The 66,558-nt window shown below is 44.1% G+C and overlaps 6 protein-coding genes across 7 annotated transcripts; 5 read left to right on the forward strand and 1 right to left on the reverse strand.

Moving 5' to 3' along the window:
* The first annotated feature begins 1,843 nt into the window (after positions 1-1,843).
* On the forward strand, positions 1,844-11,268 carry LOC133890513 (probable protein phosphatase 2C 33). The gene is made up of 7 exons (XM_062330903.1): positions 1,844-2,282; positions 2,358-2,529; positions 2,622-2,839; positions 2,947-3,054; positions 3,158-3,283; positions 3,380-3,615; positions 10,639-11,268. The coding sequence occupies exons 1-7, from the start codon at positions 2,073-2,075 to the stop codon at positions 10,859-10,861; spliced, it is 1,293 nt and encodes a 430-aa protein (XP_062186887.1). The 5' UTR covers positions 1,844-2,072; the 3' UTR covers positions 10,862-11,268.
* A 755-nt stretch (positions 11,269-12,023) lies between these two features.
* LOC133890514 (uncharacterized) lies at positions 12,024-13,937 on the forward strand. Of its 2 annotated transcripts, none has more exons than XM_062330905.1 (2): positions 12,024-13,383; positions 13,459-13,937. In XM_062330905.1, the coding sequence occupies exons 1-2, from the start codon at positions 13,177-13,179 to the stop codon at positions 13,651-13,653; spliced, it is 402 nt and encodes a 133-aa protein (XP_062186889.1). In that variant the 5' UTR covers positions 12,024-13,176; the 3' UTR covers positions 13,654-13,937. The 2 variants fall into 2 exon arrangements, with proteins under 2 accessions (XP_062186889.1, XP_062186888.1); XM_062330904.1 differs by having other exon boundaries at positions 13,467-13,937.
* A 7,000-nt stretch (positions 13,938-20,937) lies between these two features.
* On the forward strand, positions 20,938-22,736 carry LOC133891525 (probable pectinesterase/pectinesterase inhibitor 21). Its single transcript, XM_062332252.1, has 2 exons — positions 20,938-21,886; positions 22,015-22,736. Exons 1-2 carry the CDS (start codon positions 20,938-20,940, stop codon positions 22,734-22,736), a joined length of 1,671 nt encoding a protein of 556 aa, XP_062188236.1.
* A 3,401-nt stretch (positions 22,737-26,137) lies between these two features.
* On the forward strand, positions 26,138-34,028 carry LOC133890548 (uncharacterized). The gene is made up of 24 exons (XM_062330965.1): positions 26,138-26,518; positions 26,767-26,838; positions 27,416-27,459; positions 27,543-27,654; positions 27,908-27,979; positions 28,291-28,353; positions 28,857-28,934; positions 29,014-29,106; positions 29,185-29,304; positions 29,647-29,730; positions 29,926-30,141; positions 30,236-30,283; positions 30,551-30,805; positions 30,908-31,005; positions 31,135-31,379; positions 31,746-31,814; positions 31,901-31,965; positions 32,228-32,397; positions 32,507-32,585; positions 32,675-32,930; positions 33,201-33,246; positions 33,392-33,500; positions 33,611-33,673; positions 33,744-34,028. Exons 1-24 carry the CDS (start codon positions 26,219-26,221, stop codon positions 33,822-33,824), a joined length of 2,838 nt encoding a protein of 945 aa, XP_062186949.1. The 5' UTR covers positions 26,138-26,218; the 3' UTR covers positions 33,825-34,028.
* A 1,933-nt stretch (positions 34,029-35,961) lies between these two features.
* LOC133890425 (uncharacterized) lies at positions 35,962-43,091 on the forward strand. The gene is made up of 2 exons (XM_062330795.1): positions 35,962-36,016; positions 42,332-43,091. The coding sequence occupies exons 1-2, from the start codon at positions 35,962-35,964 to the stop codon at positions 42,952-42,954; spliced, it is 678 nt and encodes a 225-aa protein (XP_062186779.1). The 3' UTR covers positions 42,955-43,091.
* A 9,182-nt stretch (positions 43,092-52,273) lies between these two features.
* On the reverse strand, positions 52,274-53,610 carry LOC133890426 (sex determination protein tasselseed-2-like). Its single transcript, XM_062330796.1, has 2 exons — positions 53,441-53,610; positions 52,274-53,313 (listed from the first exon to the last, which is right to left on the reverse strand). Exons 1-2 carry the CDS (start codon positions 53,608-53,610, stop codon positions 52,482-52,484), a joined length of 1,002 nt encoding a protein of 333 aa, XP_062186780.1. The 3' UTR covers positions 52,274-52,481.
* Between the last annotated feature and the right edge of the window lie 12,948 nt (positions 53,611-66,558).

A 66,558-nucleotide genomic window follows, 5' to 3' on the forward strand; every position in this document is an offset into this window, starting at 1 on the left:
CTCAATGCATCGACAAATTCAAACATTGATAAACTTAAGTACCTATAATAAGGTTTTTGAATTGTTAAAATATACGATACTTTTAGGTTTAATTTAATTTATAAATAATTCATAAGCGTAAACTAATAAACTAACATGTTCATATTATCAGAGCGTAATCTAGTCATATATATCAAAGCACTACATATGTCTAGATCTACTATACTCGAAATTAGGAACCGTAGAAAATAAAGTACAAGTAACATGATTTTTACGTATTAGTCCTGCGCTGTGAAGGTTGCTAAAAATGCTGGTTGCATCGTGTTGACAGCACGATTGATCATGCTGATGATGCGCTGAATTTATTGACGATGACAGCGGACGACGTATAAGCGACCAGGAAGACGAGCCGTGGTGAAGGACTTGAGCAGTTACGCAGAGCGTTTTCTAAAAACCTTATTCGTCATTTCCCAGTGTAAAATCTTAAGAGATAGGGTTTCAGAGATCTACTATTCCGATTGCCCGTGCATCTCGATACTGGAATGGAGTAGACTATAATAGTAACGTAACATAAAAAGAAAGAGGCAAAACTCTACAAGGTGAGAGTTCTTGCGCGCGCGACACACACATATATATATATATATATATACCTCCATTATTAATATAGTATAAACCTTATCATAAACCACATCTTCACGATAAGAACCTTTAAAATTTATTAAAAATTATTATACTAGCTCCTAACAATACCTTGGCCGGATCGCCTGCCTGAGGCTCCTTTCCTCGGCCTCGCCGATGTCGTTCAACCCGGACGGACGCATGCACCAAGAAATCCTAGTGTCCGTGAAGCGCCAGCACTTTCTCCTTCATGTCTGTCTGTCTGTGCTATATATAATGGAAAAGGGGTTAATTTCCCCGTGTTACGTACAAGAAAAGCTAGGCATGCATTGCACTGTCATGAGTTGTCAAGAGAGGAATGGGATTTAGTTTCTCAACTGACAGAGATTTCTTTGAATTGGAACTCAAGTCAATTCCCATGCAATCATTCTCAGTCCATCTCACTGTTAATTAACCACGCACCATAATAATTAGGTAGCTTTTTTGGACTTGGATGCTGCATGCCGATGACCAACCGTGTTGCTGTTGTTGTGGATGCAGGGCAGCACCATAGTGCATTAGTGATCATCATCAACTTAATTAACAATTGATTCCTTGGTTCATCGTCCCACCTAATTGACGCGTTATTACGCTGGATTATTAAACAAAAGCGGTCGCCTTCGCTTTCCAGTTGAGGTGCCCTGGCTGGCCTTTCCTTTTCTTTTCTTTTGCAATCTGACCCTTTCGTTTTGGCTGTCTCAGCACACTACTACTGTATTAATCAATATGGAGACAGCCTTTTCCAATTTCTGTTGATCCTAAATATCATCAAGTTAGAGTGAGAGCAATGGCGACCGGTTCAGGCAGATCAGCCACTGATACAAGATAGATGCACCGTGGAACTCAAAGGAATGCAGTGCAGGCACATAGCTGCTTTATTCATCGACGGTATGTGCTTTGCTCTTCTCTAGCTTGTAAACTAAGGTTCTGTTTAGTATAGCTTTAGATTTAAGAATTTTTAAAGCTGCTCAAATCTAGTTCTAACCAATCTTAAATCTGGATTTGTGAATAGATTAAGAGTATTTAGTTGAATCCTCTAATTTTTATTCTAAACTAAAAATATAAATCATTTTATTTTATTTTACAAACTTCAAATTTAAGTTAGATCTCAGACCAAGCTGAGCTAACTAACCCAAGTCTCATATTTGCCCAAGTCCCACCTCACTGTGCCAGCTGAAGCTCAAGCTGGGCTGAGCTGAGCTATAAGGGGACTCCCCTCTCCCAGTCTCTCCCCTCCTCCTCCCTCCTCCTCTCCTCTCCTCTCACATCCCAATTCACGGGCGCGGCATCCGATTTAATCTCGCATCCGGGCCCGACCCGCCTCGCCGTTGCCTCTGCCCCGGGCTTCTCCGCGCGAGGAATGGTGGCGTCTAGCTGTCTTCTTGGGAGCTAGGCAAGCGGTAGGTGCGGTGCGCCTCAGGCGAGCGCGGGCGGTGATGGCGACCGCCGCGAAGGAGAGGAGGCTGCCTCCGGCGCTGCCCCTGGCCACGCTGATTGGGCGCGAACTCCGCGCCGGGGGCTCCGAGCGCCCAACCCTGCGTTATGGCCACGCCGGCTTCGCCAAGCGCGGGGAGGACTACTTCCTCGTCAAGCCCGACTGCCTCCGCGTCCCCGGCGATCCCGCCTCGGCCTTCTCCGTATTCGCCGTACGGACTGCCTCCCTCGACTGATGCTTCCTGTTTGCTGCTCATCTCATGGCTCTTGGCTGGTTGGATCTGCAGGTGTTCGACGGCCACAACGGGGTGTCGGCGGCCGTGTACAGCAAGGAGCATTTGCTCGAGCACGTCATGAGCGCTCTGCCGCCGGACATCGGCCGCGACGACTGGCTCCAGGCGCTGCCGCGCGCGCTCGTCGCCGGCTTTGTCAAGGCCGATATCGATTTCCAGCGCAAGGGTGAGCCCGATCACATCATTTGCAATGGCAGTTTCAGAGCACGCACGCTTACTGGGCTTGGAGCTAAACATGACGGGACTACGTTCATTCAGGGGAGGTGTCCGGGACGACGGCAACGCTGGTGGTCATCGATGGGTTCACGGTCACGGTGGCGTCGGTGGGGGACTCCCGTTGCATCCTGGACACGCAGGGCGGCGAGGTGCAGCTGCTGACCGTCGACCACCGGCTGGAGGAGAACGAAGAGGAGCGGGAGCGTGTCACGGCCAGCGGTGGGGAGGTCGGCCGGCTGAATCTCTTTGGTGGCCAGGAGGTAGCAATTCAATTTTTTTTTTGGATTGATCTAGTGACCATGCTCCGTAAAGAATTAGATGTAGAAGCCCTTTGCTGATGCTTTGTTGTGTGAATGTTTTGGGTTAGGTCGGTCCTCTCCGGTGCTGGCCAGGTGGCTTATGCCTTTCAAGATCCATCGGAGACATGGATGTTGGGGAGTTCATTGTGCCCATTCCACATGTCAAGCAAGTGAAGGTTGATACAAATTACAAAATGCTGGGAATTTGTCGTTTAATTTGCTGTGATGCATCTTAGGCTGAGCTGTGAAAGTTGTTTCTTTGTTATTTTGTAATCTCAGCTATCAAATGTCGGAGGAAGGCTAATAATAGCATCAGATGGCATATGGGATGCGCTATCCAATGAAGCAGCTGCAAAGGCGTGCCGAGGATTGCCTGCAGAACTGGCTGCAAAGCTTGTGGTTAAGGTAATTCTGCATATAGCTGCTGTACCTAGAAGCTCTGTAGAGTACAGGCGTGATTGACTCAAGTGCCAATTTTGACATCCATTATTACCTGTGCAGCAAGCTCTGAAAACAAGTGGGCTGAAGGATGACACCACCTGTGTAGTAGTTGACATCATCCCATCTGATCATTTGACATCACCGCAATTGTCTCCAAAGAAAAATCAGAACAAGTTGAAGTCACTTCTTTTTCGTAGAAGGTCGCATAGTTCAGTTGGAAAGCTTGGTGGCAAGTCTGCCTCATTTGGTTCTGTGGAGGAGTTATTTGAAGAAGGATCTGCAATGTTAGAAGAAAGGTATGTTCTAATTGCTGCTGCAATGCTCTACTGCATTCTTCTTGTGTCAATGTCTTAGTCATAGTTCAGTATCATTTTCTTTTGTGCTATTCAGTGAGCTATTTTACATATTGGATTTTGATGGACCATATATAATAATTAGCAGGAACCCCGCATGTTGCCGTGGGCGACCAAACTTACACACATAATTTGGTCAGTTAAAATGTTTGGTCAGCTACAGCAGGAGAAAGGATTTCAATGTTTAACGGCTGAAATTAATCAGTTACAACAGAGGTAACGATTCGTGCAGATCAGCAACGCGATCAGCGATCCGGCAGAGAAAACCAACGATGGTGATGGAGACGTCTAGTGCAAAGATTATCCGAATATGAGTAGTGGCTCAGGATTTCGTAGGCAATGGCAGGATCAAAATGATCTCGAGACCAACGACGTGCTCAAGATGAAGAGCATGCCGTCTGGATGGCGGTGGAGCGCCAAAACGAAGACACGATCATGCAGCGGATGACGAGCCGTGGCTGCCCATGTTGAAGAACAGCGTCCACATTTATGGTGGTGGTGGGCACGCAAGTGCAACGTGCAAAAGGACCAGCGACCAGCAAAAAAACCCCTAGTTTTGGCTCTGGTACCATGTTATGAATAGCACTTGTATTCAATAATAGCCCTAATGGGGCAATATATAGAGTACATGGGAGAGTACACGAAATTGACTCTAATAACGAATATGTAAGACTTTACTAATGAATACGTAAAGGATAAAGATTCTATACCCTTAACACAAAGTAGTAGTAGCACTTTTTCAAGCATTAGAGAGTCAAAATTTAGAGCAAAGGCTTACCTCCACAGATTTATGCCAGCTTGCATATGGTGGGGCTCTCCGATCTGTCGCACCCTAGCTACAACACTGATGGCGAAACCAACAACGAGCGACGGGAGAGAGAAATAGATGACATGAAGAGGCGGTGATAGCTAGGGTTACGGAGAGGCGTGCGTGCCAGCGGATGGAAAAACAGGGGACAAAGGAGGAGGCAGAGGTGGAGAGACGCTCGGGCTCGGCCGATCAGTGCGTGGTGGTGGAGTCGCCTAGAGAGTGTGACGTTCCTAGATCAAGTGGGGAATTGGGGATCAGGGTTTGGGAGGCTTCGTTGAAGCAGGTGGGATACGGTGATGGGTTGCAGTGAGGGCAGAGATGGAAAGAGGACTCAAGGAACGGTACCGATGACCAGATCCCTCTGTGTGTGCCACATCAAACGGGCAGAGCGTGCTGTAGAGCCTGTGAACAGTGCAACAATGTCTAGGGGAAAAAGATGACGGGAACTTTATCTTTTTTTATAGATGTGTAAATGGTCACATATCTTTTGTGTGGCATGGTAAGTGTAGAAGGAAAGTATTGGTGCAATCACCACATAGCCAAAAGGTCGGGATGCCATTTCATATATAGCCAGTTTAAGGCCATGAATAAGGAGGGTTTACAGGACCTCAATTAGAGGGCTAAACTAGGAAGGTACAAGTATACATGGCAATGCATTGAATTCTAATAATTGCTACGCAATATTCTCTAATACCCGCCTGCAGTCGCAATGGGAGGAGTTCGGACGCAAAGATTGGATCGAAACTCATAAAGCAGCTGAGTTGGTAGGCCTTTGGTCATGATGTCCTTGATGTATCTTAGTATGCGTTTGATCAACGCGAGATGTGGCTCACGTGGATCATGCATAAAAAGACTCACCTGCTGAACAGAATATGCTAGGTCGGGGCGAGTGAGCGTTAGGTACTGGAGCGCGCCCGCAAGGCTGCGGTACTCGGACGGGTCGGCCACCGGTGTGCCGTCATGGCCGGAGAGCTTTGCATGAGGTCCATCGGTGTCGTGGGGTGACACTCAGCCATGCCGGCACGACGCAGTAGGTCGGAGGCGTACTGGCACTGAGAAAGAAGAGCCCGACGGAGGAGCGAGTGACAGAGATGCCGAGGAAGTGGTGGAGAACACCAATATCTGTCATCGCGAACTTCGAGTGTAGCATGTCGATGAGCCGGTGGAGCATGTCGCTCGAGGAGGCGGTGAGCACGATGTCGTCGACGTAGAGTAGCAAGTAAGCCATGTGTGAGCCATCGCGGAGAACGAAGAGAGACGTGTGGGAAGTAGAGGCGACGAAGCCGAGACGACGAATGTATGTAGCAAACCACTGATACCATGCTCGGGGAGCCTGCTTTAGACCATAGAGTGACTTTTGTAAAAGACACACATGGTCATAGTGGGTAGGATCGACGAAGCCGGAGGACTGCTAGCAGTAGACCGTCATATCAAGAGTGCCATGCAAGAAGACATTCTTGACGTCGAGGTGGTGCATGGGTCAGGAGCGAAACGCAACAATGGAGAGGACAGTCTGGATGGTTGCCGGTTTGACCACCGGGCTGAATGTCTCATCGTAGTCGACACCGTGTTGCTGTGAGTACCCATGAACGACCCAACGAGCTTTGTAGCGCGCAAGACTGCCGTCGGAGTGGTACTTGTGCTTGTAGATCCACTTGCCGGTGACGACGTTCGTGCCCGATGGACGCGGTACGAGGCGTTAAGTGTCGTTGTCGAGCAAGGCCTTATACTCCTCGGCCATCGCAGCGTGCCAATTTATGTCAGCGAGGGCGCTGCGATAGTTAGCCGGAATGACAGAAACCGTGGAGTGGGCGGCAGAGAGTGACATGCGGTCCACCGGTTTCACATTGCCTGTGCGAGCTCGTGTAACCATCTGGTGATGCCCAATGGAGGGTCTCGGTATAGGCATGACAAGCTGCTGCACGTGTGCTGCTGATGGCATCTTTGCAGCTGTCGTGGCCAGCGAGACAAGCTGGGGTGCAACTAGAGAGGCATTGCCTGGTGCCGCTGAGGTCGCAGCAGCGTGTGGCCGCTTGGAGTAGACCAGAGGCTCATGCGGTCGGTGTGGAACCGGGACATGCGTGCTGTGTGGTAGCTCGGCCTGGGCCGACGTGGACCAATTGGATGTCTCAGCAACAGCCGGTTGATGGAGAGTGCTGGTCGGAGGTGAAAGCACCTATGCGACAGCTGACGGACGAGGTAAGGCACATGACATGGGACATGGCGTGACCAAGGGCAGAACTAAGACGTCATTAGGGAGCCCTTGAAGGCGTGCACCTGGTGTGTGCGTAGAGGAATGAGGAACTGTGGGTGCACAAGGTATTGTTGGCGGAGAGGAGCGAGCAGAGGGAAAAGCATAAAGAAAACCCATGGTTGTGTTGGCGGTGATAGGCTGGGAAGCAAAAGGAAACACGGTCTCATAAAAAATGACGTGACGAGAGATTATAACACGGTTTGCAGAGAGATCGAGGCACCTATAGCCTTCGTGGGAGGTAGGATATCCAAGGAATACATAAGCTACAGAACGAGGTGTGAGCTTATGCGGGGAAGTGGCGGACATGTTAGGGTAACATAAGCATCCGAAGGCGCGAAGATTGGAGTAAGATGGTGGTTGACTATATAGGTGGTGGTGGGGTGTGGAGTTGTGAATGGCAGATGAGGGCAGACGAGGGTCTGCGATTCAATAGGTAGGTGGCGACAACAAGAGCCTCGACCCAATATGGTGGTGTCATGTGTGCATGGAGAAGCAGGGTGCGAACACTATTGTTAATAGTGCGAAGAGCACGCTTAGCATTGCCGTTTTGTTGTTATGTGTATGGACAAGAAAGACGCAACAGGATCCCATGATGAAGCAGAAAATCAGAGGTAGCATTATTAACAAACTCCTTGCCATTATCAGCTTGTATGGATTTAATGGGGAGATGAAATTGTGTATGGATGTAAGCATGAAAATGACCAAGGGTTGTGTGAACATCAAATTTTCGTTTAAGTGGAAAGGTCCAACAAAAATGCGAAAAATTATCAAGTATGACTAGATAGTATTGAAAACCAGAGACATTTAAGATGGGTGACGTTTGGGTGACGATGAAGAAGTATTAGAACTACTGAAAGGTAGGTGAACATGTTTGCCCAACTGATAGGCATGACATAGACTGCTATCTGATTTATTGCAAACAACGAGCGAGGACTGCTGAAGGGTGATAAGGGTGGCAGTGCCGGGGTGACCAAGGCGTTGATGCCAGATGGATGATGGAGCGGAGATGAAGAGGAATGTTTGTGCCGAGGAGCTTGGTGGTGGGGCCACAAACATGTAAAGGTCTCCATCACTATTGAACCGAGTGATCTCGCGCCGCGTTCAGAGGTCCTGAACAGAAATACCGTGAGAGTCAAATTCAATGGTACATGAATTATCTCGAGTAAATTGTCGGACGGAAATAAGATTTTTCAGTAGAGATGGGACAAGAAGAACGTTGTTAAGAACAAAGTTGGAAGGAGTGTGGAGAATGGAGGTGCCACTAGCAGAGATAGGTACGGTGGCACCGTTACCGACAATGACATGAGAAGGGGAGGGAGGGGGATCTGTATAATGCAACATACCTTCGTTCGCAGTCATGTCCGCTATGGCACCCGAGTCAACAACCCACTGGCCTGGGGTCTAGGTCGAGAGAGCGTTCATAGCAGCAATGAGACCCGCCTAGTCCCAGGATTGTTGCACTAGTGCCGACATAGAGGGAGGCGTGAATGTGGTGAGAGCCTGCTATGGAGCTCACGACCGCATGCCAAGGAGACCAGCAAAGTTGTTGAAGGGACGCTACTGGGTGCCAGTGCATGGGTTGAAGCAGATCCACAGACCTTGGGACCTAGAGCCTGTTGAGTAGCTGCTCAGGGATTAGGGTGAGACGAGTGCTGCTGCATGCTGCGTCCGCGATTCTTGCCAACACGCTGCTTGCTGGAGGAAGATGCGTTGGCGCAGGCGGTGCCTTGGCACCCGCCTGCACCGGAAGCGGGGGCCGGGGATGGGGGTGACGAGGGCGGTCCCAACAGGGACGCCAACAGCATGAGAGGCACGCATCTCGGCCAGGAGCAGAGCATTATGTGCAGTGGCAAATGACGGGAAGGGATCCTTCCCGACGATGAGGTTAGCCAGATGGCTGAGATGCGGAGCCAGGCCATGCAATAGATTGAGGACGAGTTGAGGGTCGGAGATGGGGTGGCCGAGGTAGCGTAGAGCGTCGGCGAGCTACTTCATGCATTGGCTGTAGGCAATCACCGTCATGTCACCCTGGACGAGGGAGTGAAACTGGGCGAAGAGGTAGATTGCTCGAGGCTCTTTGTTGTTGCGGAAGTTCCCCTCAATCACAATCCAGAGATCATGGGCGCGTTGGCTAGGCTCCATGGTGATGTCAAGAACATCGTCGGAGACGGAGCCGAAGAGCCATGAGACGACGGCATAGTCGGCTTGAAACCACGCAGGATCGTCGGGGACGGTGCCGTCGATGTGGTGAAGGAGACCAAATTTGCCACACATCGTCGTGAAGAATTGACTCCACTTGATGTAGTTGGAGACGACGAAGTTGAGCACGGTCAGAATGTGCATCTTGACGTTGATGACGTTGACAGAAGAGGAGGCGGCAGCGACCGCCGTGGAGATGGCAGTCGAGGTGTTGTGCAGAGGTTCGGTTGAACCCATTGCGAGCGCACGAGGTGAAGCAGCGAAAGGTGGTGACAATGGCAAGGAGCAGATTGTCGAGGCCTTGGCGACGGCGGCATGAGTCTAGGCTTCGGTGAGGATTGGTGGGGAGGGGTGGATCTCCGTATTGGAAATCTGATATCATGTAGAAGGAAAGTATTGGTGCAATCACCACACAGCCAAAAAGCCAGGATGCCATTTCATATCAGTCAAGACCATGAATAAGGAAGGTTTATAGGACCTCAATTAGAGGGCTAAACTAGGAAGATACAAGTATACATGGCAATGCATTGAATTCTAATAATTGCTATGCAATATTCTCTAATAGTAAGGTAGCAGGCTACCTTGTTAATTTCTTAGGCCCTGTTTGTTTCAGCTCAAGATTATAATAAGCGGCATATAGATGGTGGATTATAATAAGTTGGATTATGATAAGTTGGAGGGAAATAAGTTGTGAGCTGTTTGGTAATCTAGATTATTGGAGTCTGGATTATTGGCAAAAGTCTGCAATGCCCTCAATAGGGGGTGGGAGATTCGGGTGTAGGGTGGGAGGAGTGGCATTCGTGAGTAATTTTCCTTAAATTTGATGGGTAGTATAGTAGAAGGTCAAAATAAGCTGAAATAAGCTTATTTTCACAGCTTATGGGATTATTATAATCTGAGCTTCAGTTTATAATAATCTGGATAAATAAGTTAGCTGTTTGTTTCAGCTTAAGATTATAATAAGCAGAGCCTTAGTGCATCTGGAGGGTCTGCTGTATCTCTAGGGGCTTTACCTTTACGTGGTTCCTTTATGCCATTTTCTATCAAGTGCCTATCTCATTGCTGGCTTATGTTATCTTCTACGACTGTGCAATGAAACTTTTGGTGACATGTGTCATTTTTGTTTGAGAGTCCAGAGCCATTTTAGTAAAAAAAAAAAAAAAACGAAATGTGGACCAACCGAACATAGCCAAAAATGTTGCCAAACAACAGCACTCATTGTGTTTTACTTTCTTTTTATAAATGTTGAGAATGTTAAGCTCAATTTGGTGTGCTGTATAGTGTATACCATGACCCTGGGCATCAATTTCACAATTTATCTTCCCTTGCTATTTTCTTCTAGTATTTTAGTAATACAAGATTAAAACATATTGGTTCTTTTGACATTGTGCTTCGGTTTTACTGAACAATATTGGCTCCAGGTGTATTTTACATCATGCCTACATTTCAATCTCTTATCTATAAATGGCACTGAAAATGTTTCAGCTGGAAGCCTAGGATAAACAAACTCTTCTCTAACGTGGTTAGGACTTGGGGATGCTTTGAACTTTAAGGCTCTTGCTGAAAATTTTGTGGTTCTCAAAGAAGCAATATCAATATCTACTTCGGATGGATATTGTGTTTTTGTTGAGAAAGGCTAATCTATTAACACCGCTGTGTTTTCTCATACAGTGCCATTAATAACCAAACCTTACTATTGCAGGTTGGGTAGGAATTTGTCCTTGAAAGCAGCTTCACCACCTTTTCGCTGTGCAATCTGCCAAGTAGACCAAGAACCATTTGAAGGTTTGATGACAGATAATGGAGATGGTTACTGCTCTTCCCCATACGCGCCATGGGGCGGTCCATATCTTTGTTTGGACTGTCGGAAAAAGAAAGATGCAATGGAAGGTAAAAGATCTAGCCACTCTACAGCATGCAGGTGAAACTAAACACGACTCTGGTTAAGTCAAACCTGCTGCTCAGTGCAAAAACTGAAGAGAGGATGATAAGTTGCTGGATCCAATTATAATTGCTTGCTGAAACTAACTGTATTCGTACAAAACATATTTGGCTGCTAAGCGCTAACCAGTTTGTTGTCTACGTGCAACCTCGATTGAAAAGTTCGATATTCTTGAGGAAATAGCTCATATAACTTGGAGCTTGTAGTTTTTGGTGTACCTTCTAGTGTGCATTGTGTAGGGGGAAAATCCCCCCTGCCAAATGTTGTCATTTCTTTCTTTAAAATAGCTAATGAGGGTGCTCTTTGGATTAATCGTGGAACAGATTTTTGCTGGAATGGAAGTAAACATATACTCTACTTATGTGTAAACACTGTAATCACCTTTTCTTACTGAATTGGCTTCCAGATATGCCTTTTTGTGCTTGAGTTTCGAACTGTTGGTAGATGTACTTGATTTGGCGGTCTGGTAACTGTTGAATTTATTGAGCTATGTGGTAAGATGTCCAACTGGACCAGCCCGAGATACGGCACTGTAGGCACGGTCCAGGCACAAGGGTAGACGGGCCGTGCCTGGGTCGGTGGGTCGGCACGGTTCGGTTTAGATGGACTGGTACGGGCACGGCCGACCTCACCCCACACCGTCAGCCCGCCCTTGAGTTGTCTCGCCTCGCACTGGCTGCTCGCGCCGCCCGCCTCCGTCACGGCAGCTCGCCCCCGTCCCCGCGCTACCTCGTCGTGTCGCTCGCCCTGGCTTGGTCGCCCGTCGGCCCAGCCTCTCCTCGCCGCCCGCCTCGCCCCGTCGCTCGGCCCCACCGCCCGCCTCGCCCCACCGCTCGGCCCCACCGTCCAGCGGTCCGGTACGGTCCGTCGTGCCGCAACCGTGCCCGGGTCGGCCCGGCCCGGTACTGTGCTTCACGGGTCGTGCCATGGGTCGAGGGCGCAGCACACGGGCCGACACGGCACGGTCCGTTACAGTATCCGGACCTATCAGGCCGTGCCGTAGCCGGATCGTACCGAGCCGGCACGACTGACCCATTTAGCTATCTCTGACTATGTGGTGCATGGCCCTTGCGAGGAGGGACAGGAGAGGTAGGCTTTACGGGGGATGAATTTATTTGTCCCAGTACTCAAGTGAATTGCAATGTCTCAAGTCAACTGAGCAAGTCCAGTATTTTTAGATGTACCGAACATGATGACTTCTGAAGCTTATTTTAATAGTATAACAGATGACATCCCGGCAAACATTTGAAAGAGTAGAAAAACTGCTGCAGAGTTTGACAAGAACCGGAACAGCTGCCAATAAGGATTTCCACTCCCACTCCAATAGACATTGCCGGTGTGGTGTCTGGCGATGGTGCCTTCCTCCCCCTCTTCCAATTTTTGAAGCTGCAATTTCCTCTGTTCTGATTTCTAGTTGACCACCCTTTTGAATCCAAGTTGAATTTTTTACATGCTAAAACTGGGTGTTGGTTGGATCCGAATCGGATCGCAGAGGAGCAGAGCAGAGCAGCTTGGTTGCCGTTGCCAGGTACCGACTTCTCTCGTATTATTTCTTGAGAACCTTTACAGTGCCCGCAAATCAACACGAGCTCTCCATTTCTTTCCATCTAATGGTTCAGATAGTACTCTATATTAGCGAAAACTCCTACTACTAGTATGCTAGCATTTGTGGCTAGTATTAGCAGTTTGAGGATATTATTAGAAAAAAAAGTAATGATATGGAAGTAATTTGGGCTAGGTATTAACAGAGGATTGTTTTTTTTTAGATCGAAGCCCTCGTTTCATTCCCTTATTCATCTCTATTCTTCCATGGTACCGCGACGGCGATGGCCAATTAGGGCAGACCAGTCTCCTTGCTTCCCCTCCGTCGCCGCCGCCACCACCACCTAGAGAAACACGGCCACCCCCTCCACTTCCCTCCCATAGCCGCCAAAGCCACCCGCACCCGCATTGGTTGTGTCCTGGCCTCAGCGACGGCTGCCGTGCCGCCACGCTCCATGTCGTCATCGACACTGCCATGCAACTGCTCGCGCACTTGAGCCCCACGGGAACCTCTGTGCTCGTTGAGGGCGTCGATTGGGCGATACGATCTGCGGTAGGGAAGATTGTGGCGGGGCGGTGGTTCTAGGTGTAGGTTGGGCTAGCGGTGGTTGCGTGCATTGGTGGCAGTGACGGTTGGCCGATTAGGGTAGTCAGTTGTGCGTCAATCGGCCAGTGGCACAAGGTGTAGCACGGAGAGTGCAATGGCCGCGTGCATCGGCTTGGCCGAAGGTTAGCCGCCGCTACCGATTATCAACCATGACTTTCGGATCCGACGGCTGGAGCAAGAAGAACCCTAAGTCCAGCGGCAACCAAGCCTGGAACTTGTATTGCATCCTCATCGCATATGGAAGCAGCCTTGGCGAGGGTACCATGGATGACTTACTGTCGGTCTTGGCTGCGCGCAGCCACATCGTCTTCGACGGGTTCCACCCTTCCATTGTGCTCGTGGAGCTTGGCGAATGTGTAAGTGGAACCCTCTTTCACCTCACCCTATTTGCTCGCTAGGCGTTTGTTGAATTTCTTATGAGGTTCTATCAGGTTTTCAGCTGCGCGTGTGGGCGTCTTCCTGCCAGGCCGTGGGCGTTAGCGCCGTGGCAGAAGATGGTGAGCATGTCCGTGTCGCTTGGTTTCACCTCTGGCTCCAACTGCGGCATCGCGACTGCAGTCTCTGGCATTATCAAGGTCAGGCGTGCCAAGATCGCCAGCACTCCCATGGAATGCAGCAAGAACTGAACAACTATTGTCATTGTGCAACTACGAGAGCGGTTGGTGCTAATAGAAGATCCGTATGGAGGAAAGGAAGGAATACTATATTTCGGTGATGCTGAATTTCAACTGTGTTTCGCGGATCCAAAACTTGGCTTTCGAACTGTGTATTGTATAACTTTGAATATATCGTTCATGAGCGTGCCAGTATACCATCATATACAAAAGAAATATCAGAGCAATGTAATAGAAAAATGGAGCTTTATTCATTCATTACTGAACTCATAAAGTACAAGTTTCATCGATTACAACACTCTGCTCTATACTCATACGCACACGCTATCTGACTAGCTCTTTTGATCTGTCGACTGCTTCATCCTGGTTCCCGTGGCCTCGTGAAGCCTTCAGTTAATTACGTCCATCTCTCAGAGTACCTCCGATTAAGGTACGCTAGCGGTTGTCATGTTCATGTCATCTTCGAGTCTGCGAGGCTGTAGTCACACGCATCAAAATAGAGCAAAGTAAGCGTTAGCAGTTAAAGAAAAAAATGTGATAATAGTCTAGCATGACCTTTATGGAATGTTTATATATCCCAGGTCATCATCGGCTAAACAACCTCAGAATAGTGTATGATTGAGGTGAGCTAGGAGCACAGCACGACACATAGCTACAACCGGTGCGGCATGAAGCCCAACGCTGTGCTTAGCTCACTAACTCCCTCGAGCCTCGGACTTAACCTTATTGGCTGTCTCCGAAGGCAACAAAGGCAACCCAGCCACACAGGCAACAAACCACGAAGGCGGTAAAGCCACATAGGCAAAAGGTTAATCACATCAGCAACAAGCGGCAATACTCATGCTCAATAATAGAACAACATTAGGTAACAGGGCAATAAGAGTGCTCAACACCAGATGAGCCACAAGGGTCGTATGCAACAGAAGGGCCTAAAATAATATAGCCCTCACTCAACAGAAGTAGAGCCACATCATTTGGCAATGTAGCACCCACAACCAAGCCATCGTCAAGTGTACATCAAGAACAACAATACAAGGGCAGCATACCAGCCTCATCCCCACATACCCAACACCATATCAATATATCAAAGTAGCAGCAACAGGCACGGAGCTCCTCACATGATCATAACCAAATCAAACTTGGCCACCAGCCTCCCTGTTACTTGATCAATCAACAACGAAAGAAAAATAAATATGCAAGAGGATTGACTTATTAGCAGAAGGGTACATAGCAGAGGCCAACAACAGAACACACCGATTATTAACATGTCAAGGCTGGAAATAGCACACATGCGTACTTGGTAGAAATAGAGGAAAACGGCGAACCACCACGCTAGCAGACACTCACAGCACAACGACACTCAAACGCCCAATCGTATCCGGCGGCGCTCTGACTCCCAACTGGCAGCGCATCAGCACGACGGTATTCAACTTTCCCAACCGCCAACATTCAGATTACCCAGCCAACGTCCCAAAACATGGCCAGACATCGACGACAACACGTCGGCCAGAGCACACATGAATCAACAGAAACAAAACATCTCGACAGCAACGAGGCCGGAGCATATATGCTTCCACGACCGCAGCACAAAGGTCGGTAGAAGTAATCTCCACGACCATGGTATCAAAGGCCAGCCGGAGTAATCTCTACAGCGATGACACCAAGTCAGTCGAAGAAACAACATAGCACACCTCAACGGTCCCAGTGCAAGTGCCGGTCGGAGCACACACAACGAAATCAACAGCCGGGGATAGCATTCACACGGCAAACACAGCCACAACACACACAACGGCGGTGACTCGCAAATCACGGACACGGCAGTGACCCAAAGCCAACTCGACGGTGGCGAGTACAAAGAAACATGCGCACATTGGAGCCCCACACAAATCAAAAGCACTAGAGATGACGACGAACAACATATCTCCACGGTCACAGCACAAGCACTAGCTGAGACATAACCACGACGGCCAAATCATCTCAAAGGCCATGGCATGAAGCTAGCCGGAGAAAAAGACATGTTCATCTCGACGGCCAACACATCTCAACGGCCACGACACGAAGCCAGCTGAAGCCACAGAACATAGTGAGAAAATGGATGCACTCATCGATGATAGATCCCACCCAGCTGGCGGCAAGCCACCAGGGGCACAGTCTACCCAAACGATGGTGCATGGCCACCCACGCACACGGCAAAAACACAACCAACCAAATCTCAATGGTCATGACACGAAGGCCAACCGGAGCTTATCTGTATCATAGAAGAAGGAGATGAGGAAGTGGGTCACAGCAGGAACCCACCAGTGAGGGGGCGGCAACCATGGTGCTCCGGCGACAGTGACGACAGAGGCGACGGTAGAGCTTTTAAGGCGGCGACAGATCTCCCCTCCTCTTTATCTCTCTTCTCTCTTCTCTCTCTCTCTCTCTGGCCTCCTCTTCCCTCTCTTCTCTCTCCCTCTGTCGCTTCCTCCCCCGCAAGCACCCCCTCTCTGCCCTTTATAGTGGCGGCTAGGGTTCTCTCCATGGAGAGATAAGGCTTGGAGGCGGTTAGGATTTGGGGAAGAAGAGTCCCCATCAGATCCGATTGGAGGTGCAGGCAAATCAGAAGAAGAAACGAACCTAACGGCAGTAGTCCACCAGCCAGCGGAGAGGGGAAAGGGCACGCGCGCGGCCGGGCGGCTCGTCAAATAGGGATGAGAGCAGGCGGCTCAGTCAGGCGGAGCGACTCTCGGGCTGGTGGAGCGGCTCGGGAGCGTGGGAGAGGCGGCGCGAGCGCGTGGGAGGAGAAGCACAGGAGCCTGGCCAGGTTTGGGAGAGGATAAGGAGAGGGGGAGCCTCGAGCTTGGGCCGGCTCGGCGAGGAAAAGGAGAGGGCGCTCGGGCTGGGCTGGCTAAAGAAAAGGGGCCCACCAAGGCCTCTTTTCCTCTTTTTTTTATGAATGTATATGTATGTTGTGCTGTGCATTTATATACGACAAAATGTCATCGTACAAACTGAAGCGACTGCAAATGATGTTACAGAAATCTGATGCAATCTATGGTGTTGTGATGCTCTGAAATTGAATTATCTTGTTCCATTGGTTCTATATTTTCATGTTGCGTGATGCCACAAACCACCTATACAAATTATCTTGTGATACACTTGTGTTATCCTGATGCAGCCACATTTATATGCAACCTGATGCCTTCTTTGATAACATGTGCAATGGTCTAGTTCTAAGGCCAAACTGTCATTTTGTTTTGTCTAGCTCTGAGGCCAAACTGGTTGATGCATGCTCTGTCAAGTGATATTATTCTGTCAAGATCTGATGGCTCATGGCTGATGCCAAGTTATACAACACGGAGGTTCATCAGTTCTTGCAAAAGCATGTTGGGAATAGTCTGTGAAACAATCGTTGTTTGTTCGGTTCATTGTTATTTTTATCCTGTTATGCCAACTCATGTAACCATTTCAGCATTGCAATCTTGTAAACATCAATGTATTTCATCGATTGAACCAGGCATCAAGAACAATTCAAATTCCCTTTTGCAATGCAGGAATCATGCAGAAATTAAGATGCTACTTAGCTTCTCTCACAACTCTCACAATTCACAGGACAAGATTTCTAATACCGGAAGTGCACACCCCCCCCCCTCTCTCATCGATTATGACTCGGATTCTGCCCTCCACAGCTCAATCGCACTGCCTTCGTGTCCTCAGTCTTTGATACCCACCCACTCCTTGGACACCAGCAACAGCATGTGGAAGGATCTTGGGTATTGGTCATTGCCTTTTCGAGGCCAAGCCTACTACGACGGCGACCTAGACGCATGGGTTGGTCTTCATCACAAAGAGTACGGATACGTTTGCTGCTGCACGGTCGCCTCCCGCAGCGCCGCCACCACCACGTGGCGGCAGCTGGAATGCAGGATGCTTAAGGAGAGGTTGTTCCTCCGCAATGGTGACAATGGTGGCCTGCACTCGAGGGCCACTCTCACCTACATGGGCGACAACAAATTTTGCCTCGTCGAGAACATCGAGCATAGTAGCCACACTTCCGGCTCCGTGTACCATGTCACCTTGTTTGGCCTCAAGTATGGTCACAAGGGAGAGCTGAGAACTACAGTTTTGCCGCGCCACAAGATCCTATCGAGTGTCTAAGAATAGTTCCAGTTTTCTCATGCAGCATCTGGATGTAACGTAACGGAGGACCTTCACACCCTCCCATCCCCTCCCTCTGTAATAGCTTCTGCTATTTTGTATGTCAGTTATGGGAAACGTGGGACTGGGTTAGCTTTGATAATTACATGTTCAACCCTGCTGCATACTCTTGATCTTTGCAAAGTTATGCTAAATATATGTACCCCAACGAGTTCAAAATCTAATCTAAAATGCTTAGAGACCAACTCAGTGTCTTGTGTTTTTTTTTCGAAAGGACAATACCAGTGATACAGATGTTATTATATAAGAAGAGAGTTAGTCTTGTTTATGAGAGAATCTGGACCTAAAAATTCTAACAACTGCCCGGTTGAAACATGGCTAACCGGTAAAAAAATCCAATGACATGAGCGCCAACAAAAGACAAACAACACTACACTCTAGAAACAACACACGTGGAGCCCACCAACGAGTCATCGTTGCTAAACTCGAAACAGACCTCAGCCTCCATCTTGATGTCCTCGTGTCTCCGTCCACGACCACCACGTGTCATCATTACCAAGCTCGTCGGAGGTTCCGAAGCAGCAGCTCCAACTTCACCATAGCCCACCCATGGACAAAAAGGCGTAGAACCAAAAGAGCAGAGGTCTCACCGACAACTTGACCCTTGTAGAGGTGTAGAGTGTTCACAACCATTACCGAAGAAGGGTCCCTCCATGACATCGACAACTAAAACCCGGTGTGGGATCTTTCAAAGCGATGTCTCTAGGGAGGAAACGACACCCCAATCGCCGTCGTTGTCTGTTCAGGCATGGACAAGGTTTTCACCTGAATGATCCTATGACGAAGAGGGTGTGGGGGGGGGGGAGCACCTTTGACAAATGCCTCCAATGAGGAAGCGGCGCCCGAGGGCATCACCATTGTCGGTTCAGGCCAAACACCAAGCAAGGCTTTCACAAGGGGCATCCAACCCCCACTCAATACCACATCCAGCACGAGCACATGTCATCCCAAAGATGCCCCACACCATGAGGCTTCCTGCAGGCCGGATCGGAGAGAATGAACAAATCCGACAAGGGGGAGGAACCGCCATGACACAGGGGGACTGAGGGCAACCGCATCGTGCTTGCCGCATAGTGCTGATTGCAACAACACAGGATTTGGCTAGCAAGCGTGATGGCATGCATGCGCACATGCAGACATGCGCGCACCAACACGCAGAGATGTGCACGCATAGGCATACGCACATGCGCACGCAAGACCGTGCCAAGCAGCTGCCAGACATACGCCGGACAACAGGCGAGCATGGCCTAGCCATCGCAAGCAAGTCACCGACGTACCCTCCACCTGCAAAAAATGGGGCACACATGAAAATGCGCACAACATAGCAAACCGGTCATGAAGACTTGCCCCCACGTCGTTGCGCTGCACCACTAGGACTCCTGGTGCATGGATCTGGCTATCGAGTGCGTAGAACTGGCGATCACATTGTCGAGCCACCACACCGTTGTGCCGAAGGGCGCAATGATCCAGCTGTCAGGGCGCAGATTTGGCCATCACACCATCAGGCCACCGTGCCGTGCCATTGGACGTGCTGATCTGGCCGCCACAAAGCAGCATGCGTGAATCGGGCCATCGTGGCATCGAGCCACCGCGCCACGCCGCCAGGGACGCGGATCCATCCGTCGCGCTGCTCGAACACCGCATGCACCGATGGGCACACAGATCCCATGGTATCGATGGCATTATGCCACTCCTAGCCTACGTTGGAGCTCCACAAAGAATATGCTTTCGGTCTCCAAGTCTCTTCCGATCACGGCTCTTGACCTACCAAGTCACCGAAAAAAGATCTCAAACACGATGAGCTACCAAGCCACCAAGGCAAGATCTCACCACTAGCCTCTCTTCCAGTCAATTACTGTTGTGATCACTCCGGAACTTGAGCCACCAAGGTAAGGGTCTCCGTGTCCCCATACACGTGTCTTATCACCGCTCCACACCAAGTCAAAGGGTCAACAAGCTTGAGCTATCAAGGCCCAAGATGCCGGTGAGTTACCAAAACTCCAAGACGCCGACGTACCACTCGGTTCAAGCTAGGATCACTCCTTGATCCATTCTTCAAGCTGTAGCATTTAGCTACAACTTACTCTAGGCCTATAAAGCACTAAACACTCTCTAATCTTGTGTTTAATTACCTTAGATGATCATTTTAAACAATTTTAGTGGCTTGAATGTCTTCTCAAGTGTATATGAGCTTCTTCTAGATTTCAGCAGTGCTACAAGTCAAATGACTGAGTGAAAGGGTATTTATAGCATCAAACCCGCCAACTAGCCGTTTTCTCAATGACTCAGAAAAGCTATTAATACCGGATAATCCAGTGAAAACAAACATGTTAGTCCTAACAACTCAAACTTTGTTTCGGCTGTAATGACTTCTTGATTTATTGCATCTATACGATCTACTAACATATATTCTTGACAAACATGTTAGTCCTAATAACTATGTTATCATTAATCACTAAAATCATAATCATAATTTAATAGGATCATTTTTGCTACAGAAGGCCAACGGGCCTCTTTGGCATCGAAGGGATGATCGTGCAGTGGGGAAGGGGAGGAAACGGCATATATCAAGAATCAATGGGGAGGCGGGAGGTTGCCAAAGCTGTGGAAGGGATATAATAGAGAGGAGTGGATCTGGGGTGTTGGTTTTGAATCCAAAGCTTAGAAAATAGAATGATTTTGGGCTAACAAATCATTGGAAAGATAATGAGACAGTCCCAACTTTTAATCAGCGTACATGACCATAAGGAGGAGTAAATTTTTATAGTTCATTGAGAAATTGAAGCAAAAGTAATATTATATTATATATATATACTCCTAGAACACACGACATGCATATTTTGACATTTGTCACATGCATGTCGTCTGGAACGACCGTTTATCTTGTCCCGTGACTGTCCGTGCGCCTCGGCGCCTTCCTAGCTCCGACGCACGTAGCAATCAACCATGCACCTCTCTTGTTTTCACCTCGCTCGATCGATCTTTCTATAAGATGGAACATGTGCCCGGGGTTAATTTAATTGATACTACACGGTACCAGTATATTAAGGTACGTAATTCCATCCATCCATCCGTCCATCCAACTGGAAACACAACAAAATGAGCAAAGGTGCTATCATCGGCGCGTCGACCGTCCTCGTGGTGGCGGTCGTCGCGGCCGTCTGCGTCGTGTCGTTCAAGAACAGCTCGGGCGGCGAGGATGGCCAGCTGTCCACGTCGGTGAAGTCGGTGAAGGCGTTCTGCCAACCGACGGACTACCCGCAGACGTGCGAGGCGGAGCTGAGCAAGGCAGCCGGCAACGCCAGCTCGCCCACGGAGCTCGCCAAGGCCTTCTTCAGCGTCACCTCCGAGAAGATCACCAAGGCGGTCAGCGAGTCCGCAACGCTCAACGATCTGAAGAACGACAAGCGCACGTCGGGCGCGCTGCAGAACTGCAAGGAGCTGCTCGAGTACGCCATCGAAGACCTCAAGACGTCGTTCGACAAGCTCGGCGGCTTCGAGATGACCAACTTCAACAAGGCCGTCGACGACCTCAAGACGTGGCTCAGCGCCGCGCTCACGTACCAGGACACGTGCCTCGACGGCTTCATGAACACCACCACCACGGAGGCCTCGGCCAAGATGCGCAGCGCGCTCAACGCCTCGCAGGAGCTCACGGAGGACATCCTCGCCGTCGTGGACCAGTTCTCGGACACGCTCGGGGGCCTCAGCATCGGTCGCCGCCTGCTCGGGGAGGACGGAATGCCGGCGTGGATGTCGGAGGGGGGGAGGCACCTGCTTGAGGCCCCGGACTTGAAGCCCAACGTCACGGTGGCGGCGGACGGCAGCGGCGACTTCAAGACCATCAACGAGGCGGTGGCTAAGGTGCCGCCCAAGAGCGACGAGAGGTACGTCGTGTACGTCAAGGCCGGCACGTACAAAGAGTACGTGTCCGTGGGCCGCCCGCTCACCAACGTCGCCATGATCGGCGACGGCGCCGAAAAGACCATCATCACGGGCAACAAGAACTTCAAGATGAACCTCACCACCAAGGACACGGCCACAATGGGTACGGACATGCTCTCTCTCTCTCTCTCTCTCTCTTTCTATATATATATGCTTGGATAAATGAATATATATAATAAAAAAACATGCATGCATGCTTGCTTGCTTAAACGAACGATGCATGCATTGCAGAGGCCATCGGGAACGGCTTCTTCATGAAGGGCATCAGGGTGGAGAACACGGCTGGCGCGGAGAACCACCAGGCGGTGGCGCTGCGCGTGCAGAGCGACCAGGCGGTGTTCTACCAGTGCACGTTCGACGGGTACCAGGACACCCTGTACACGCACGCGCAGCGGCAGTTCTTCCGCGACTGCACCGTCACCGGCACCATCGACTTCATCTTCGGCAACTCGCAGGTGGTGCTCCAGAACTGCCTGATCCAGCCGCGCAAGCCCATGGCGAACCAGGTGAACATCATCACGGCGCAGGGTCGCCGGGAGAAGCGCTCCGTCGGCGGCACCGTGCTGCACAACTGCACCATAGAGCCGCACCCGGACTTCAAGGCGGACGCGGGGAAGATCGCCACGTACCTGGCGCGGCCGTGGAAGGAGTATTCGCGGACGCTCTACATCCAGAACGACATTGGCGGCTTCATCGACCCCAAGGGATGGCTCGAGTGGGCCGGCACCTTCGGGCTGGAGACGCTCTTCTACGCCGAGGTGGACAACCGCGGACCTGGCGCCGACATGAGCAAGCGCGTCAAGTGGGGCGGCGTCAAGACCGTCACCTACGAGGAGGCGCAGAAGGAGTTCACCGTCGAGACCTTCATCCAGGGCCAGCAGTTCATCCCCAAGTTCGGCGTGCCATTCATCCCGGGGTTGCTGCCGCAGTTGCAGCAAGGCAGGACGCACTGATGATCCATATGATAGGTCTACCTATATATATATATATATATATATATATATATATATATATATATATATATATATATAAAGTGGGGTAGAAGGAGAGATAATGGGAAGGAAAGGGGGGACACAAGCAATATAAAGCCAAATAGAGGCAACCCATTGATACCCACATCTAATTCAAGCCATGTCCGGATTCCTACGACAAGTTCAGGATCTAGAACACGAGATAACTTGTTGAGATTTATAGATGTAGATCTAGACACCTCCATTGTAATTATCTTCTCTTGAGATTAATCAAGGCACGCTACTACAGAAATCCCAATCAACGACCGCTTATTAGTGACAGTTTGGCTAGCACCGGTAATGATAAGGTATCACTGCCGGTTCATAACCAATAATGAGCAAACAAATGATGATTTTGTTGGAACCTATAGTGATATCACTTGTCATTGTTGGTTCATATCAGCAACCGATAATGCTACATTATTGCCGGATCGTGGCATCAGCCGGCAGTGATAAGTAGTGTATCACTACCGATTGCTACCACTAACTGGTAGTAATATATTAATGCCAGTTTGTATTATCGACCGACAATGATATATCCTTTATCACTATCGGGTAATTACACGAACCGACCGTGACATGAAATATGCCTCCAGAGAGGATGTGTTGGCCAAGCATGAAAGTTTAAAATTTAGACTAATAAAGCTTGGAAAAACAAGATCTTATTTTTATATATAAGGTAGATTGCAAACAAGTTTAGGGTTACACATAAAAATCAACATCCAGATTGTACTAAAATTCTAATTAAAAAACCTATATACCCTATGCCTATACTAGTTGTTGACGATGACCTCCAAAAGCAATGGCAGCCTCCTTCTCCTTGAAGCTCGCCTTCTCGAGCTCTTCCCAATGAATGCTTCCGTTGTCATCATCATCGGCGATGATAGCAACCTCCTCCAACTCGTTGTGAGATCCCTCGGCGCTCGCGTCCTCCTCCTCCTTGGAGGACGCATCATCCTCATCCTCGGAGGAGTCCTCCATGCTCGCTGGCGCATGGAGATTCTTCGACGGAGGGCCCTCACCCAAGAAGTTCTCCCGGTCATAGTCTTATGGGGATGAGGACCGGTCATCACCAGAGGAGGAGAAGGAGAGGTCATAGAAGGAGGCTGACATTGGCTCCTCCTCCTTTGATGAGTATGGCGGTGGGGAAGGAGGAGAGGCCGAAGGTGGCAGTGGTGGAGGAGGTCTTGCACCCATGACTGGGCCGACAAGATGAATGAACTAATTTGTGTGCGGTGGATCCTCAAAGGTGGAGCGACGTCATGGATGGAATGAGGAGGGTCAGGGAGGGCAAAGATTATAATGACCGTTTGAGGATGATGAAGGGGCACGTGGGTTTTAAGGAGGCAATTAAGATATCACTATTGTCACAATTACCGACCGTTGGTGATGGGATATCACTACTGGTTGATTGTTAACTATATCTATGTATGTGAAGGAAGATGAAATGTATGTGAACTATATATACTATTTTTTTTTTGTGTGTGTGGAAGTATCATTGCATGTTTATGGTTCAAACAAACAGTGATAGTAGTGATATCACTAGAGTTTTATGGCTCAAATAGGTAGTGACAATAAAGATATCATTGTTGGTTCGTGGCTTAAACCAGCAGTAGAAGTTGTGATATCAATACCAGTTCATGGCTCAAACCAGCAGTGATACTAGGCTATCACTAACGGTTCCACAACCGCACTGATACTCCAATACTATCACTACCGATTGCGTTGTGCCAGTTTTTTATGGTGGTTTCTATAGTAGTGGCAGCACAAGACGCATGTTATTATCCTTATGGTGGCTCGAATTTGTATAAAATCAAGTGTCCTCTTCGATACACACAATTCATGAACTGGTATCCTAACTTTAAATAAGTATTTGTATAATCGACTTTACTAATCATCAACAGCTGACACCGTCTGTGGAATATGACAAGCCATGTATTCATCAACTAAACGCATTAGGTCTCTGGCAATGGACTACTCCGATGATAGGTTCTATGACAACTTTGGACCTGACATCTACGTGAAGCCCGATGAGTTACAAGTAATAGTGATGATGAGGCATGTCAAGAACAGTCAAGTCCATCAAGGCACCCCACACTGGCATCTATTCGAGATGAGCATGAATGTCACGGGAATCGATAAGCACCACTTGGCTGAATGCTTTTTGACTCATTAGGCCAACAATGTAACAGAGGACAGTTTATTTCCGGTATTGCCTAGTACCTGCAAGGTGCAAAAAAAACCCTACTTTCCAATCCGCATCAAGAGATGTTGAATACTCTAGAAGGGGTGCGGAGGTTGGAGGACATTGTCGTGGTTATCACCGACGCACAACACCTAGCAGGAGCCTCCAGCTTGGCGAGATCTACCAGTCAGATGAGTAGCTCATGCCAAAACAATTCTAATCAAGTTTTTCTAGGTTGGCGAAGATAGGCTAGGCCACCTTACGAAAGGGTGCATGCTCGTGACCAGTGAACGCGTCGTACAACACCTCTCAGAGATCACCCTATGTGAGATCTACGACGTGACATCGATGAATGTCACAATAGGGTGGATCGTGCCTATAGCGGCGAGCCTTGTGCCGGCCCAGTAAGCATAGCCTATTTGAACAGATTTGCTACCACCTACAAGTCGATGTGATAATATAGATACACCGATAATAATAAGTGATATCACTAACCGATAATAATAATCTTAAACTATCACCGCGGATTATCTACTGATAAGATGTTCAGAGTTAGTGGTTGCATATTTGTTTGTCCATCTTCTCCCTTTATTCATCATAGATAGACACATTACTTTAGATTCGACGGTGAGTTGAGTTGTGTCCATGATTGCCAAATTGAAAAGACCCTTTGAGCCACATTTGAACCATTTATTTCTGTTTATTTTGTTTCATGTAATTTATTTCACGTAGTTCTCCAAATTATTCACTTGGATTATTTTCCTGCCCCTGTAGCACATATTCCTATTCGTTGCCTGTAGTTTCTAGAAAAAAACGTATTTATGGCTTTTATCATTGTTAATGAAAAATATTTTAGCGACAAATCATTCAGGCTGTTGGATCACAAATGATCGTTCAACGTTTGATCTCCGTTACTTGGAAGAAAATTCTATAAGATATTTATTGAAAGATTTTTACAAGATCTTGATCTATATCGTTTTTTTTCTAATTAAATATATAAAATTGAGAGTAAGAAAGAAGACAGATAGTATACATAATAGATTACGTCAGGGTGACAACAGTACACCTAACGCCGGAGCCGCCCGGCCGCAACGAAAACTCGAAGGACGCCAGCCGGGGAACACGACAAGACGGCGCCTGCGCCCCGCCGGCCGCGTCCGCTTAAAAAAGGACACGCTTCCCGCTACCGCACACTGCCCCAGCCGCGACCACTCCCGGAACCCCACCGCATCGCCATCGCATGTTGATGCTGCTCTCCTGTCCCCAGCCTCTGCTCCTCCCTCGCCTCCCCTCCCCGACCCCCCGCCTCATCCGCGCCCACATCCCGCGCCGCGCGCTCGCCTCGGCCCCGCCGCTAGGGTTGGCGCGAGGCGTCCTCGCTCCGCCCCGCGCGGTGGCCTCCGACTCCGAGCAGCGGGACGTGGGGATGGGGCCGGGGCCGGAGGGGAGGCCGCTCCGCGTGGGGCTCGTCTGCGGCGGGCCTTCCGCGGAGAGGGGCATCTCGCTCAACTCCGCGCGCTCGGTGCTCGATCACATTCAGGTCGGTGTCTCGCTTGTTGCTCGTGTCATGTGGCGCGCGTGTTTCGGACTGGGCCCGAGCTACTTGGGATTGGGAACCCACGGTACTTTGTGCGGGTTTGATTTGAATAATTGTCACACGTGTTTCGAATTTGACGACCTCGGCTCGGGTCAACCCCAACCTTTAGCTGATTCCTTCCCAGTTCGATGCCTACTCATCAGCCCAAACCCGTAGCGATTGTTCTAACCGTTAGTTGATGTTGGATGCAGGGGGAGGATCTGGTAGTCAGCTGCTACTACATCGACTGTGGTATGAAGGCCTTTGCGTTGTCGCCTGCGCAGGTGCTCAAGAACTCTTGTTTCTTAATTAACCGAGCACACTGCTGCTTGTCTGCTTTTTTAAATTGCATCGGAGATGCATTCTTGCGAATTGCTACCCATTCTGCCTTTTTCATAGCCAATGCTGCCAAAAACGCGTGCTCTGTTGGCCTAATTTTCGGAGCCATACTGCCCTAGCTGCCTGTTTATTTATAGAGAGCCCTGATCAAGGCATCAAAGCGCTTGGCTCAACTTTTGTTAGCTTTATAACTCCCTGTGAGGCGGTGACCAGCTCAACCTCAGTGGGATCAAAGGTGCTCACCTTATAGGAGCTTATGCAGCTCCACTGAGCATAGTTACATTTATTGGAGCCCATTCCAATATATTGTAATAATATAAAGGTTCCCTTGCTGGAACTCACATTAACCAATTACTTATTCTATTTGGCTGAATTTAGATACTCATATGAAGAGTTTGTGCATACATATGGGAGCCTTTTCTCCATTACAGTTGTTTGGAGCACTCAATGTTGTTCGTTTGCTAGTTATGAACTTCTATTCTGAATGAAAAAAATGACACTCTGTCATGGTTTACCTCACAGCTCTATTCCAACACGCCTTCAGATTTTGATTTCAAACTTGAAAGGTAACGTCTTGCCAGGATTATTTCTCTTCCTTGGTATTTTTTCTTCATTTCAAAATGTTCAGTTTTTAGTTTCATTTCTGCAGTCTGGCCCAAGAATTTCACTCGCTATCTGACTTTGCGGAGCATCTTGCTGCCACTGTTGACATTGTCTTCCCAGTGATCCATGGGAAATTTGGTGAAGATGGTGGCATTCAGGTTAGTAGTTGCCAGTGAAAGATGCTTTACGAGGAAAAAAAAAGATTCATGCATGTGGATTCTTAGTTTGACTCGACATTGCACTAGCATTTAGTGTCGAGCGACTCACAGTTGCCTTGTAAGATTTCCAAATTGCTACTGATTTATGTTGATGATAAGACAATCAAAAAGAGGTTCACTGATGTTTGCATACACGATTGTAAATTTAGTAACTGTGACATTCATATGTTTGAAATCTATTTGAAATATGCAGGAGCTTTTAGAGAAAGCAAGTGTTCCATTTGTTGGGACGCCCTCTAAGGAGTGTCGGCGTGCATTTGACAAGGTACGCAGTACGCTTCTTTCAATATACTTGTTGGCTTCATATTTTGTCAACTTCTTCTTTTCCCTTTGCTTGCATTATCCTTATATTCTGGAACTTAATAGAATAAAATGTCCATTTATTAAATAAGTCAAGTTTTTATCAAATTCTATCCTATTAGAAGGTTTAAAGTATTGCTACCATCTTCTAAAGATGCTATGTGAAATGTGATATGTCCATCAATATCTATCATTTTTTCAGTTTCATAAGTTCATCTAATATCAACCAATCCGGTTACACAGATGACCTGATTTTAATCCTGAATATGACTGCAGTACAACGCATCACTCGAGCTCAGCACACAAGGTTTCTTAACAGTACCAAACTTTCTTGTAGAGGTAAACCTTCTTTGTTACTGTATTGTGTCCTCAATATAATATATATTATTTCTATCTCTGCTAATGTTCACACTATGCAGTTTAGAAAGAAAACAGGCAGTGACACCCTTGCGAATCATAAATATATAAAACTACGTTTTTTTTTCTGCTTCATATTTCAGAAAATAAGTGTTATTTTGATTATTCTGTTGCTTCCAGGGTACTGAATCTCAACAAACACCTAGGAAAGAGAACAAAAGGATTTCTTGTCTGATGCAACACTACTGCAGTAGTTAGGAAAAAAAATGGAAGTACGTCTTTGGTAAAGACGTAGACACTAAGACAATGAAAGATATCACCAATTTTGAAATGCACGACTTGATTGATCGTCAATAATTCAATGTGAAATTTGCAATAAATAACTTTTAGGGGGGGTTTATTTTGTGGTTACTAATTCTGATGTTCTTCTATGCTGCGGTGCTGCCCTGACCATGTATCCTGCATTTGCGTCTATGGTAAAGTAGAAGGACAAGTTGGCAAAGTCAGAATTGGATGAATGGTTTCAAAGCGTCAATTTGAATAAAGAAAATGGCAAAGTGGTGGTAAGTGAGCTTGTTTTACTTGAAAGATTGTTTCCATGGTTGGCTTGGTTAAGAAGTAACTTCTGATGTGCTTGCACAGGTAAAACCTACAAGGGCTGGATCAAGCATTGGCGTGGTTGTTGCTTATGGTGCTAACGAGGCAGCTCAGAAAGCTGAGAAAATAATTTCGGAGGTGTGTGTACTCTCTGCTATACTTCTCAAAATCATTCTTTTTTTTTTTTGAAATTTGATATCCTCTGGTGGTTAATAGGGAATTGATGATAAGGTTATCATAGAGGTTTTTCTTGAATGGGGCCGTGAGTTTACAGCCATTGTTGTTGATGCCGGGACAGCTAATAACAGTGAGCCTGTTGTTCTGCTTCCAACAGAAGTATGATTCATATATTCTTTTTCTTATCTTTGTCTTCCTGTTATCCTAAAAATGTCTAATGAGAAAAGAGTTTGACAACATCTATCACAAATTATCAAGTTCAAAAAATTTCAATGATATGCTTAATTCAAACTACTTGTAAGATATTGATATACTATCTTTGAAAAAATACAGTAAGGAAATCTTTAATCTGTGCTCAAAAAGTTCGTCGAAAACTTCAGATGGTCCTCTGAGGGCAGACAAAAAGTTGTCCCTTTCTGGTAGAGCTTGACTTCTATAAGGTCTCAAAGGTGGTATATAAAGCCTGAATTAGTCATCTTTTTTTCCTCTTCCATTTTCCAGGTTGAGCTTCAGTCCTCCAGTAATAATGAGAATCAAGAGGATACAATATTTAACTACCGCAGGAAGTACCTTCCAACTCAACAGGTACATCGGTCCTACAAACTGGCAGTTGTTTTCTATTGATCTCCTTTACTTCAGTCCTACAAAGTCATTGAAGCAAAACTTTTCCAGAACTTCCTGTGACAAGACCTAAGTCAAAAAATTGATTTCCATCAACCTTTCATCAGCCTAGTGTTCTTAAACAAGAAACATTTGAAGTGAATATTGGTCTCTTCACAGGTTACTTATCATACACCTCCACGTTTCCCGGAAGAGGTGATTGATTGCATAAGACAAGGAGTTTCTCTTTTATTTCGCCACCTTGGATTGCATGACTTTGCGAGGATAGATGGTTGGTTTTTACCTACTCCTGTTACTTCTCTACCCTCAGCTGAAAACAGTGGCAGATTTGGAAATACCAAGCATGGCACTGTCCTTTTCACTGATATTAACTTGGTAAGCATATTCATACAACTCTTTATTCGCAACTTTAAACCATGGTTTGCAATTTCTAGTGCATTACATCTGTTGTTACCCTCTGTTTTGACAGATAAGTGGGATGGAGCAAACTAGTTTCTTATTCCAACAAGCTTCAAAGGTATCAATGTACATTTTCTTGAGAAATTCTGATTTAGATAGGATACATGATTCTCCCTGCTATTTGCGCATCTTTTCTTCCAAATGGTAGCACCATTGAGGATATTCGTATTTTGGTAATATTATGCAGTATAAATCTCTAGTCCTAAAGATTTTTAATACCCATTATCATGCCATTGTTGCAAGTAAGTGCCTTACAAATACATATACACTCATATGGAACGCTTTATCTCGCCACTAACCTCTGGACCAAAACAACACTTTTCAGGTTGGATTATCTCATTCTCGAATCCTTCGTACAATTGTTCAGCATGCTTGCTCGCGATTCCCTTCTCTTGTTCCTTGCAATAATGCGTGGACTGCTTTGTCCAGAAAACTACAATCAGCTAAATATGCAGAAGCAATCCACAAAGGTACATGTAAACAGAAGGTTTTTGTGATCTTTGGTGGGGACACTTCAGAGCGCCAAGTATCACTTATGAGTGGCACTAATGTCTGGCTTAATTTGCAAGGTTTTGATAATGTAAGATCTCTAGCTTTCAAATAGGTGATTCTTGTTCATCATTGTGTTCTATTCTTGATGTGTCCACGTTACCTTGGACTGTATGGCATCCCATGCTTTCAGCTTGATGTGGTACCGTGTTTGCTTGCGCCTGCAAATGGATATTCATCCTCCAATAATCAAGGTTTCAGTGACAGTTCACGTGAAGTTTGGACATTGCCGTAAGTGTTTCTTCTTATTAGTTCTTCCTGATAATATTATAGTAATATGCCGTAATCCTTGATTTGGTGAAAAGACATAAGTTGGCATACTACAGTTCATTCAACCAGTATCTGCTTACTGTGTGTCAGATATTCATTAGTGTTACGACATACCACTGAAGAAGTTCATGCTGCATGTGTTGAGGCAATTGAACCAGAACGAATTAAGATAACATCTCGTTTACGTGATCAAGTAATGAAGGAACTTTGGCAAGCATTAAGAAAACATGATTGGTTTGCGGGCTTCGACATCGCTGATGAACAACCTATCAAATACTCTCTGCAACAGTGGATCAACCATGCCAAAGAAGCTAGAGCTGTAGTGTTTATAGCAGGTATTTTTTCAAACAAACTTATGTAGTTAAATTCCCATCCACACTAATGTTAGTCTTTCCTTATGTCGTGCATTTATGATTTATGACATTACGAATAATACGTCTTAACTATTGCTAGTCAAATGTGATATGGAAATAATTTGCTGGAAGCTCTGGATATTTCTGGAATTAATTATGGAAATAATTCAGTTACATGCCCCTTCCATAATAAAATCAAACATATTTCATAATGGCACTAAGCCACAAAGTGAAATTACTGATGCAGAGGCCTACCCTCTCGCCTGACTGTTCTGTCAATTATACATTTGTTCCTGATGGTTTCATTTGTTTTCAGTATTTCATGTCTTATGTATCACATACATGTAGTGCATGGTGGTATTGGAGAGGATGGTACCATTCAGTCATTATTGGAATCTGCAGGAGTTCCTTACACAGGTTCAATTTGCAGCTTACAGCGTGTTTGAATATGGCCAACTTTAAGGATATTAAACCATGATAGTTACAGAGCTCGTATTATGCAGGTCCAGGACCAATGGCTTCTAGAATATGCATGGACAAAGTTTCAACTTCACTTGCCGTTGACAATGTATGAACATTTCAGAACTTTTACTCTTTTAGGAATTGCTATGATCATTTAAATTATGATTTCCTAGTATGAAAATAGGCTGATATTTCATTATGTCACTATGATTCAGACTACTTTAAATTAATCTGTGATTAATTTGTTAACAGACATTTTTCACTTATTAAAAACTTTGTTAAAATTGGTTCAGAAACAGAGAACGTTGCTAGATGTTACGACTGTGACCATTGAAGGTAGTTCACACGTATTTCTTGTACTTATGTAGCTGGTTAGTTATGGAGTTCGTACCATTCCAAAGGATGTAAGAGCAACTGAAGAGGTACTGAAGTCATCTCTTGTTGATATCTGGAATGACCTAAAAGCAAAACTACAAACAGAAACAGTATGTGTGAAACCAGCTCGTGACGGATGCTCAACTGGAGTAGCAAGATTGTGGTGAGCATTTACTTAGCTCTAGTCCAGTGGTATCTTTAAATTATTTAAAGCAGGTGCTATATCTTGCCCTGTCTTATGCGTAGCTCATTAGAAAATGAACCATTTTCAGCTGTCCAAAGGACCTAGAAGTCTATGCAGACGCATTGAGGAGAAAATTTCAGCGTCTGCCTGCTAATTGCCTGTCCAGGGTACCAAAAACTTAACTTAATCATGTGTCTGTGCCCATCTAGGGACTTGATGTTCAGACGCAATTTTAACATTAAGCTATATATGCTAGGCACATGGAGTTATTGAGATGCCAGTCCCTCCTCCACAGTCATTAATATTCGAGCCTTTTATTGAAACCGATGAAATTATCATTTCAAATAAATCAAGGAATGGCAGTGCCCGCCATCTGGAATGGAAGGGAGAAACTGAATGGCTTGAAGTAACTGTTGGTGTAATTGGCAAACGTGGAGAAATGCACTCATTAAATCCAAGTATCACAGTTAAAGAAAGTGGTGATATTTTATCACTTGAGGAGAAATTCCAAGGTAAGTAGTATCCACACTTGTACAATTAACTGGTTTAAGATATTGACATTAAACACAGTATGCACAAAATAAGAGAGTACCTATATTTTTTTTAATAAAAAAACAAAGGAAAGAACTCAAACACAATATGCACACAAAAAATTAACAGTGTAGGTCGTAGCTTGTCGACATGTAATTTTCATCGCCGGGCCATTTGTATTATCAAGCTGTAGACACTAGAGAATGCCTCTAAGCCTGCTTGTGCATAACATAAGCTACTCTGATTTTCAGGTGGGACTGGAATCAACTTGACACCACCTCCTGCAACAATTATGAGGTCTGATATTCATTTGTCACTTTTTAATAATAGCGGAATCTCCAGCTGACTAGGATCTTACTCACCATCTTCGTGTCTGTCACCATCTGACTCCTGATTCATGTTAGCATCATGACTGAAATAGTGTATGTTTTGGCATTTGTAGTGAGGATGCACTGCAACGGTGCAAAAAGACTATCGAGGTCATGGCAAACACTCTGGGTTTGGAAGGCTTTTCGCGCATCGATGCATTTGTGAACGTGCGCAGTGGGGAGGTACGTCTCTCTTTGGCATGCGTGTGCAATTACAAAGTTAGAAGTAATTCATTCTGTTATTGGGTTGGGATGCTGTGATTAACTCTTGTCAACAATATTTGGTCCTGCAGGTGCTGCTGATAGAAGTGAATACTGTACCTGGGATGACTCCATCCACGGTGCTGATTCACCAAGTAAGGCTGCCTCTGCCCACTCTTGTTTCTGCCATCCACTGTGCTTAACGATGCTGTGTGATGGTCACAGGCACTCGCAGAGGAACCACCCGTTTACCCCCATATGTTTTTCCGGAGCCTTCTGGATTTGGCGTTTGAAAGGGCAGAGTAGCCGCCGCGTCAGCTTTCGTTGCAAATAAAGGTCCTGATCGATTTGATTAATGTACGTACCGCCGATGTGAGGTACTGTAAGGTTTATCTGGATTTTATTATTTATACAAACTAGTAAGATGATCTTCGCTAATAGCGTGGCTAGACTTGTTGTAATATTTTATAAAGATAACCTTTAATTAAAATTTTATCCTTTTATTATTAATTTTATTTGATTTGGACTCTTTGTTTATATATGTTGTTTTCCAATACGTATGAGATATCTTTTAATTTTAAAATTATCTAATTATTAATCATATTTGATATATTTTTTGTTAAATTTAGACCGTTAGATATCTATAACAATAAGTGTTTTAGATTTTTTTTAAATTAACGTGATAATTTTAGAATCTTGAGAATGAATGATTTTTTTTCTACTCAAATATTAAGATAATAGATCGATGAAATTGGCAGTAGGAATTTGCTGCCGGTGTCTATATTGATTGCTTCCACTATCTAAAGGGTCGAGTTTTTAGTCAAATGAAGCTTTCTAACCCACTAGCTAGCTCACCTGAATTTAGTTGTCGTTTCCACTCCACGTGACAAATTAAATCCACCGCGGGTCGGTGCTGTCCGAATTCAATTCGGATCATCATTAGTTTAGTTTAGCTAGTTCCTTAAGCGTGTGATGAGATTCTCTCCTTAAACACATACTGCGTAATTGGCACCATGTCGAAGAAGGATCGAGCAGGACGGACAGCACCAATCCGATGTTTAGTTTATGCACACCAAATTATAGCACCAGAGTATTTATTGTAGATGGGCCCTCTAAAATTATAACCTTTCTTATGCAAATATGCCCTCTAAAATTATTGTATCACATATTATGTACATCATCATGACAACGAATATAGTGGAGGCATTCAACAATCTACTAAAGTAAGTACGGGGTCTTTCGTTGTGTGCTATCATTGAGCTCATATTCTATAGAATGACGGACTACTTTCGAGACTATGATAATATTGCTATGAAATGCAGCACACGATTTGCACTTAGGGTGGAGGAAATTATATCCAGAAGGAGGAATAAAGCACATTTTCATTGGACGAGGATCTACGACCTGGTCAACAATGAATTCGAGGTCATGTGCTGCCGTATGTATGCTTCAGGGTATAGTGCAGGGGATATCGTGCAATAATATCAACTTGGGCCTAAATTGTATCATATTCCGTGCTCGCATGTCTTAGTTGCTTGTAGGGACATGGGCGGGAATGATAGATCACAGTACGTAGCACTGTACTTCATGATCGATGTATTGAGGAGCACATGGCTTTGAAAGATGTGGTCCTTCAACATTGGAAGTATCTACAAAGCGATCAAGGAGCTTAAGTGGGTACCTTATCCCCGAGCAGGATGCACGGATCCTGGAAGGCCTAGAGCCATGAGACTGCAAGGTGACATGGATGAAGCAGATGTTATTGACGGCCTACGCAAGTGCAAACTTTGCAAACAACCTGACCATAACAGAAGGACATATCCGACCTGGTAGTAAACTATCAGACCACTATCCAACTGTAGTGTATTAGAGTTGTTGCATTTTAGTTTATTTTTTGAAGTTATTCACAGTCATGGTTTGTATTCTAAATTGTTATTCACCTATTAGTTGTACTACTTATTTTTTAATATATCGTTTGTTATTGGCATCACATACGATGTTTTTTATTGAACCATTAAGCTTGTTGTTCACCTATTTATTGAACCGTGAATCTTATAATATATTCTAATTTGTTATTCACATACTTATTGAACCATGAAGGTTGTAATATATTCCAATTTGTTATTCACCTACTTATTGAATCATGTAGCTTGAAACCATTGTCATGGCTCATGGTGATCTTCTTGAGCTTCTTCAGCACCAGTACGACGAGAACCATAAGGGATAGATGATTTTTATAGGAAAGTAGGTACCACGATTATATGTGCTTTTAATTACCACGATAATTTGCTACTAACTCAGTACATATATTGGATACCTTTTGCAGTTGCTTTCGTTGTGAGCCCAGAGTGTCCATACAATTAAGGAGTTAAAACCTCGATTCCACGAGCCACTTGCAAGGGTAGGACTACTACCTTTCGCTCTCATGATAGCCGGAGCTCCTATGGCGGGTGGTGGCAGGACACCTCTCCCGCCAATTGAGGAGCTACTGCTTACAGGTCTCATCCATCGGTGGCGTCCTGAGACACGCACGTTCCACTTTCCTTTTGGCGGGATTGCCGTAACATTAAGGGATGTGGTCATGCTGACCGGGCTACAAATAAGAGGCGCCTAGTTAGTAGTTTCATGACTAGCAAAGCGGCAGTGGAAGGGTTACGTTGAGGGCAGATATTTATTTGTTATGTAATACACTTCAATATTGTAGTGCTATTCAAGCTTCATTGACCCTTTGCATCTTTTAGGTTTGGTGTGCAATATAATAAAAAGGATGTTGGCCTCTCTATGTCCTGGATTCATAGGCTACCACAGTTCGGTCCATGACCACGGGATGCGGACGAGGCTACAATTTTACAGCACTATGAGGTGTACTTGTACATCTTGCTAGAAGGTATCATGTTCTGCAACACGGTAAATGATTATGGCGTCCCCCATATTGTTTGGTTAGCGAGTCAGCTCACGTCACATCTTTATGAGCTAACATCTTATAGTTGATGATCTGTTGTGCTGGCTTCCACGTACAAAGGATTGTGTTATGCTACCCATCGATCAAAGAAGAATGGATTAGTTACAGATTGTCTATACCTTTTATAGCTATGGAGTTAGGAATACCTTCCGGTTTGTCAGCATTGGGTGCTCAAGAGCAACTATCCAGTGCCTATCTCCGATGAGATTGCAGATGACATGAGGCTTATGATGGGTATTGGTGAATGCATGCCAGGTTGAGATGGAGTCAGCAGCAAGACCATGGTAGCTACTCCCAGGTGATCAGTGATTTGGACGTCCTTAGCGCTGATCTCGTGGAGTAGGATCCATAGCGTATGACACAAGTGACCAAAATTGCGACCGGAGGGCTCATCGTATCATATTATTGGCATGACTTAGACTTATGGATGACCAAATGCTTTTTGTTGTACATGAACAATATGTAAGCATATTTCATGAGCATGTACGAAGGCAGTTCAGGTACCGACAGGTGGTGCCAGTACCTTCCCAACGAGATGCCGGTTGGACGCACGAGTAAATGTGTTATTGTACGTAGCATTAGTACTTTTAGTGATCCATGTTAATAAATTCTAGTTGTTTCTATCACATACAAGAGGAGTGCACAGGGGGCGAAGGCATGCGAGACTAGGCATCTGTGAATGCCGACCACCTATAGAGGTGGACAGAGTCAGCCGCGGTGGATGTCGTCGTTCCTGCTGAACAATACAACAACGTCATGTATTGGGAGTACCTTTCGTGGTATCGTCCATGCACGTGTGCCACTTACTCAGCGGACTTGTCGAGCTGGACCCCATTGAAAGTGCATCTAGGCCCCCTAAGTGAGTTTTGGCTTATTGATGACAAAACGATTAAGGGACTAATGAGTTTATTGAAGCTATGAACAGGTTTTAGTCTCATTGGTGAAGTTATACAACGTTGGCATCCCTCAAAAAGAAAAGAGAAGCGGTTTGTAGTACTCAATAGGATTTAATTTGATTTTATCTTTGAAATTGAGTTTAGGAAAGCCGTACTATCAAGATGGATGCAATTGATAGTTTTGATGGTGTCTCAGTGCTCAAAGTAACCTCTTAGAACCAATTGTTGAGATACACATTCACCCACGGACACCGGAAAATAGGCTAAAGTGTTCTGAGTCCGGAGTCTCTGGTGTTCATCGGATACTCCGGTACTTAGTGTTTTAGGCCGGAGTCTCCGAGCGAGACTCCGCCAGAGAGTCTCGGTTCTGATTTAATTTTAAATGTCTGGAGTCTCCGGAGTTCATTGGATACTCCAGTGCTTGGTGTTTTTGGCCGGAGTCTCCGAGAGAGTCTCCGGCAGAGAGCCTCGGTTTCAATTTAATTTTAAAATGGCCGGAGTCTCCGGTGTTCACCGGATACTCCGGGTTAGGTCAACCAGAACAGTAACAGCTAGTTTTTGAGGGATAGCTATAAATACCTCCCCACCTCTTTGCATTGAATGCTGGCTGTTGCTGCTGAGATACTCTTTGACAAAGCCTCTCAAAGCATTCAAGAGCCCCTCCAAACCTCTCTAGTGCTTAGATTGTTCCAAGAATTGAGAGATAGGGTTTGGAAGTGTGATTTTAGTTGTTGAGCCAAAATCCAATCTTTGAGTATTGAGTTCGTCGTCAAGCGTTCACTTGTGATCTTTTTCTCTTGGAGCCTCGTGCTCCTAGACGGTAAGGCGTCGCCCATAGAGCACCCAAGGATTGTGGAGTGCCACGGGAAGTTTGTAATCGTCCGTTGATTTGAGTAAGAAAACCTAGCTTGGTCTTTGTGGTCGCTAGGAGATGATAGGGTTGAAAAAGACCCGGCTCTTTGTGAGCTTCTCAACGGAGACGTAGGCGCTTCTTAGTGAGGTGGCCGAACTTCGGGATAAATCCTTGTCTCCTTAATTTTCGTGCAAGTTTTACTAGTTCTTGTAATTTTGGGAATTTTCCCAAATCTTATTACTCGTGAGTGTTTTACTACATGGTATTGTTGATAAAGTCTTTTTACACCTTGTAGAACATGTGGTAACTCTTAGACTCTAGTAGACTTGCTTAGATTTATTTCGATTTCGTAATCCTGTATAAACAGAATAATCTGGATAAGACCGGATACTCCGGACACCCGGAGTATCTGAACTTCACCAGAGTATCCGGACTCTGTTAATCCGCTGTTGAGTTTTTAAATTTCAGAAACACCTATTCACCCCCCTCTAGGCGACATCAAGTACATTCACCCATACCCTTCCCTGAGGATCATGTCCGCCTTCTTCATATTGTGGTAAGTGTTACGGTACTTGTAACGATTTTTATTGGTTAAACTTCTATATTACTAACATGTCCCTCATCTTTATATGGACCGAAGAGGCATACAAAATACATACACAGACAGAGCAAGCTTGTGGGAAGCAAGCTGGTCATCAATACGGAGGGATCATAACCCTCTCTGGGATTACATGAGGACGAGAGGGGTCTATTTCCTATCAGCTATACGTGGTCTAGGTGGTTGTGTCCCGTTTTGGAAGGGGTATGACCTACCAACCGTGGACTCGTCACATGCCTCCCATAGCAGGCACTCGTCCAGTGCCCGTGACAAACCTATTCGGGCACAGTCGCGAGAGGCACCTTCTGCTTCGGAGCATCTCGAGGAGTGCACGCCGGCCCCTGCGCTCGAGCAGTGTACACTTGTAGCATCTAGGCCCCTAGTTAAGTGGTAAATGTTTTGGTGATTAATGACAACCGTATGATTGTGACTAATACGTATATTTTGAAGGAATTCAAATTCTTTAATTCACAATGATTGAATGATTTTCTTGGTCCCTCATGGAATTCTATTGATCGATCAAATGATTTTTACGTCAAGATTAAGGACCTTCTAGTTCTAAGTGTCACAAGGTGATGAAGGACATTTGGAGTAGTGATAGGTCATCTTTTGTCTTTTGATCGTACTATAAATGGGGGCTAAGTGTTGTAGCTTGATCTAGTTGAGTCTAGACATAGTTGGATGCACACTTGCGAAAATCTAGCACTAGGTAGCTCAAATAAATCCATGGGTGAGAAGTTGAGAAGTTAGAACTCAAAGTCGATTTAATTGGACGAGTTCCAGGAAGTTTGTTCTCATTGGATTGTCTGGTGTAAGAAGGTTTCTACTCACGGGACTATTTGTCTTTTCTGAGAAGACTTAAATTGAACTCACCGGATTGTCCGGTGATAGAAGGAACTATAACCGGAGCATTTAACAGAAGAATTATTTTTCAGAGAAAAGTGAAGTTATATGCACCGGATTGTCCGGTCATCTGAAGAGTTCTTACAATGGACTATTTAACAGAAGCTCGGTATTTTTGGAGAAAATCAGAGTTGAACTGACTCGATTGTCCGGTGACTTAAAGGAATCATCACCGGACCATTTAACAGAAGCTTCATTTTTTTGATGAAATAGAATATAACTCACCGGACTATCCGGTGATGCTATATGAAGAACACCGAAGCTTTTTGCAACAGCTACTGAGAATTGTCAAATCAGTAGACTGAAAAAAGTTAACTCACCGGATTGTCTGGTGTTAACAGAGACGTGTACACCGAACCATCCGGTGTTCACAGAAAAAGTGAGTGATTGGCAACGGCAAGATTTGGACCTCTAGCCTGTATATACCTCCTCATTTGGTTTCATTTGTCTCTCTTGCAACCCAGAAGCATTCATACACATTGTGTGTCATCTAGAGGCAAGGGAGAGCATTTGAAGTGATTTGCAAGTTCTTAATTAAAGATTAAGGACTCCATTAGTGCTCCAAGAGTAGTGAGTGTGCATCTAGCTGTTGTTTTGGGTTTGATTATGATCAAGTGAACCAATTAGCCTGTTACTTTTGGTTGTTCATTAGTGCTGTAAATGCGTTGAACGTGCCGTGATGTTGGTTGTTCACGCTATCAGTACTCGTGAGCTTGTTGCAGCTCTCTATAGTGCAAACCGGATAATTCTGACTCTTATCTCAAATTCTCATATGTCGTATTCATATTGAAATAGTATATCAATTGCATCAGGGGACATATCCTTGCCAGTTACATACACACATCCTTACATCTTGCATTCACAATAGAGGAGCATCGTACTATTTTCATAAATGGAAATATATGTTTTCTAGTGGAAAGCATTTTACTGTTAGAGGCAAAACCTGCAAAACCCATAAACCAACTAAAGTCAGAAATTCCCTATGACGGTCAGTATGTCATAGCATTTCAAGAGAATTTACAAAAACATCCAACCTTTTCTAGAAATTCCAAACAAGTCTTTTGACTTTTCCAAGCTAAGGACTATTTGTATAAAAGCCCTTGTTTTTGAAAAAACACAAACCGACATAACCAAAACACAAACCAGCCTAAACCGACCTAGCCCAATGACTTATCATTGCCAAGGACCCACAACACATAGTTTTTTTTTAATGTGTTTGTATGTGCCTTATGATACATTATAAATTATTTTTATTATTATCCGTATGTGCCTCACATCACAAATGATTTTTCCTTAATATCCGTTTGTGTCTTTACATTAGATACGATTTTTTAATGTTTGTCTGTGTCTTATCACATATCACAGATAATTTTTCTTAATGGTCATTTTAATGTACGTTTGTGTCTTATGACATATCACAGATAGTTTTTCTTAATATTCGTCTATGTCTTGTCACAAACGATTTTTCTTAATATCTGTCTGTATCTTATGACACATCATATACATTTTTTTTAATATTCGTGTGTATCTCATGACACATCACAAACGGTTATTATTATAGTTCGTCTGCTCCTTCACATTATAAATGATTTTTATTAATATCTGTATGTATCTTCACATCAAAATCAATTTTTTAATATTTGTCTGTATCTTATAACATATTACATACGATTTTATCTCCGTTTATGTTTTATGACACATCATAGATGTTTTTTCTTAATATCTGTCTATGTCTTTTTACAGACGGTTTCTATCAAAAAAATCGTTGGTGACTTCTGGTACACTGAAACGTTATGTCATATTATAACATGTCTGTTTTAGAAACCGTATCCGAATACTTTGTCAGTGAAAAGTCTTACCGAATCATACACGACATCTCGTTTGTTTTTACTATTTTTATAATAATAAATTGATCGGGTACATACAGCTTAATAATTAATGGGACTGGCTGCTCAATAATTAAAACCGATGGATGGTTCCGATAGCTCACCACCCACCCACCCACCCACCTGTGGTGCTGCTGCTGAATCGATGAAACCAAACCAAACCAAATGGTGCCTCCCCCGAAGCGCACACCCCTGGTTAATTCGCTTCATGATCTCTGTCCTGTGCAGTGCCCACCACAAGTAAGATTGATTTGTGAAGATGAACCCAGCTATAGTAGCTTGATTTCTTCTTCGGGAGGTGCACAAATGACTTACTTATTGTCGGGTGGAGTACACGTCAACACCCACTTACTTGGGCCCACCCCTCCCCTCCCTGTGCTCCACGCACGTAACGAGCTCAGTTGAGTCGTGAATAGAGTTAGAGGCTGGCCGATTTAATTAAGGTTCTAGTCCTAATTCTTATATCTTTTTATAAAGCTGGTGAAACAAAGCGTATTCTATTTTCTGCATTTTATAATGAAGTAATCATACTTAGTCCAAAGCGAAATTTTAAAGTCGTTACGTATGTATGACTTATCAATACTATTTATTTATGTTACAATTTATATATACTGAAAAGATGAGTAAAAAAACTTAAAGATGGAAGAATATTGTTAAGTGGGCAGATAGGTAAAGAGTCCGGGAGATAAGCTAGAAAGATGTGGAATCGCATGAGGCCGCCCGCGCTTTCTGGTGTATAAAAGGCGGCCCCTTGCCTGGCCTCCAACCTCTCCATCCCTTCACCTCAAGGCAAGCAGCTCTTCTCCCGCCGTCGGAGCAGAAAGAGACGAGGGCCTTCCCAGGCTGTGCTCGCGCGAGGAGCTGGCTAAGCTGGAGGAGTCGCAGCGCGGCGCCACCGCGGGCGAGACAGAGGAGCAGCGCAACAAGTTCCTCGTCCTCCGCCTCTACGAGGCGCTCAACGCCCGCGACCACGCCGCCGTCCAGGCCCTCCTCGCGCCGGACCTCGAGTGGTGGTTCCATGGCCCGCCCAAGCACCAGCACATGATGCGCATCCTCACCGGTGGTGTTGCCAACAACAGCTCGTCCTTCCGTTTCGTCCCCCGCTCCGTCGACGCCTTCGGCTCCACCGTCATCGCCGAGGGCTCTCCTGCTGAGTCGGGGGTGTACTATTGGGTTCACGCGTGGACGGTGGGCCCGGATGGGGTGATCACCCAGCTCCGCGAGTACTTCAACACCGACCTCACCGTCACCCGCCTCGCCGCCGCCAAGTGCGTCTGGAAGAGCCGCCGCCCAGACAGCGCCACCAACTCACTCCCGGGCCTCCTCCTCGCCATCTAGACGAGATCCATCCAACGATTAGCTAGCACTGGATTTGGATGTCCCTGCTTTGTTGCTTTGTGTTAGTATCGTCGTAATTTGCCGGTGATGGCGATGTTAACGAGCTTGAATAACAAGAGTGCCTATTATTTCTTGCATTGGATTAGTATGCTTGCCTGCTTAATCTGCTCTCCTCCTTGGTATATATCTTAATCTTCTTGAATACTCAGCTTTTTTAGTAAAATGGGCGGTATACTCAGCTTTGACCACATCGTATGCCCGCGATACCTCGAAAATATGCAAGGTATGTGTAGACGTCCGATGCAAATAATATTAATATGGATAGATTCTGTGAGATCTTGCGAGAATAATATTGTAATTTAGATAATAGCTCCGTTCTCATAGCTTGTATTATGATAGCACTTATATATTAAAACCACCTATTTTATATTTTGTAATGTCGTCTTGAAACCATATATTTTGTTAACACTCATTTCAAATAGTAGATTGGTGAATTGAACCACTCTCTCACTCTAAGAAACCGAATCTAATCAACTAGCCGACCAATTTTAAAAGTGAGTCCGATTCTCAAAAAAATATTTATAGAAGAATCTGATATCCAACCAAATGAACCTTAATTTAGTGGCAAATAAAGCATGAAACTGGTGATAAGTGGCTCCGTAGGCTATGGGAGACGGTGATGCATATTTTGCAGAGAGAGGATAGGGAATCCATGAAAACGTAACAAACATGTCTCCGGAGATTGCTGAGCCAGCACACCATACCGACAAGGCAAGGACACCAAAAATAATAGAATGTTGCTTTCCACCGTGGGAAACCAAAGCAACCTCCGGCTCCGGCTGCGGTGCACTTGAATTGGCCTCTTGTGCAGACCAGTAGCAGCGATCAAGGACCGCCAGCACATCTATCCTGTGTACGTACTCGACCGTTCCACGTGACACATCCCACGTGGATCGGAGGATGCACTTTGTATAGCTAGATTCATACCAAAACATCATCGTTTTAGGTTAATTAGGTTCAGTCGATATGTTTAAACTTTGACCTTGAATGTTTCGATTCAACTTCTGGAAATGATATAGCTAGATTCATCCAAAAAGAAGTTTCATAATATTATAATTTTGTTACATTTTGCATATATTTTCTATGAGTAATAGTGATCAAAATAGTATGTTAGTGATCGTGGCGATATCTAAACTAATATATTTTATGATCGGAAGGAACAATTAATTTTCTCTAGGATCATACAGAGAATAATATTCCATTCTCCAAGAAATCTCATTTGATTCTCCCCGTCTGTGTCATTACAGGTCGGCTTGCAACTTTTAACGGACAACTAACTCCATATATAGCTGCAATTGAAATGGAGTAGTGCTTGGTTTACAAACCAGAAAGTGGATGTGTTAGTTGCAGGGCATTTGGCATCAATCATCCTGGTCTCCTTACCAAAGCTAGCTCTTTTCTTTATTCGCCGAGGCCTAGGCTATCACGTAGCGTACATATCTGATACGAGGATGTATGCTCACGAATCAATTAGCATGTGTTGATGCTCTCTCTCAGCTTGGCAGTAATGTTGTTCTCGAGAGGACAGGACAGTGGCCGGCATTAGGAATCGATCGATCAGCACCGGCATCTCTCTAGACTCTAGTGCTCTGGTGGGGACTGGGGAAGAACAACCACGCATGCATCAAGCTACAGAGACACGCACGAGAAACACAAGAAAGAGAAAGAAGGAGCTAGTTAATTGGGTGATCTGATCGTATAAATATCTTGTGAATAGGTGCTCACCTCAAAGCTGAATTGATCTTGCCATCTCGATCGACAAATATGAAAGATAGATAGTTTTAGCACTGATTGATCGATGCATTACCTGAAAGAGATGGTGCGTGTGCCGTTTGCAGTCAAAAGATGAGAAGAAAAGAATCAGCGAGATGAGAGTTAGTTGGGAGTTTTCTTCTTTTCCCGTATTTTGTTTTGTGATCGATAACAACAGGCTATGAATATCGACGTTCTGTTCTTGTAATAGACGAGGAAACGAGACAAAGAATTTCATTCAAGCACTGGTTATTTCATTTTTTTTTTAATCAGCACTTCCCCACGGCACGGTCTTCATTAAAGATCTAAGGAGTGCGGGAGGGGAGCTCGAACCCCCGTCAGCTCAACTCCATTCAAAAACATTACCACCGAACTCCATACTCGTCCACCACAGGTTATTTCATCTTGCTGATTTTGATTTTTTACTCCAGTCTAGTGGTAGGAGACGGCCTCCCCAGTCACTCAAATTCTTGGAGTCGCTGAGCCGGGTCACCACCCTAACTCACGGAACCGCAGCGCAGCATTTTTTTATTTATATATTTTATTTTTCAATATTTATAAATTACATGAATGTTTTAACAAAGAATAAGAATATACTATCATAGATAGTGAGTCGTCGATCAGAAGATTAAAAAAATAAGAAAATTACTGTTAGGACATGTCTCGCTCGTTCAGGAGATTAAAGAAATACATTCCTCTCCCTCACTTAACGAGCGAGAGGTACGTTGGCGCATGCTAGCTTGTGTTGTATTATATACGTGAGTATTTTTTTATTTAACTCTAAATTTTAATTAAGAGTACACGAGTGATTAAAAATTTCTAAATATTTTATAAATAAACTAGAGCTTACAAGTAACCCATTTTAATTAGGTAAGACATGATCCGATAGCATTTTTTATATTTTTTAATCTTTTTATTGGCAGAGCCTACAAGGTCTCGCTCATTTAAGCTCACCCGATAAACGGGCGACGCAAGGCTATTCTTGCAATTTATTGAAACGGTCGTGTAATTTTATAAATATTAAAAATAAAATAAAATAAAACAATAAAAAAAATCCAGCGCAGCAGGCACGCGTACGTGCTCCTCCTCCGCTCCGGCAGCACCCACCGACCGTCGTCGCCCTCGCCGTGCCCACCTACGAACCGCAGAAAACCCATTGGTCGAAACCGAAAAGCTAAGCCCATAACCAAACCACCCGAATTGAAAGCCATTTCCACCAGCAATCCAAACCGAACCAATCCATTCGATCACACAACAGTCAGCCCATTCTGAGCCAATCAAATTATGCTAGCCCACGATAAAAACCAAACCATTAGCAGGGTTATCTAATGTACTTTGAGCCAATATAATCCAAAGGCCTTCCTCCCCTTCTCCTCCTTTTGTTTCTTTTTGTTCTCTCAACATCTTCGTATCTGTTGCTACCTTTTGGTTTCTCAAATATGCACTCTAATCACAGGATCGTGGGACCAAATTAAAGTTTTATAGTTTGATTAACAACTGACAGCTTTATTAGGAGCTAGCGTACGTACTGATAGTGGGAGCTAATACAATACCTCTTCTCCTTCTTTCCGTGCATGCCAAGTATTGAACGGGTCGGAAATTAAGCACGAGTGGAGCGATCTTGTAGGATTCGAAGATTTGCATGGGCGATCATGTGGATAGCACGATAGGTCTATGGTAGAGACAGTGCTGCCTACTAGTATATCTATTATTCTTCAGTCAGAGACGCGGTGCTCGAGGAAGACGAACAAGATGCATGCATGCGGTTTCTTCCCAATAAAACTCCAAGAGATAGACTAAAAACTCTATACAGTAAGCCTTCTTAATAAGATTCCTTTCTAATATCGCTATACTTTCCAACAACTCCTAATATTAACTCACCATATCCAAACGGCTATATTTTTAAATAGATATAATTTAAACCACGATATTTTTAAGAAATATTTTTAAACATATAAATTACGAATGGTTTTTTTTAAATGAAAATTTTTTGAACGGTTATATTTGGAATGGTCATATTCCAAAGCTATGTTTCCAACCGTCATCTATCTAACGGCTATATTTCTCTGAACCTATATATCTACTCTTCTAAGTGGTTCTTCTCTTACACACCACTGCCCCCTTCAACCTCCCACATCTATCTAACAACTATATTTCTCTTAGCCTATATATCTAATCTTCTTGGTGTTTCTTCTCTTACACACCATTCCCCCCGTTCAGCCTCCCACATCACAATGAGTCATCGTAGCCTTCTCATGAAATAGGTCATGGATTCGTCGTCGTCCGACGACGATGACGAATTCATTGTTGCTGCAGCCGACCTTGCACGCAAGCAATATCAAGTTGTCAATGCGCCACGGCTTGGTGGTTCGGTCCCTGGCCATCAAATCGTCAATCGCGACAAACAAGAAGGGCATTGGATGCTATTCCGAGACCATTTCTCGGACGATTCTACCTATGGCATGACGTTCTTTAGGCGCAGGTTTGTAATTGATGTCATATCTTTAGAGTTTTCTGTTGATGTTGATTGTCGTACCTACGACTTATTCTTCGTCTCCAAACAGATTTAGAATGAGGCGCTCTCTCTTTTTGCGTATAATGCATGCTGTAGAGCATCATGATGACTATTTTGTCCAAAGGAAAAATACAGCTAGATAACTTGGGTTAAGTGCTTTACAGAAGATCACTGCAACATTCATAATGCTATCTTATGGAGCTCCGACGGATGCTATTGATGCGCATATTCGTATTGCAGAAAGTACTATTATAGAGAGTCTGAGAAGGTTTGTCAAAACTGTTATTGATGTATTTGGGGATGAGTATTTGAGAGCACCAAATGAGAATGATACTGCTAGACTACTTGCAATAGGGGAGAAAGAGGTTTTCCGAGTATGCTGGGGTGCACAAATTGCATGCATTGGAAGTGAAAGAATTGCCCCACGGCATGGCAAGTTATGTATACCAGCCATGTGCGTGAGGCCACAATCATTCTAGAAGCCATTGCATCAAAAGATCTATGGATTTGGTATGCTTTTTTTTTTACCTGGATCTCAAAATGATATCAATGTGCTTCAGCATTCCCCACTCTTTGCGAAGTTAGCAGAAGTGCAAGCTCCAAAGGTGAACTACACCATTAATGATCACAATTATACAATAGAATATTATCTTGTTGACGGTATCTATCCTCCATAGGCCACCTTTGTGAAGACCATTCAGAAGTCACAAGGCAATAAGAGAAAATATTTTGCCAAAGCACAAGCAGCGGTTAGAAAGGATGTGGAACGAGCTTTTGGAGTTCTGCAATCTCGTTTCGCCATTGTACGTGGTCCTGCTCGTTTTTGGGACCAGGATATACTTGGCCAAATAATGATTGCTTGTGTGATCATGCATAACATGATCATTGAAGACGAGCAAGATGAAGCGTAAGACTTACACCATCCCATAAACCCACACTAGAACTACATGAGTTCATTCAAACTTATCATGACATCACAGACAAGGAAACGCACTCTCAGCTTCAAACAGATCTAATCCAACACCTCTGGCAACGTCATGGAGATCAGTATTAACAATGTTTGATTCCTAGTCTTGGTTATGTATGTATGTACTCTTGTATTCAGTATGTATGTACTATTGTATTCGATATGCATGTACTCTTGTATTCGGTGTGCAACTATGAGTTCAAACATCCCAACGGTTCTAAGTTCGCAATGGTTCAAAGTTCCCAACATAGGTTCACACACAACATAATAGTTCAAACATCCCAAATATTACACACAACGAAATGGTTGAACCAACAGGAACATAAAACACAATATAGGGGTCCATACAAGATCAACCTGAGCCACTGCATCGGCGAGTCATAATCTCATTCTGCAAACTCCTATAGTACCGTTGTTGTGTCTCGGACATACCAATAATGTCAATAGCCATAATTCTCTCTTCTTCTACCATCCTCTTTAATTCCACATCTTGCTTGTTTACCTCAAGTTGTTCTTTCTCGGTTGCAACCCTTACTTGCTCTAGTGCTAATTTCTCTTGTTCTATTGCAACTGATTGTTTGTATCTCTCTTGTTCAAGTGCAAATGCTTGTTTGTATCTCTCCTCTTTCTTGAACTCTTTCTCCGCATCCATCTCTTTCTTCTTTGCCCACAGATTATCCATTGCATCCATGAACACAACATCTCCACCTTGGTGTAATTTTTCTTTCTCTTTTTTCCTTCCCAATGGCCGTGTTGACACCTCATATTCTGGAGTTGCCGCTCTACTATCATACGGGGTACTTGGAGAAGATGTACCCGGACTTGAATTGAGAGTGGTCTTTTATTTTCTTTTGAGAAGATTTTTGAGATGAGACTTGAGCCAACCTAGCAACCCATTTTGGTTGGGTTCTTAGGAGGTTTCAGCAATGCATGTACTGAAATGACTTATTATTCTTATCTTCGGACTCGAAGAGAGTACACGCCTACAAAATCTGTCCAAGGAAACATGTCACATTAAACTGACATAAAGTAATTGAGACATGTACCAAATTAAAGACATATATTCTAACCTTATCTTCAATTGTAACCGCCGTTTTGCCTACGCCCCTCAATCCGGGAAAGACAACCATCAAACTTGTACATTTTCTTATATGAGACCAACGATGCATTGGGGAACTTTGAGTGCGATCTGAATTGAAATCTTTGTTGGAGGGAAGTAGTCATAAATTCGCTTTCAATATGTAGATCGTGATTGGTCATTGCCTTGAACAGCATATATACTAATATTCAGCCATGCTGACAGCAATAATTCATCTTCCTTTTCACTAAAATTCTTCGATCTTTTTTGATTTGGTCTCACAGTGGGAGTCAATTCTTCAAATGGTGGTTATTGCTCCTCAGGTGGGCTAACCATTTCATTGTCTTCATCCTAATCTAGTCAATAGTTGTCACTAGACAACAAATTAACATAGAATCTGTCTATTCTTCCTATCAAATGCAATATGTTCAACAATGTGTGATGACTAATCAACTTTGGAAGCTTGAGCGTCGGACGTCTACCAGCTTACAAAGCCTTATCTGAAAATCATGTGAGTTTTTCGGTCATCACGCATAGACAAAATTCAAGTGGTTTTGTAGTTTACCTAGTAGGTGAACAGGCACCATCAGAACAACAAACCAAAAAGGGGCTTCGGTGCAAGCTAAAAAAACAATGACAATAATCTGTAGAGTAGATTCATGCTGGATTCTGCATGGAAGGTTTACATTGACATTTTCATATATGCTTCAGTATTCCAGTACAAATAATATAGCATTGTGTTACAAATTCAACATCACAAAATGCATTATGCTCCCTAGATTTAAAGTTCAATAAGCCTGCATGAGCTTCAGGAGCTCAATCCCATGCTGCTAAACCATCAAATGCCACACTTCACAACCGATTTGTGCAAGCTGCAATGTTTCTCTGCTACAATACACCAACCTAATAACCAACCTAGTCTCGATACCACCATGCAGGAAAAAAGGAGTGTCACAAATCCAATAGCAAAATGTAGTATGGCTTTATAATCGTAAGAGTTAAGAGACAAGCCCGTGCAATCTCAAAAAACTCAAATCGCAGGGTTCGGTCTCATCCATTTTCATCCCTACACAACGCCAAACTCCACTCAAGAAGCTAAAATTCTAAGGTTTCACAACAAAAAAGAGAGAAGCCCGTGGAAATTTAATTGAGCTGTAAATGGTTAAATTCTTCCTCTTACTCTCTCTTTCTGATATGAAATGACTACTGAATATGATTAAATTCTTCCTCTTGCTCCCTCTTTCTGATGCATTTGAAAGAAACTCGGTATAAATGAAATCAAAACTATGCAGCAAGCACAAATGTTCATTACCTCAGCTCAGCTGTGCGCCTAGACTAGTCTAGTCGCCAGCAGCAGGATTTGTCGTGCCCCTGAGGCCCCCACCGGTTCTCCATTCCCGCTCTTGTTCGCCCGTCGTAGGGCCGCCGCCTTCCGCCAACCAGCCCTTGTCCTGGCACCGCTGCTAGCCAGCCTATGGGGGGGGGGGGGCGCACGCCACGACCTAACCGCTAGCCAAAGCTGCCGCCCCACCTGCGAGCGGGCGAAGGAGGCGCGCGCACCATCTGCCGAGCGCGGGATCGACGATTTCGCCGATTGGGAGTGCGATTAGGGATCGCTACAACTTGCGAGCCGATCGGTGTTTTTGGCTTCGCTAGTTTTTTAGAATGCTTTTGAATTTCTGTTGGAGCCGTATTTTGAAACAGATATTTAAAACTTAGCTATTAGGATTGCTTTTGGGTATCTATTGGAGTTGCCGTTACTTTCTTGCCAGGCATGCTACTAACGCGTAGCATGATTCGAAGTATCTACAAATCTATCTACTACAATATATGTATATATCATGGCCACCTGCACAATATCAATGGAAAGTCAAGCTGTGTCTTGCTCCTACAGTTACAGTGTACAATACATGCAATCCCACTAAACTACTCGATTATATATGCACATCTATCGTTTCTTTAATTTGCAGGTGCACTAACAATTTAATTTTCACAAGTGTGATGGCCTGATGCATTGCGTGGCCATTGGAAGAATGGATACTGCAGGAATCTAGCTTCTTGCTGCATGCGTTTATTTTTCTTAGGAAAATATTCAGAACAGGCCAAGGCCAGCGGCAAAATCATCAAGTACGTGCTACTATTAATTTGTATGGACAATTTCCTTTTTAGCACTCATTTGACGGGTATTATATTCTCTCTTCCGCCACCAGCAAATTAAAACGGGCTTGTCTCTTTTGCCATCGTTCCGTTAGTGCTCTTTTTCTCTTTTGCCATTTCCGTCATGACCGTTAAGAAAAGACAGGAAACCCAAGAAAAAGTATCAACAAATTACCATAAAGTCAAGGAAATTACCAGAAAATCATAGAAAAGTATGGGAAATGAAGAAAAATGAAAGGAATAATATTATAGAGGCATGTGAAATATTTAGAGGGGTTCATGATAAATCTTCCACAAAATCTTTAAAGATTAGTGAGAAACTTACTATGGGAAAAATAGTTCTATCTTGCTAAGCTTTTAAAAATTTGAAGTGTAATATTTTCTTTATAAAAAATTTAAAACCTCTTCCAAAGGTGATCCTCAAAATTTCAAGTGTGGTCTAGAGGTTTTGTTTATTATTATTATTATGATGATGTTTCTATGATTTTCTTAACTTTATGGCAATTTCTTGATACTTTTGTTAAGTTTCCTCTTTTTTCTTAACGGTCAACTTGCGTTGACCTGACGGGCAATGGCAAAAGAGGAATGTGCACAAATGGAAGGATGGCGGAAGAGAGAATGCGCGTAGTGGTAAAAAGGGAACTATCCCTAATTTATAAAGAATGGTCCAGCACAAAGATACAACCACCCAGAGACGTTTGATCGGATACTGACAGCGACTCAACTGTTTGCATGTTGAGTTGAGACGCAAACAAGACACTGAAAACTGAACTCAAAAAAGCAAGCAGGACGACGACGATTAAATTACAAACACAAAATTAAGAAAACAAGCAGCAGATCGGAGGAGGGACCAACCAACTAACCAAGGGCAAAATGCCAATGCCCAAGCCACCCATCATCCACCATTATCATACGGACCGAGCAATCAAACCGAATCATCAGCAACACACATCGTTGATTCGATGTCACGCTCGCATTCGCACGGAGATCATGACGGATTACAAGCCGATGACGTTCCTGGAGGTGGTGATGCCGCCGTCGATGACCAGGTTGTGCCCGGACACGTACCTGGACTCGTCGCTGGCCAGAAACAGCGCTGCCTCTGCAATGCTCCTTGGCCTCAGCGTCGTGCCCTTGAGCGTCGCCATGCCACGCACTACCTCCTCCATCTTCTCCACCTCCTCCTCGCTCGGCACCGCTGCTGATGCGTCGCCCTCGTCGTCGTCGTCGTGCCGGCGCCACGCGTTGACCAGCATCGGAGTGGCCACGCCGAAGGGGGAGATACAGTTGACGCGGATGCCGTGCTCGCCGAGCTCGCAGGCCGCGTTCTTGGTGAGCCCCACCACGGCGTGCTTGGAGGCGGTGTACGCGTGGGGGCCCATGCCGCCCATCACGCCTGCGACGCTGGCCACGGACACGATGCTGCCCGAGCGGCGCGGCAGCATGGCGCGCGCCGCGTGCTTCATGCCGAGGGCGGCACCCAGCGCGTTGATGCGCAGGACGCGCTCAAACTCGGTGGCGTCCAAGGACGCGATGCGCTTGGCCGCGCGAGTCTGCCGGCCCAGCACCCCGGCGTTGTTGCACAGCACGTCCAGACGCCCGTGCCGCGCCACGGCGCGCTGAACGGTGCGCTCCACGTCGGCCTCCACGGACACGTCGCAGTGCTCGTAGCTGCAGGCCTGCGAGCCCAGCGCTGCGGCCAGCGCCTCCCCTCCCGCGTCGGCGATGTCGGCGATGACCACCCGCGCGCCGTGCTTGACAAACAGCCGAACGATCGCCTCCCCGATCCCCTGCGCGCCGCCCGTCACAATGGCCACCTTCCCCTCCAGCCTGCATTATATTATTCCCATATATAATAGATATCACCATGTGATCCAGTGCCAAAGATGACCACGAACTCCAATAAACCACGCAAAGAAACAAGTATATACACATGCATGTAAGTTGAATATATTACCTCTTGTCCACGGTGGCGGCGCCGCCGCTGTCGGTGACGCTGTCCTCCCGGGGGCAGGGGGTGGCAGTGACAGTGCCATGGATGGAAGAAGGTGGCAAGGTGATGTTGCTGCAGTTGGCGGTGGGCTGGTGGTGGGTGACCTTGTCGGGGATGTACTCGACGGCGGTCATGGCGGCGGAGTGATCTTGGAAGGAGGCAGCGCCGTGCATCGATCGACGGGCACGGCACAGCTTATGGCGAGGAGCAGGAGCAAGACTAGGAAGCTTAGCGTGGGAGGGGAGGCGCGGACCACGCGGTTGCATCGATCGATCACAGGATGATAGGATGGAGGGATGCTAGCTAGCTCTACCTGCGTATGTATATATATTCCAAAAAGAAAAGAGAAAACAAATCCGGTCGGGGTTGGACGCCGGCGTTTTGGCTCTTGTTCGTCTTGGACGCATCTTCTGCATGAGGTAGGGTGATGCATCCATACTCTTGTTCCTCGTGCCAGCTGTTAAATCAGGTAAATACGATATGAATCAAGATCGTATAAGGATCTTTCGATAAAGAATCTTATAGAATTTCTTTCTTAAAATAACGTTCTCGATATTTTGCTACATAACATATATATGTATGTTAGTATCTATAACGCCGCAGTTTATGGCATTTGTGCTATATATTCAAATGTATGTGTAATGAGGTCAAACTGTGGAATGGAACACACATCAAAATAGTCAGTCATAAAGTAGTTATATTCCAATTCTCCAATTTTCAGCTTCCATCCTTTTCTCCTAGCCCTCCCTCTTCTTTTGGTTTGTTTTTAGGTAATAATCTATCTTTCCTTTTGTACAGTGACATTTTGTTTCTTTATTTTGTTTTTTATAAATTTATGTTGTGGGATCTCCCCTATTGTTTCTCCATAAAACAAGTACTATGTACGGGAGCTCTCGAGATGCAACTAATGACCCAAGCTACGGTTTCCCTGCTGCCGCAACTGCTGGCGGCGGAGGTGACAACCTAACAACAACGTCCTCTCCAACACCGCCGGGAATCGTCGAGCCCCATAATAGTCCCCTCCATCGGGAATCGTCGAGCCCATTCCCACTCTCCCATCAGACGCCGTTGACCTCGTTCTAGCGCCTCAATAGGACATCGTTGGCCTCATCAGTCCCCACCTCTACTAGATATATGTCATTGTGACCTCCCCCAACTCAGTAGCCGCTTGGGTGACTCCCATGTCAACCTAGAGTCCATGTTCATCGCCATCGTTATCAGCTACCATTCCAACGGTGCCATCGATACCGACCGGATCCGCTAGAAGCCACTACCACACCCTCCCATACCTCCTCCTGTGAAAACTCGCCACTAAATATAGATATGGTGGAGAGGAGAGACAAAGTCACCTCGCCGCCGTACAGCTCCATCCCATTTGCCATTATAACGAAAATGACCCTATTAGATCATGATTGTGAGTTTGGTGATTAATGACAATATAGTCAATGAGACTAAAATGTTTGTCAAGAATATATGTTAGTAGGTCTCATGAATACAATACATCAAGAATCCATCGCAGCCGGGATAAAGTTTGGTTGAATTGGAGAAGTCCCATGAGATTTGTTCTCACCGGAAGGTCCGATGCTGGAAGAATTGCACTCACCGGAGCATTATGTCCAGAGGCAGTTTGCCTCACCGGATGATCGATGATAAAGAATATACACGCCGGAGCAATTCTGTCAAAGGGGTCTGAGTGGATTACACTCACCAGAAGGTCTAGTGATCAAGACAGTGCACACCAGAGGTTTCACCGGAGCATTTAACAGAGTGTGTAGAAAACTCAGAAAAGAAGAAGTTCTACACACTGGAAGGTCCAATGATGAAGACAGTACACACCGGAGGCTTCATCGGAGCATTTAACAGAAGGTGTGAAAAATCTAGAAAAGGAGAAGTTCTACACACCAGAAGGTCCGGTGATGAAGACAGTGCACACCGGAGTATTTTGTGCAGAGGAGAAATTTGGCGCGGTCTGGCTCAGGATAACTCCCCGGATAGTCCGGTTATGAAGAGGATGTATACACCAGAGTATCTGGTGTTCATAAGAACTCTGACTGGAGTTCTAACAGCTAGTTTCTGAGAATGTACACACCATATCTTACGGTGCTTGTACCTTTGTTAACGCCGGATCATCCGATGTTCACAGAATATTTGACCCGTTGGAATAACAGCTAGTCTGCAGGGTTGAGGCTATAAATACCCCTCAACTCATTCATTTGAGGTAGCTAGAGTCTAGATAAACCCTTGTACATATTAGAAGACATCTAAGCCATCCAAGAGCTTAAAGTATTTATCCAAGGTAATTAAGCACATTATTAACAAGTGATTAGTGCTAATAGGCTTAGAGAGAAGAGTTGCTAAGTGCTGCAACTTAGAGTGTGGATCAAGAAGTGATCTAAGCTTGTACATATTGGTACGCCGGCACCTTGGAGTCTTTGTGACTCACCGATAACTTGTTAACCCTCCGACTTGGTATGGAATGGTGACAAGAGGATTGTGCAGGGACGCGGATGCCCTTGTCTTTGTGACTAAAGCTCCGAAGTGAAGACGACGTATAAGTGACCGAAAGAGAGGTTAATGGTGAGACCTCACCTTGGTGGCTTAGTGGATCTTGTGCTTAAGGCCTTATCTTGGCGACTTGGTATCTCAAGAGCCGTGACCGGAAGAGACTTGACGATTGGGAGCATATCCTTTGTGGAGCTCCAATGTGGACTAGGGGTGGCTTGTGTGCCATCGATACCACGGGATAAAAATCTCTCATGCCGAGTTTGTCTCTCTACCTTATTTACGTTTCTGTATTTACTTACTTGCAATTTCCCTTACAATTATCTAATGTAGAAACACGGGGCCAAAGCTCTTAATATCACCCACAGTGTGAAAAAATAGATGGGGCATTATATCAAAAAAATGTCAGAGAAAAAATAGTCTCAAATTGACATATAGTATGGACCACGTCTTTCTGCAGTTTTGCCAGTTTGTTCTGATCGATGACCTTTTGTGAAATTACATTGAAGAACGAACATAGTTTTATGATTGAGTCTCGAACCTTATCGACAAAATACCTCTAATTATAACTAGAAGCATCTATGTTATCATCATGTGACAATCATAAGGCTTCATGCTAACTAACTTCTTATCTTTCATGTTTACCAAGCTCCTGATGTTGGAGGAGTAACCAGTCGGAACTTTGACATCATGCAAGCAACCACACAGGCTGATCTTCTCATCCCTGCTTATAGTGTAGTAAGTTGTGGGAAGTTTCTTTTTGCCATTGTCTAATTGTATGTAGTGTATGTCCTTTCTGAGGTTCATTTCTTTCAGGTCCAGTCGTGCATTTAGTGTATCTTTTGTTTTGCCGGATATGTCTAGTAAGGTACCAATCAAGCTATCAAACACATTATTTTTCACGCTCATGACGTTGACTACGTGTCGGACCATAAGATACTTTCAATAAGACAGCAACCAAAATATTGATATCTTTTTTCACATAGGAGCATGTTGCCTAGCCGAGATTTTTTGACTACCTGACCCCTTTCCAAGTACAACTCTAAGTATCTTTACATCTTAAATACCTATTCTTCAGTATGAATCTTCGGAGCTTGGCAATGCTCTACTGTCCTATCAAAAGCTCTTTTATTCTTACAGTACAGGTGATGCGGATGAAGGAACATACGGTGACCCATAAAAATTATTTTCCAACTGTTCGTCAGCCACCCTCTGTTTCCTTCAAGCACTGAACACATCCATTATACCTTTTTACAATCTGCCCTGATAAGTTAACAAGAGCATGCCAATCTGAATGGATCGTTACGAATAGCACCGTGCACAGGGAGTAATTCTCACATTTGTACTCATCCCATACATGTACACCATCTTTCCATAGTATAAGAAGATCTTCAACCAATGGTTTGAGTACACATCGATATCGTTGCATGGTTGATTCGGCCCACTAATCAGCAAAGACATCATAAGGTTCTTCCGCTTCATGCACATCCAAGGTGGAAGGTTGTAGATACAGAGGGTCACGAGCCAAGTGCTATAAGTACTTCTCATGTTGCCAAAAGGATTCATCACATCCGTACTCAATCCGAACCTTATATTTCTCACTTTATCTCTAAATTCCTTGTATTTGGAATCGAATCTCCACCATTGCTTACTATCAGCAGGGTGTCTAAGCATTCCATCTTTCTTCCATTATTCAGTGTGCCATCGCATCAGCTCGGCATTCGCTCTGTTAGCCTTGGCTCGTGACTCTGGTGAAGCCTCCAGTACTCACACCATCTATCACCAGACCATCCAGTATATACAACTACACCAGACAAACCATTTTGCAATCTCTCCTAGAAAACACTCTAGCAATGTCTACGATGTGCACATCCTCAAGCATCGGACCATTGGGTGAGCATACATATCCACCCTTTTGAAAACTTTCTAGAAAACAGTCTGGCAAACCCTTTGATGTTTATCAGAACCATCCGGCTAGTTCAAACTCACTTTTTTGAAGATTGCACTTCTCCTGTAAAATAGTCTGGTGTACACTCACTTGAACACCTGACCATCCGATAAACACATCAATTTTTAACCCTGAATTGAAATGCTCCGGCGTGAACTACATTTGAACACTGAACCATCCGATAAATGCATTTTTCCAGGCACAGAGACAGAAAACTCTAATTCTATTTTTCTCTCTAACTTTGATTAGTCTTAGACATAGACAAGCACAAACAAGCTTATACAATATCGAAATCATCAAACCAAATCAACAATTTTGTCAATCACTCATCACGTATAAATCAAGGCTCATTTCAACTTGTTTTCTATTTCTAGGAGGAGAAACGGGGTTTAACTTTGCAACGATAACTATTTAATCAATTCGGTGGACAGTGAAGATCGATCGAATCTGTCACATCTTCAAATATTTTAGAAGAGTATAGATTTTGTACAAATAAAGGCAATTTACAATCTAAAACAAGGGCATAGACTAATGATATATTAAGCAGATTTCGGACATCAATCAGAGATCGCACCAACAGTACACAAATGTTGACGTCGCTTATCGATCGATCTTAGCTAGCTAGCTGTTACCATACACACCTCCCGTGTTCTAGAAAAAAATCGTACCTAGCTAGCTGCCATGCACTAACCTACCTTAATTATAGGGATAATATATATATATATATATATATATATATATATATATAGTTGCAGCAAGCAAAAGGATCGATGGATATATATGCCTACGTGTGGGAATCATATCGGTTGGAATCTTTAGATTACGACCGGCCGGACTGGATTACGAGTACTACTCTACGTAGTAGGTAGTTACGCTACAGAGTGCAGAACGTACGGTACAATCACTCAAAACGTTTGACCTCGATCTCTTCTTTTAATTATATAGCCAACTTTGTGCATATCTGCACAGGTTGTTCTTTGTGCACCTAATATTTCCCCTAATTAGACAGTCATACTGGATAAAAGATGATGTATTAAGAAATTAAAGGAAGAAAGGAAAAAAAAAAGGTAATGTCTTACCTAAGACATTAATTTGGCACGCAATTCGACACATAGATATAACACAAAGTTATATTAGAGTTTGATCATATTTTTTCAACAATGGAAGCTCACGCTACCCATTATATTATAGCATGTCTATAAGCTATACCTACATTTATTGATTGGGCGTTATTATTATACATTATACATTGTGAGATTCATATCTATAATTGTGTCTAAGTGATGTAAAAGACATAGACATAAACAATAATTTCTTGCACTGGGAGTGGTCTAAGCAACCGGATTTGCCTTTATTGGTCTGCTCAGCTAGCTGTTAGTTGGTCAGAGGTCAAAATCATTCTTCCTCTCGATCTGTCAGCTTCGATCGATCTCCAACGGCGTAATTATATATTGGAAGAAGCTGACTTACTCCTTAATTGGCGTATGTATTGACTGCCATGCAAAAACTTGTTCTTTTCTAAGGAGAAACAATCGAGTCGGTAGCCACACGATCATGGCCAGGGGCTGGTTGTTCGTGGAATTTTCAGGATTTCGTCCTTTACAAAAACATTTTCTACATGAGGATCTTTGGGGAATCAATGTCCACAACTAGATTTTTTTTTATGGCATCATGACTATTTGTGCTGTTGTTCAATAGCATGGTATCATAATAACTAATATGTATGATCTTACAAATTCAATAAAAAAAACTTTCGTGGCAGCTAACACGGCGCACAACGTCCAATATCACCGCACAATGCAAAAGAGTCTATTTGTATAAATTATTTTCTCAAATGTTTATTTGTAATTTTTTTTTAAAAGGTCAAAATGTAAATATTTCACATGATTGTTCTATAACTAAGGGTATTTTTATTTAGGTTTCTGTTTTTGACTTATAGCTGAAAAACTAGTTTTATTTTTTCTGAAAAGCTATTTTGATTTTAATTGTTGGTTTTTATAATAAATTTTTAACTTCTCACTATCAAAAAATTAGAAAAGTTCATCTCAACCAACTTCTTAACTTCTAATTTATTTCCTTATAAACAGACTTTTGTCTTCTAAAAATCACTTTTGAGCAAAATGTTTATTTTGGCGAGCTTCTACCTTCTGAAAAACAGAAGCCAACATATAAGTTCAAACAAACAGACCTAACCATGATTCAGACGTATCCGTGAGCAATCTGGGCACGTATATGTCGAGTCGATTCTTAGATGATTTTGTGATGATTAAATTATCTAACCTGTATTGGTACAACGCTGCTAGTACCTCAACTTCTCAAGGACTACGTGTTGGGACGAACAGAATCATGGGAGTATATTTGTATATGCAAGTTAGTTGGGCTGACACATAAATTAATCTGAGTTAAGGTCATCGACGACAATGATGAGTTGTTAGTCGTCGTCGTTCTAGGCTTGGCTTGCTGTACGGCAACACAATGGACACTGTACGCACTGGGTAATCTTCACTATTTGTCATTATGTATATATGGTGCTTATTATTAGTTATTGTTAGCGTGGTTCGCGTGACAAGAAATAAAAAAAAAACAATAATACACACACTAGCACGCATAAGTAGTAAAAGAGATTGCAACGAAAATGGATCCAATCTATATATAATATATGCGGCCGCCGTTATGTTGGAATAAAATTGTGGTTCGTAACACTTCAAACAGAAGAGGCAGAGATCTATTATTAGATTATCTCTAACTATATTTTCTTTATTTTGTTTCCTTTCCGATTTTTTTTCTCATTTTTATTTATTTTATTTTCTCTCATCTTCAATAACTTCCCTTTAAACGAAATTGCGAAGTGAAAGGAGAAAGAATCCCGTCCTGAAGATAATAACCCTGAGAATTTCTTCATAACGAAAATCATAAAGGGAAATCATTGTAATACTAAAAGAAACAAAAATATCTTTACGACGGAATTTTCACCCGCGTCGGGAATTACTTGGCCATAGTCTTATGGTTTGAGGAACCTGGAATGAATTGATATTGGGATCGACAGGTAGGCCTCCGGACGCCGCTGAGAATGGATTGCATCTGCATGCATGGGGACACCACGCCAGGCCAACAAAGGAAGAGTATATATCGGAGCCAACACTTAATTTCATCAGCCTGCATTCGTTGAGGGCAAACAAACAATAATGGAGCACTTCAGTGTCATGCATGCACGAACGCCATGAAAGAGCAGAGAGCTAACCGACGGTGTGGTTTTCGATCGTCTCTCGTGACTGCAAAAGGGACGGTACGATCGTCTCCGACGTAGATATATGCACTAATCAATCCTCTATATTAAAACTCCAAAAATTAGAACGATTCTAAGGGTAAGCACTGTAGCTACTGTTTATATAGGTCCTACGTATGTATATATAGATACGGATACGTATATGTATACATATGTATATATATGGATACATATATACATGTATACATGTACATATATGTATGTATATGTGTGTGTATATGTATACATATATGTATATACACTAATCAATACTTATATATTAAAGCTACAAGAATTAGAGCGATGGTAGGGGTAAGGCACTGTAGCTATTATTTATGTAGGTCATACGTATGTATATATGTATATATATGGATACGGATATAGATACGTATATGTGTATATATATGTGTGTATATGTATATATTTACATGTATAATATAATTTTTTGAAAATTCTAAAAAAATAGCAAAAGTATAATAGTTATATTGATAAATCGGCTGAAATAATCTAAAATGTATAGAAAATATCTAAAACTCAAAAAAAATATGAAGCAAATTTTGTTAGGTTCTTATTATTGTCGTCTATATATTAAAATTATGTGCATGTATACAAATAATAATGTTTTTTAAATAATAATATTTTCTCCATAATTAAATGAATGTGTTAAATAATAATAAATTTATAAATAAATATTGAGATACTAAAATTGATGAACCTAATTTTTTAATCTTCTTTTATTATGTTCTGTGTAATAAAAAATGAGCGCGACTACGCCTAGTATAGGCAGAAGGAGGCTCTGCAAGGGAACACAGAACAAAAAGGGGGAAATGGCCTTCATCAGCGACCGATCGAGCAAGGCAGAATTGGATGGATACACACGTCTGCGTACGTATATCTATCTACCTATCATCGAGTGAGCTTTGCTTGTACACAATAATATATTGCTGCACATCTTGCATGCATTCTTGCTTAGTCAGTAATGCTCTTCTGTCTTGTCCAGATCGACAACAAGACAAAAGCACCGAAACCGTCTTCTACTTCTGCAGATCGACGAGAACAAATTAAAGCACGCAAATAAAGCGTACCGATCGAGCATGCGTCCATAGAGGCTGCAGAAGCGTGCATGCATGCATACGCTAGCTGCCATAATCATTTTTTTTGGGTGAAAATATGCCATCCTCAAACTAAAGTAGAACCATCCTCCCGACACAAATTTTGTGAGTTCTCGCCCCTAGAAGCCCAAGCCTCTATGATCTTACCAAAATTTAGTTATATTAAGTAGTGTTTAGTTTGAGATCAAATCAAAATTTTGATCGGCCAAAAATCAAGACTACCATTTTATACATCAAAATCGTGTCTAGCTTTGTCATAGAAAAAATTTGACCAGCCAAATTATTCTAGGCGTGACCAAATTTTGAAATTAATCCAAATGAAAGCGAAATTTCCAGGACATAACCAAATTTTGGCTTAGCTAGAACCAAACATCCCCTATATGCCCACACAACTACATAAATATGCTTCATTGTCGGCTCCTAAACCCCCTTCGCTGCTGGTTTTAGAGCCGACAGTGGGTAATAAGCAGTGATAGTTTTCGACTATCACTGTCGGCCCGAGAGACTGATAGTGAAGTGAGTTATCACTGCCGGCTGACCTTCAGCCTCAGTCGACAGTGTTTTTCTCTTTCCTCTCTCTATCCTCCCTATCTTTCCTCCCTCTATCTCTCTCCTCGATCTCTCCATCTCTCTCCCTCTCAATATACATGCATAGGATGAGACACATTTTTAATATAAATCAATAATTAATAAAGATACATTCATTAATACATAGCAGTTCATATCCTTCATTAATACATAGTAACTGGTATTATTCATTAATGTTGTGTCATTTATAAAATATAATAAGTTATCAAGCACATTGGTAGACTTTCTCCTTATCGCATACTCTCTAATAGAACATACAATGTCATCTGAAGTTCTCTCACGCGTCGATAGCATGATGAGTTTATGAAACTCGTCGTTTGAGTTGATAACATGTTCCATAAAGAATCCGGTAGAAGGGATCGGTGATGTTCTAAAAGGGAGAGTGAATTAGGACACTTAGAATATATTCACCTCCAAAAACTACACAAGATAAACCTATATCAATTTCTATCTAAATATGATCTAGATTTATCTAGTGAGTTTACTCTACCAATCAAAAGAGCTTGCAACCTATCTAGGAAGGTAAATTGCAAAAAAGTAAATGTGAAAACATAAATAAGGTAGAGAAAGCAAACTCGGCACAAGGGATTTTTATCCTGTGGTATCGATGACATAAATACCACCCCTAGTTCACGTTGGAGCTCCACCAAGGATATACTCTCGGTCAGCACCCGGTCACGGCTATTGAGCCACCAAGTCACAAAGACAAGGTTTCAACCCGGATGAGCCACTAAGCCACCAAGGCAAGGCCTCACCACAAGCCTCTCTTCCGGTCTCTTGCCATCGTGATCCCTTCGGAGCTTGAGCCACTAAGGCAAGGGTCTCCGCGTCCCTATACATATGTCTTGTTGCTGCTCCACACCAAGTCAGAGGGTCAACAAGTTTACCGGTGAGTCACCAAGACTTCAAGGTGTCGACGTACCAAGAGGTACAAGCTTGGATCACTCCTTAATGGCTTAGAAAAGTTGTTCATACCGAATGATCCGATGAAAATAATAGTATTAACACCAGATTATCCGGTGAATGCACTCTCACAAACTAGCTGTTGGAATCCTACTCCAAGCCTCTGTGAACACCGTACACTTCGATGTATGCTCATCTCTATCATCGGACTATCCGGTGAGTTATCTTGAGCAATTTGAGTATTTCCTTATTCTCTGTGTAAATTGCTCTGTTGTAACCATCCGATGCACATCACTTCATCACCGGACCATCCGGTGAATTATCATCAGCCAACTGAGCTAATGTAACCCTCTCTGAAAATAATACTCCCATGTACACAGGATCCATCACCTGATCATCTGGTGCCTTAAACTTCGTTCTTCAACACTTGGCACCCTCTCTGTGTAAATTAGTCCGGTGTTAAGCTTCTAGTGTGTACAACGCATACATCAGACCTTCCAGTGTGTTAAACTCCTTCTGTCCCTTTGCACTGTTCATTGTCCGGTGTGTGCAACATATTGATCACTGAACCATTCGGTGATTTGATCTTCAACTTCAATGACTGCAGCCTTCTCTGGTAGAAATGCTTCGGTGTATATATTTGCTAATCACCGGACCTTCCGGTGAGGTCTTTAACTCTCCCCCCCCCCCCCTGTCTGATATGCTCTAGTGAGTTTAACACCCAGAGCACCGGACCATCTAGTGAGGCAAAACTTTTTGGGACTTTTTCAATTCAATCAAACTTTGTCATAGCTGCAGTGATTTCTTGATGTATTGCATCCATGAGACCTACTAATATATATTTTTGACATGTGTGTTGGTCCTATTGATTATGTTGTCATTAATCACTAAAATCACAATCATGACCTAATAGGGCCACTACCTCAAATGATTGAGTGGAGGGGGTTTTATTGCCTTAGACACGCGCATTAGCTATTAAACCAATAGCTCAGAAAAGTTGTTCACACTGGATGATCTGGTGAGAACAATAGTACTAACACCAGATCATCCGGTGAGTACACTCTCACAAACCAGCCGTTGAAACCCCACTCCAAGCCTCTATAAACACCGAACACTCCAGTGTATGCTCATCTCTATCACCAGACTATCCGGAGAATTATCTTGAGCAATTCAAGTCTTTTCTTCTTCTCTGTGTAACTTGCTTCGGTGTAAGCATCCGGTGCACATCACTTCATCACCGGACCATCCGGTGATCACCAATTGAGGGGTTTTTATAGCCTCAAACACGCGCACTAGTCGTCAACCCAACGGTTCAGAAAAGTTGTTCACACCGAATGATCCGGTAAGAACAATAGTACTAATACCGGATCATCTGGTGAGTACACTATCATAAACTATCCATTGGAACCCCACTTCAAGCCTCTGTGAACACCGGATACTTTGGTATATGCTCATCTCTATCACCAGACTATCCGGTGAGTTATCTTGAGTAATTTGAGTCTTTCCTTCTTCACTGTGTAAATTGCTCCGGTGCACATCACTTCAACACTGGACCATCCGATGAGTTATCTTTAGCCAACCAAGTCAATGTAACCCTCTCTGAAAATAATACTCCAGTGTACACAACATCCATCATTGGACCATCCGGTGCCGTGAACTTCGTTCTTCAACACTTGGCACCCTTTCTGTGTAAATTAGTCTGGTGTTAAGCTTCCAATGTGTACAACGTATACATCGAACCTTCCGGTGTGTTGATCGAACTCCTTATGTCCATTTGCACTGTTCATTGTCCGGTGTGTGCAACACATTGATCACTGAACCATTCGGTGCTTTGATCTTCAACTTCAATGGTTACAACCTTCTCTGATAGAAATGCTCTGGTGTGTACATTTACTGATCACCGGACCTTCCGGTGAGGTCTTCAGCCCTCTCTCCCTCTTTGTCTCATATACTCCAATGAGTTCAACACCCAGAGTACCGGACTATTCGATGGAGCAAAACTTCTAGGGACTTTTTCAATTCAATCAAATTTTATCCCAGCTATGATGGCTCCTTGATAGCATTCATGAGACTTACTAACATATATTCTTGATAAACATATTAGTTACATTGACTATGTTGTCGTTAATTACCAAATTCGCAATTATATTTTAATATGATCATTTTCGCTACACCGATCATCTGTTCTTGAAGGATATGTATTTCTGCAAGTTGTAATATATTTGTACTTTAGAGCGCTGCATTTGAAAAATTGAAAGAATTAGCTGGGCACAGCAAATTCGTCACGGCCCAGATATATGGAAATTGCCAGCCCAAGCAACGCCTCCCTCTGCCTGTCTCACAATACAACTTGATCATGAAATTGAGTAAACTTAGCCCATGTTTTCTGGGCAGTACGTGATTTTTCTGGGCAGTACGTGATGTTGATATTTCTCCATCTCACTCATGAGGGTTAGGAAAGGTGACAAGGCGTCGAGCTCACCTGACTTGAAAGCCAAGAGAAGAAGAATTAAGGGAGATGCTAGTTTCCAATTACCTGAAAATAACCGCCAATCCTAGCCATAGTACCATCAAAATCAGTACGAAAACATCAATCAATTGTCGTTGCTCGGTACGTTGGCAGCCATCCACCAATTCAATCGATCGGTGCCATGCATGAGTAGCTTTGAAGATATATATATATATATATATATATATATATATATATATATATATATATATATATATATATATATATATACACGCTAGCTAGTTACATATATAC

This window comes from Phragmites australis, chromosome 14 (genome assembly GCF_958298935.1).
Source record: "Phragmites australis chromosome 14, lpPhrAust1.1, whole genome shotgun sequence".
In the NCBI taxonomy this organism is placed as follows: domain Eukaryota; kingdom Viridiplantae; phylum Streptophyta; class Magnoliopsida; order Poales; family Poaceae; genus Phragmites; species Phragmites australis.

Coding starts and splice junctions, on each gene's coding strand:
- LOC133890513 (XM_062330903.1), top strand. CDS start 2,073: ATGGCGACCGCCGCGAAGGAGAGGAGGCTGCCTCCGGCGCTGCCCCTG. Junction 2,283..2,357: donor CGGCCTTCTCCGTATTCGCC/GTACGGACTGCC, acceptor TTGGATCTGCAG/GTGTTCGACGGCCACAACGG. Junction 3,055..3,157: donor CACATGTCAAGCAAGTGAAG/GTTGATACAAAT, acceptor TTGTAATCTCAG/CTATCAAATGTCGGAGGAAG.
- LOC133890514 (XM_062330904.1), top strand. CDS start 13,177: ATGACTTTCGGATCCGACGGCTGGAGCAAGAAGAACCCTAAGTCCAGC. Junction 13,384..13,466: donor TCGTGGAGCTTGGCGAATGT/GTAAGTGGAACC, acceptor TCAGGTTTTCAG/CTGCGCGTGTGGGCGTCTTC.
- LOC133891525 (XM_062332252.1), top strand. CDS start 20,938: ATGAGCAAAGGTGCTATCATCGGCGCGTCGACCGTCCTCGTGGTGGCG. Junction 21,887..22,014: donor CAAGGACACGGCCACAATGG/GTACGGACATGC, acceptor CATGCATTGCAG/AGGCCATCGGGAACGGCTTC.
- LOC133890548 (XM_062330965.1), top strand. CDS start 26,219: ATGTTGATGCTGCTCTCCTGTCCCCAGCCTCTGCTCCTCCCTCGCCTC. Junction 31,006..31,134: donor CGTGAAGTTTGGACATTGCC/GTAAGTGTTTCT, acceptor ACTGTGTGTCAG/ATATTCATTAGTGTTACGAC. Junction 31,815..31,900: donor TGCAGGAGTTCCTTACACAG/GTTCAATTTGCA, acceptor CGTATTATGCAG/GTCCAGGACCAATGGCTTCT.
- LOC133890425 (XM_062330795.1), top strand. CDS start 35,962: ATGGCGGGTGGTGGCAGGACACCTCTCCCGCCAATTGAGGAGCTACTG. Junction 36,017..42,331: donor TGAGGAGCTACTGCTTACAG/GTCTCATCCATC, acceptor GAATCGCATGAG/GCCGCCCGCGCTTTCTGGTG.
- LOC133890426 (XM_062330796.1), bottom strand. CDS start 53,610: ATGACCGCCGTCGAGTACATCCCCGACAAGGTCACCCACCACCAGCCC. Junction 53,314..53,440: donor GCCGCCACCGTGGACAAGAG/GTAATATATTCA, acceptor AATATAATGCAG/GCTGGAGGGGAAGGTGGCCA.